This window comes from Pleurodeles waltl, chromosome 6 (assembly GCF_031143425.1).
Source record: "Pleurodeles waltl isolate 20211129_DDA chromosome 6, aPleWal1.hap1.20221129, whole genome shotgun sequence".
Classification (NCBI taxonomy): domain Eukaryota; kingdom Metazoa; phylum Chordata; class Amphibia; order Caudata; family Salamandridae; genus Pleurodeles; species Pleurodeles waltl.
In genome coordinates, this window is record NC_090445.1 from 548,919,642 (window position 1) to 548,991,730 (window position 72,089).

Consider the following 72,089-nt stretch of genomic DNA (forward strand, 5'->3'; position numbering starts at 1 on the left):
ACAACACATGAAACACGGGGTGTACCTTGAAATCATCTGGCAATGGCAGTTCTACTACCATAGGATTGATGATTTTGGCAATAGGAAAGGGGCCTAGAAATCAGTGGTTTAATTTTCTGGATCCTGCAAGATGGAGATTTTTTGATGAGAGCCACACCTGATCTCCTATCCTATAAGAGGGAGTAGGTCTCCTTCTTTTGTCTGATTGTTTCTTTACTTGAGCTTGGTGGAGTTTTAAATGGTGTTGTACTTGTTTTGTAATCTCCTGTAACACTTTATGGTGTTTCTGTACTGATGGGACTCTTGTGGATGTTTGGGACCCAGTTATAGGTAGCATTCTTGGGTGCATACCAAACAAACAGTAAAATGGGGATACTCCTGTAGCCATGTGGACACTGTTGTTATAGACAGATTCAACAAGAGGTAAAGCCTTATCCCACTCAGTAGACCATGTGTCAATGTAACATCTCAGGATTTGCCCAACAATTGGTTGGCATGTTCCGTCTGCCTATCCATTTGTGGATGATATGCAGCGGACAAGCGGACGTCTATACCGACAGAGGAACAGAAGCTACGCTAAACCTGTGATAGAAATTGGGGGTCATGATTGGAGACAATTGTGGTGGGCAACCCATGAAGCTGTACAATGTGTTGGACAAGAAAATCAGAGAGGTTGGAAGCCGTAGGGAGGCATTTTAAAGGAACAAAATGAGCCATTTTAATTAGGTATTCTACAACCACCCATAATACAGTGTGTCCATTGGAAGCTGGGAGATCAGAAATAAAATTCACAGTCCTGTGGCTGGAGTATGTGGGGTTTTAGCCTGAACACAGGTGGAACAAGTCTAGACGTAGCTTCTGACATTCTGCACAAGTGTGGCCCACCAAACCAGCTTTGACAGAGATCTGACATATTTTTCTCACCCGGGTGACCTGCAAGCACAGAATTGTGTCCCCAACGTAACACTGTATCCCGTAATTCTTTGATAGGGATGTACAACTGATCAGTATGGTATAGTAAACCCTCTTTTTTATACACATCAGTTGAACAGGGAACCTTGTGTTGGGCTACCCATATTTTCTCAAGGACCTCTTGGGAAGTGCACACAGCCACGATTTTTCTGGGGCTATAATGCTTCTGACCTATTCCAGCGCAACATCAGAGGAGAAAGCCATCCTAGACAACGTGCCTGCCTTTTGTTGTGTAGTACTGGGGCTATAGATGATTACGAAGTCAAACCCGTTAAAGAATAGAAGCCAGATTAATTGACGAGGTGTCAGGACCTTGGTCGCTTGAAAAAACTGTAAATTACGTTGATCTGTGTAATTAGTTACAGTGTGTCTAGCTCCTAGTAGGTGATAATGCCATTCCTGGCAGAAAAGCTTGATGGCCAGAAGTTTCCACTCCGCCAACGTATAATTTTGCTCTGCGGGTAGCAATTTCTTTGAGAAGTAAGCTACTGGATGGAAATGCCCAGACTCAGGATCTCGTTGGGACAAGACACCACCCACTGCCATTTGGGAAGTGTCTTCTTCCACGACAAATGGCTGAGCCGGGTCGGGATGATGGAGAATGGGTGCTTCAGTGAATGTGTTTTTAAGATGTTGGAAGGCTTTCTCAGCTTCTAAATCCCAGAGGAATTTGAACCCCTTTTTTAGGAGAAAAGTAATGAAAACTCAGTGAGTGACAACCACTTGCTTTTATAGAACCCACGTGAGGGTGTTTATGCCTTGGTGAAGGTGATATGTCACAGAGGATCCGTGACATTTTAAGGACCCTGAGTATAAGTTATGGATACGTTCAAAAAATGTTGCACGCAATTGAACATTTGTGAATACCTAATGGTATGGATAAAAGTGAATATACTTTTCCCCAAGTCAAACAGAAAATATTTGTTTGTGTGAATTTGTGTTTTTTTATCTCTGTATTACAGATAACCGACAGTGTGTGTACAAATAGGGAGAAGTACTCCCTGACATATGAACGGGGTGAAACCCTGATCAAAGGACAGGTAGGGGATAATCATAACGGGGCAGTACGAAGGTCCTGATGAAGGCCGAGTGACCCAAAGGGGCAGTGAAAAATGGCTGAAACATGTTGACACATAAACTTAAACTGGGGTGAACAGGCCATGAGTTCCTGAGATCACTACCAGGAGTATATTTTTCAATCCTGCCCAGGCGGTACTATAATAAAGATTTGAGAGTGACTGATATGAGACAGTTTTATAAGTCTGTTGTTCCTCCTTGGTCCCCGTGCCTGATGTTATTTATCTGTTGTGTGCAATTTTATGTTCCCCCACCCTTTCTGTTCCACTCTGACTTGGGATTGTGTTGGAGTGTGTTAGCAGTAGCCCGATGATGAAGCATGCCACAACTTGTGGGTGAGGGTAGTTTTTTCATAACTGGTGATTACCCCTGTTGGGGATAATGATGCACTGGTTGTTTCCTGTCCTATAGTGTTATTGATTGAGATTTTGGGAGGTTGGCAGGGAAATTCTTCCTCCCACCCCTTTTCGAGTGTTTTAGAGTCATGGGAGATACCACGGTGGAAAAGCCTTTTACTGCCACTTCCACTGCCACCCAAGCCATGGCATTCTGTAAGCCTAGATTTCATTCCTGATTTACCCACAGCCAACAAGTTTACCTTCATTTTGTTGGTAATAGATTTACTTTCCAAAATGGTCCATTTCATTCCTTTGATCAAGTTTCCAAGTGCTAGTGAGTTTTCCAAGTGATAGTGAGTTTAGTGACATCTTCATCTAACACATAGTACGACTACTTGGACGTCCGTCTACAAACATTTCTGATCGTGAGGCACAATTCACTTTCAAATTCTGGATAACAACCTGCGCTGTACTTGAAATGGAAGTAGCTCACTCAAACAGATGGGCAGACGGAGAAGATAGACCAAATCCTAGAGAAGATTCTCTGCTGTCTTCTTTCTTCAGTCACCAGTTAATTAGATCTAGCACTCCCAAAGGCAGACAATAGTGTGCATTCTGCCACCAAGTGTTCCGCGTTCTACTACATAAGAGATTATCATCCAAGGTTCCTACCAATTGTCACTGACATGCCATTAGTTACTTAAGTCACAAAACACCTAAAGCACCTACACAGGATTCAGGATCATGCTAGGATATGTTTAGCAATGGCAAAAAAAACACGAAAATCAAGGCTGACAAGCCCAGGACCCAAGCACCTAACTACAAAGCAGGAGATCTAGTATGGTTATCTACCCATAATTTATGCTAGCTGGAACACGCAAACTGCAACCTAAATGCATTGGCCCCTTCCCTATTGCTGAGGTACTCAACCCAGTCTCAGTCAAACTTACCTTACCGACAAAGTACTCCATTCATTCAGTATTCCGTGTGTCCCTTCTGAAACCTTATCTGTGGAGTACACGATATGAGACACCACCCCCATCAGTCCAGGTGGTGACCATATGGAATATGAAGTATAATGCATTCTATATTCGCATTGTGGGAAGACTTCATTATCTGGTTGCTTGGGAAGGTCGTGACCCCTAGGGGAATTCCTGGGAACCAGCTTCTTTTGTCCATGCTCCCTGTCTTGTACGACACTTTCATGCCTTGCACCCAAAAAAAAAAAACACCTTGATGAGGCGACCTTTGGGGGACGCAATTGTCATGGCCACTCTGCTTTCAAGTTCCCAAAACACCTTTTAATCCTATAATCTCATAAAAGGAGAACTCTCTTGTTTAATCCTCATGATTCACCCTATTTGATATATTGTGATACTGATTATTATTTTGTTGTTTATGTGTGTACATACTTACTTAATAATGTTTAAGAATCGCCTATTGCACAAAGACGAGTACATCACATTTCCCTGGTGGAGTGGTAGGGTGTATTGATGTTTATTTACATTGTATTCTGTAGGCACGTGTCAAGGAACACCTGTTGATCACAACTGCATATAACATCTGCTACCACGCCCCTCTCATGCCACATGAGGCATGCCTCAAAAGCGATGAGCAGACAGTTATTTAAACTATGCCTGCACTACTGCTGGGGCTTTGTCTCATTGGAAAGCACTCACCTGTGTTCCAGCTCCTGAATCAGCCGTTGGCATCAGCCAGCACACCTGAGGCTTCTTCTGCTCCTTGTAGGCTGCTTCCGCCGGAACCCCTCTCCAAACCTGCTGCTTCCGCTGGAACCCCCAAACCTGCAATAAAGAAGAAGACAGGGCAATTGCAGAATAGTTCTTCTGAAAAGAAAACTCTTCAGTAATAAGGTATATAAGGGTCATTGGGCTTGTGCATAGAACAAGTGTGCTTTCCCTAAAGGGACACCATTTCTGGAAGGGCCAACCAGCTTTTTGAGAAAGACTAAGGTGGTGATTGGCCAAAAACAAACTTCTCCCTCACAAATGCATAATTGAGACTGATTTAAGGCCCATCAACAAAAACATTTCTGCAATAAGGAGGCAGAATCTTAGACATTAGAACAGTTTATCGGTCTTGAACCAATAAAGTATTAGTGTGCTGAAAACTCTAAGGGACAGATTTACAAGGCCCTAGTGGCACCAGAGCATCACTTTCAGGGACGCTCTGGTGACGCTTTTAACTGCACCACATTACAAGGAGGCATTAAGCCACTTTTTGTGGCTTAATGCGTCCTTGAAAATATGGACCCCTACGATGCAGTTTTCGGCATCAGAGAGGCATCGCTGTGTGCACTACAACACCCATTGCTTTTGGCGCTGCCCCAGATTTACAAGAAGGCATAAATCTGAGGCAGCGCCAAAAACTAACACCACCCCAGGGGTGGCGTTAGCATGGCACAACGAGGAGGAATACTTTTGTCTAGCCTCCTTTTTTGCGCTCTCTATGTGTGCTGCATCTTGCAGCACACATAGAAGGAGCAAAAGGCCATGAATGATTGTTTAGGTGTAGGAAGGTGTCCCTTCCTGCACATACACAATCATTCCAAAATGACGCTTTGGTACATCTATGTGAGCTGCATTGCACATAAACAATCTATCCCCTCACCACAGAAAGCCTTGCACTATGGTGCAAGGATGCCTGCATTGGCGCAGGCAGCTTACTTCAGCACTTGTGCAAAGGGAAACACAGGGGTGCGCCATACTCCTTTAACTATAGATCATCCATGCAGCACAGCACTGCTATTTTTCGTGCAGCACTGTGCTGCGCCACTTTGTCATAAACCTGGACCTCAGTACTTACACAACTATCCTTGGCCACAGTGTGCAATATTTATGATTATTCAAACCGCCAGTTTCTATTAACAGTCAGGTTGAGTTGATTAAACAAGTGTGCAATAATTGAAGCGATTCAAGTGGCAGTTTTTGATACCTGTCAGTTCAACTAGAGAGAGAGAAAAATACTATTTAACAGTGTGCAGATAAATGTGATTTTACAAATATGCCATTGTGACAACAATTAGGGCTACATGTACAAATGTCAGGTTTTCAAACTCACAAATTGCGAATCTTAGCAACTCACAATTTGCGAGTTGCAAAATCTAATGTACAACAGTGTCTCAGTCACTGTTAGTGATTCCTAAAGGAGTAGTAAGGGACCTGCCTCATTAATACTCATGAGGCAGGTCGCAAATTGTGACCCTTCTGGGAATGGCTGCACTCACAGGAATGATGGTCTGCCTGTGACAGTTTTTTTATTAAAGCAGTTTTTTTATGCAGCCTGTTTTCCTTAAAGGAAAACGGTATGCATTTAAAAAATGAAGGAAACTTTCCGTTTAATTTTTACAGAGTAGGCAGTTGTCCTTGGGACCACTGCCTGCTCTGAAAAAATGTTTCTGCCCCCATTCCCTTGGGTACCTCTTACCATTTGGGAATGGGTAAACACCAATTAGAAGTTGGTGAGAACTGTGATTGTTTTGTGACCGCATTCATGGTCACAAAACAATCTTACATACCACTGCTACTGCAGTTAGGTAGAGATGCCCTTGGCACACCCCTCCCTAATTGTGACTCTAAACCTATTTTGTGATTCATTAAATAGATGACCAAATCGCAAAATAGTATTTGAACATACCAGAATGCTTTTTTCTGTCATCCTACTGTCCAATTATGTGAATCAGCAATTTGCACATGGAACAAAGCTTTGTACATCTTGTCCTTAGTCCCTAACCTAGTCAATATCAGAGAGTGGTTTAGAGGGTATGTGGTAGCAATGTATACCTGTACCTATTGTTGAAAACATTTTGTGCACACAGTAAGGTGCTCATTATGAGTCTTGCGGTCCTCGGAACGCCAGACTCGCTTTGGCGGTCTTATTGCCCCAAGCCAGCGGTAGAGACCACCATATTACGACTTCGGCTGTTTGGTCAACGCCAAACCTGCAAAACGCCATCCATATTGCCAGGGCAGTCAGTCGGCCGGGCCAGAGGTGACACTGCAGACCGACAGCATTTTGTGGAGGTCGCACTGCCACAAAAATGCTGGTGGTCATGCCCCCCGGCAACAAGAATATCCATTCCTGTCACTGGTAGACACCCCGCCACACGACCACACACCTACATTCACGCATCCCCACTCACCCTTGCATTCGCTTACATGCACCTCCTTACACTTGCACCCAAACATGCACTCAGATACACCCATTCACTTGCTCAAATGCACACAAACACACCCATTCACGTGAACATAGCACTCAAACATTCACATACACTCGCATGCACGCACTCAAACACACCCATTTGAGCTCACACGCGCACACAGACACACACACCTGCATCCACGCAATCAAACTGACACCCCCTCCGTATTCATACAAAGATACATGCACAAACAGATACCCCCTCACCCTCCACATTCAAACACACTTGCAGACACCACACACATTCACACAACCCTGCCCACCCTTCCACCCTCCCCTTTCAGATGACCAACTCACCTGCTTCGGCAAGGTGGCCATCCGAGAAGGGATGGGTCCCAGCGCTCTCCAACGCCGCCACCGCACAGCCGTGCAGGAAACTGCTGCACCGCATTACGGATCGTAATATGGCAGGTGGCGTCCTGTTGGCATGGCAGTACTGGCAGTAGAAACCACCTCCATTAGGACATTGGCCAGGCCAGTGGTGCCGGATTTTCACCCGAAATCAAGTAGAAATCGGCATGACGTCTTAATATGGTGGTCTTCGTGGCTTTCGAAAAGACTGCTGAAGTCTTAATGAGCACCTAAATGTGCTCTGTGCCTATAGGCATCCAACCCAGTGACCATTCCAGTCTAGTCAGTTACCAGTGAACCCAGAAGCCTTTAGGCATCCCTTACACTGACCAAGAAGAAAAATCCAGCCTATGCGATTTTTCTTTTTTTTTTCTATCCCATTCACCCCTTCCTTTTGGGAACTATTGCTGGCTCAGTGTTCTGACCTCTGCTCCGAAGGCTAGTTCTCATAGCAGCGTCACCTGATCAGAACCCTTCTAGAATTCAGATGAGTGGCTTGTGATACATATTATAGTTTGACCTTCCTTTGATACTCTACAGACTTTGATATGTGGTTTTGAAGAATGTACTGGACACTACGTATGTCCAGCTACATAATGGTAACTCCGAACATAGGCACGTTTGGTATCAAACATGTCAGAATCATACCCCAATATTGTTGCCACTATTGGAAGTATTATTCCATGCACTCTGGAGGCTTCTTAGAGGACCCCCAGCATTGCTCCTACCAGCCTTATGGGATTTTACGGGCAGCCCAAGCTGCTGCCACCCCTCAGACAGGTTTCTACCCTCCTGCTGCTTGAACAGCTCAAGCCAAGGAAGACAGAACAAAGGATTTCATTTGGGAGAGGGGAATAACATCCTCTCCTTTTGGAAATAGGTGTTACATGGCGTTGGGGGGTAGTCTCCCCAAGCCGCTGGTATGCTTTGTCTTTGAAGGGCACATTTGGTGTCCTCCTTGCATAAACCAGTCCACACTAGTTCAGGGATCCCAAGTCCCTACTCTGGTGTGAAACTGAACACTGGAAAGGGGAGTAACCAGTCCCCTGTTTATGACCACCCCAGGGGTGGTGCCCAGAGCTCCTCCAGAGGATCCCTTAATTCTGCCATCTTGAATCCATGGTGAGCAGAAGCCTCGGGGAGCATCTGAGTGGCCAGGTCAGGTCAGGCAGGACATCAGAGCCCCTTCCTGACAGGTGGTCACCTGGCTAGGTGACTAATCGCCCTTTCAGGGCTATTTAGGGATTTAGGGGCTTCCTTTGGGGCGGGTCCTCAGATTCAGCTTGCAAGATTCCAGCAGGACTCCTCTGCAACCTCTACTTTGACTTCTAGCCACTGGAACTGTGACTGGACCCTCCAGGAACTGACAATCTGCACCCATGATAAAGACTCTGCATGTAACATTGTTCCATGGTTCCTTCCACCTTCTGCAACATTTCCCCAGCTGTGCAGCCTCTGAGGGTGGCAAGTCTTCAGTCTGCCCGAGAAGGAAGAAGGAATCTCCCTTGGAGTGAAGGAGTCACTCCCCTGCATCCATAGGCACCAACTGCAACAACGCTTGGTTGGGTGGATCTCCTCTCATCCTGAGCTGCACCGCTCCTCCATCACAGGTGGTGGTCTGGAGTAGTCCTCTTGGTCCTCTCTGCCAGCTGTTCAACTTTGGTGGAGGTAAGCCCTTGCTTTCCTACATAGGACAGTACCACTTTGCACCATGGCGCTTGCAGCTACCAAGGCTTGTTGGCATATCCTCCAAGGGATCTTCAGGCTCTGTGTATCCCTGACCCCCAGCACTCCTTCTTGTGATGCACAGCTGTCTGTGTGCTTCTCCTGAGGCGTGTGATCCTTCTCCAGTTGTGCTGCATGGGCTCCTCTGTGACTCCTGGTTCCTCGCCCAGTGGGTCTCCTGTAGGGGCTACCTTTTCGTCAGTGGAATCTCTGCTTTTCTGAGGGTCACCCCAGGACTTCCCCGTGGGTTGAGTCCTCCTGGAACTTGCTGGTCCCCGACAGCTCCATTTTTGCTTCACCGTGACTTCTGCCTTTGCCAAGGCTTGTTGGTGGTTTTTCCACGCCACTGACCGGCTGCAATCATCCATCCTGCATGGGATGTCAAGGGCATCATCCTGGAACTGTTATCTGGCTCCAGGGCTGCATTGCTGACCATCTTCGTCCTACCGTCGACCAACTCCTGCAACCACAGATAGGTGGGTAATGGCTCCTGCCACCACCGGATACTCCTGCGACTTCTGGACTTGGTCCCCTTCTTTCACAGGTCTTCCTCTTCAGGAATCCACCACTGGTTTCTTGCAGTCTTGTCTGGGTGTTGCATTTTCTTCCATTTAGTCCGTTAGGGTGGTTTGGGGAAAATCCAGTAACTTACTCCTTTACTCCTGGATACTGGGGGGCACTGTGGTACTTACCTTGGGGGTTTCCTAGTTCCCCCAGCAACCCTCTACACATTCCACTTCCTTACGCGGGCATCCTGCATTTGCATAAATTTTTTTTAGTATATGGTTTGGGCTCCCCCTAGGGTCACTATTGTCTATTGCTATTTGCACTATTTTCTATTGCTATTTATGCATATTTCTGATTACTAGTGTACATATCCAGTGTGTTACTTACCTCCTATTCCAGGGTTGACTCGCTAGTACTTTTTAGTAATTGTGTCAGTAAAGAAAAGTACCTTTGTGTGAGTGCTGTGTGACTACAGTGGTATTGCATGAGCTTCGCATCTCTCCTAGATAAGCCTTGGCTGCTGATCCACAGCTACCTCTAGAGAACCTGGCTTCTAGACACTGCCTACACTACACTAATAGGGGATACCTGTACCATGTATAAGGTGTAAGTACCTTAGGTGCCCACCACACTCAAGGCCAGCTTCCTACAACGTGGAACATTTTAAGACTTATTTTGATGGGGAAACAATCTCCATTCAAGCAGTCCACAACGAACTTTTTTATCATAGCTTAACAGTAATAGCATTGGCAAGGTTTCAGCTTGCCTTGTAAGAATTTTACTGATATAATTTCACTTTATTACATCGCAGGTGCCAGTTAAATGTCGATTTTTTTGTCCTGATTATCCACACAGAATAAGGAAATAGTGGAGTAAGAGTAACTAGGCTTTTGTGCCACTGCAGATGTGAATCAAGTGTGAACAGGCTGTGCAACAGGACTCTAACTTGAATGACGTCAAGGTATACATCCTAGAAGAGATCAATAAATCAGCAAATTATGCTACTGATGTCGACTCTTAACTGAATTACTAAGAGTTCTCTTCCTGCAAGTAAACCGTGTGATTATTGCACAGAAACTATTTCCAAGTGGACTGAGCTCACTGAACCCAGCCCTGAAGATTTCTGTTCCTTTTCAATCACTGAAGGCATGAACTGAACAGTAGAAAAGGTACACCACTACACTGATCTGTCTTCACATTTTCGCTACTAAACTTTTTTATTCAGTCCTTTGAAACTGCTTATTTATTTTTATTTGGAATCGACATTTAGAGACTATTTTTGACAGTCGTATTTGCTTTGATCCCTTTGCTGTAATTGTATTGCTTTCGGAGTTGCTATTGCCATGCTCCTTCCCACCCATGAAAGAAGAAGTCTTAGAGTTCAGCCGGCGCTTACAGTCTATTGTAAAAGATAGATTTTTAGGTGAATTTTGTTTGCTTCTCAGGTCACTCCTTGGGTTGTTATGGGAGCTTACCTATAGTACACATTAAAGTCTTTGGCATCTCTCTCCTCACATTGTTTGTGCAGGAAATAATTAGGGCATATATGGGCCTGATTATGAGTTGGGCAGTTGAACCGCCACAACTCCAATACACCACTGTCCTATGATGATGTTTCCACTGGGCTGACTAGTAGAAACAGAGTGGCAACATAGGCCAATGTCGTCGTGTAACAGCATCCTCGTGATGCACACTGTCTGCCATAGCAGACAGTGTGCATTACAAGGGTGCTGACATGGGGGCCCTGCACTTCCCACGACATGTTTGTGGACAGTGCAGGAGCCCCTCTGTGCCCTCCAACTATACCTTTCTGACAGTCTTTTTTATGGCTGGAAGCTAGCCACGGAAAAGCTGGTGGAAAGCAAAGCTGTGATCAGCACGGCTGTGCCAAATTCAGCACCAACGTGGCTGACCAAGACTTTGATCGCCGCCAACCCATTGGTATCCCTGATCCCCGTGGAAGTGGCAGTCTCCTGGCAGTCCAACCTCCAGGATCGTAATCGGACTGTTGGACCACCAGGATTGCGGTGGTACAACTGCCACTGCAAATTTGAAGGTCTGAGGACCGGCAACTCGTAATGAGGACTATATCTGCTTGTCAACTCAGGAAGCTGCGACTGGAACTCAGGTCATTCACTACAGCTAGTCAACAGCATTTTCTTCCAAGGATGACATTTTACAAAAAGTCAGTTCTTCTGAACAGGCAGTCGGGCTAGGGCAAAGGTAATGAAATGGCAATCTGCCTTTGAAGAAAAATAGAAGCTGATGTTTCAGTGTGTAGATCTTATGTATGAAATCACGAGTGCATTACATCTGATGTACCTCCTCCATCCCACTAGTGCAAATCTGCAAATAAACAATAGTGACTCAAATCTACCCTTTTTTAGGTAATATCTGATAAGCATTTAACATAGCTTTTTAACTTGCTGCTGCGAAATTTGCATTTACAGAGGCTGCAGTGTGCTGAAAGTGTCACACTGTACATACCGATTTTATGTAGAGCATGTACAGTCTTGCATCTGCTTCAAGGCCTCGCAGCACATGGGATGTGTGTGTGTGAGGGGTGGGAGGCTTCAAGGGTCCCCAGTCATCCGCATGACTATGAATATCTGTGGCATATGGGAAGCTGAGGGGGCTCTCAACACATACTGGGGGGGAGGGTCGTCGGAGGGTAGGGGGTCATTTTGCGTTTGCCACAGCTTCAAGGAAGAATACGTGGAGCGGTTTTTTATTAAAAGAACGTGTTCCATCTACACAATAACAATGGAATTCTGAAGCGGTCTCAAAAGATAGACTATTTAAGTAGTTACACTTTTGAACACAGCTTTTGACACATTTGTGACAATTGGCGGGAAAGAGAGAATTGTTTACACGAAAAAGTACTCACAGTAAGTAATGTTCTTCCTGTAATTTACATAAATCGCTTATTCCGGCAGGCTTGCCATAAATGATTTATAACAGAACTGCAAATGAACTCGGCTGCTATCCTTGCTAAATGGAAAACAATTATGAAAGAGAGAGACGCCGCAGGAGCTTTCACGACCTCGGACTGCCAAGCTCTGTGAAATCTATATTATAAGCATTTGAAGTTTTAACGTCACATATTTTAACCTGTTCCTTCAAGCAAACTGTAAATGAACTCGTCTCAAAGTGCAATCCCAAATGCTACAGAGGAGAGCTTTGCGAGGCAAAATATATTAGCTCAAATGAGGCCTTCGTTAAAGATAGGATAGAAAGTGAAGTCTATGATTGAAAAGGGAAGCTGGTTCAATAAGTATTGTGAAAGCCAATAGGCATTGCTTTCTCACATAAAACCACTGGCATGTACAAATGTATGTTTATAAGCACCATATTAAAACCAGTTCTAATGGCTAAAAAAAAAAAAGCTTGGGACTGGAAATTGCAGTTATGAGTTTGTGCTTTATCATGGTGATGGTGATGCGTATGGCACTGGTGGTGTTACCGCAGATAGTATTGATAATGTGGTGGTGGTTGTTATACCCACCAGCTCTTGCCACGATTCCCCTAACATTTTGACTTCTGACCACCTGTTATGATTCTGTGCTGAACTTCGGTTTTGTTGGATTTACGATTCTGGGCACTTTATCACTGCTGACCAGTGGTAAAGTGCAAGTGATCTCTTTTAAAATTTGATTGGTAATTGGTTTATCCATGATTGGTATATTTGATTTACTAGTAAGTTCCTAGTAAAGTGCACCCGAGGCGCCCAGGGCCTGTAAATCAAATGCTACTAGTGGGCATGCAGCACTGCTTGTGGCACTCACATGAGTAGCCCTATAAACGCCACCTGACACTGCAGTGTCTGTGTGGGCAGTTTTAAACTGCCAGTTCGAACTGGCAAGGGCACCCACTTGCCGGGTCCAAACCTTCCCTTTTACTAGATGTACATCGCCCCTAAGGTAGGCCCAAAGTAGCCCCATGGGCAGGGTGCAGTGTATTTAAAAGGTAGGACATGTACTAGTGTGTTTTATGTCCGAATAGTGAAATACTACTAAATTTGCTTTTCACTTTGGGAGGCTATCTCCCATTGAATAATTTGGGGATTGCCTTGAAATATCTTTTCCCATTGGGAGCAGATAGGGATGTGGAATTTGGGGTCCCTGAACTCACAATTTGAAAATACATATTTTTTGCGAAGTTGTTTTTTAAATTGTAAGTTTAAAATGCCACTTTTAGAAAAGTGGGCATTTTTTTGCTTAACCTTTCTGTGCCTCTGCTTGGCTGTGAGTACACCTCTGGGTCAGAATGACAGTTGGGCTGTTTGTGAATACACTCAGACAGTCACACAAAGGGATATGAGGTGTGTTCTGCATATTCTGATGGGACTTCCTGGGTTAGAGTGGTGGGAGGAGCTGAAACCCGCACCTGAATAGGGCTGTGTCTGCCCTCAAGCAAAACAGTCTTCAACCCCCTGGAGTGTGTCTGGGGCCAGGACAGGGAGAGGCAGGGTCCTGTGCACTACAGAGACTTTTCTTTGCAGTTTACCTACTTCAAGAGCAGAAATGAGTATAAGCATTGGACTGCTGACCCCCACAACTTAAGAGCACTTCTGGCCTGAGGACATTCTGCCAAGGAGAAGAGTTGGATACTGGAGGAGGAGCTGACACTAAACTCGTTGCTTTGCTGTGCTGGACTGCTGCTGCTAGTTCTGCCCTGGGAGTGAAAGGACTGGATGCTACTTTCTACATCCTGCTTTCTGAAGTTATCTAAGGGCTTGAACTGAGCTTGCCTTCTGTTAGAAATCTCAGGAACATCAAAGACTTCATCTGCCTGCACCTGTGCCTTCTTGCAGAGAGTCTTGACTTGCCAAGTGGTGCCAAATCCAGTCCCTGGTCCATTGGAAGTGAGTTCTGGTGAGAAAGGTAGTGGTAGCATGTTAACCGCATATCCTATGAGTGTCCAACATTAGTCCTGTTCTATTCTAAATCTTGCTTCATCAAAATAATTAAGAGGTGGCGCTGTCTTCCTCAAGGCATAAACATATACTTAACATAGGGCACATACTACAGTAAACAGAAGATGGAACCACAGTACTCAAAGTAGCACATCGACAGCCAACACCTGTTTCGTCATAACATGTGACTATTTCAAGGCAGCAAGTAACAGAACAAAGTAACTGCAGGCTGCTAATTCAAGACCATTCACGTCAAAAATAATTGCTCATATAAGTAAAGATCCGAGAATTGTATCCCAGTGGTATAGTTATCAAACATCTCTCAACCAAATAAAAGGATGCAAGTCAAGTCAATAATCCAAAGTAGCCATGCGCGATGAACACAGTATGAAGAAAGGACCATGCTACGTCCTGATCCAAACAGTAGTAGGAGCAGAATTCTGGGCTGTCGATGTGCTACTTGATAAATGAGGACTGTTTTTCCTGATTGAAACTGTTGACATCTTCTCAACTTTGTAAGAAGCACAATGAAGAATATGGAATTCAACTAATAAGAAAAGACTAGATTGGATTGGAATTTCTGTATACTTATTACACTGTATTGGAATTACTTTGAGTGATGTGGTTCAATCTTCAGTTTATTGTAAAAACAAGAAGAACCAGGCACAGAACCGGCACAATGAGTGACTCCGCGCTGCTACCTGCACCAAAGCCGTGGTCCTGAAGGGAGTACGACGCCAGTGACTGACCCCATAGGCCGGATACCTCCGCAGCACCTCTGAAGCCCCACAACATTGAGAGTCCAAAGTGCTATGTCACCGATGTCCGGGTCTTGACCTGCCGGATTCATCCAACCCACCAGATTGCAAGGAACCGACGCCTCAGAACTGACTCTGCATCACCTCCCTTGCAACCAGGGAACCAACGCCTCACCTCCCCTGCATTACATTAATGAACCAATGCCTCGCCTCTCCAATAGCAGTAAGGACCGGCACCGCACTGGTTCCAGCGACACCTCACCTCGTTGACTCTGTGCAATGTCTTTGTGTCATGCTTTTCAAAGGTACTATACCTGGGGGCCTGTGTGACTCCATGAAGGTTGCTGCCCTCTCTCGCAAGCCGCATCTGACTGTTGGAAACGACTCCATCAACGACGTTGTGATAGCCCCAGTTGGAGCTTATATTGGATTATTGTTTCTTTGGTCTTGATTTACTCAGATAAATATTGCCTATGTTTATAAACAGGTGTGGAGGACATTTGTGGTGTTTTCACTGTGTTACTGTGTGTGTGTACAAATACTTAACATATTGCTTCTGAGATAAGCCTAACTACTCGTGCCAAGCTACCAAGGGGATGAGCAGGGGTTATCTTAGGTGTGTGACTCCCTGACCCTGAATAGAGTGAGACCCCCTATTTGGGCAGGGTGTAGACCCCATTTCTAACAGTGGTATTTGTGATTCTGATGGTGGTGTTCCAATATTATTGCTGGTAGTGATATTTGTAGTAGTTGTACTTGCCATGGTGATGTAATGCTGGTGGTATTGAAAGTGGTATTTGCAGTGGTGTGTTATTGGTATTAGTGATACTGATGGTAATGATGATGCTGGTATTGATTATGTTGTATTGATTGTAATATTGGCAGTGATGTCAGTGGTGGTATTGGTATTATGGCTATGGTAGTGGTAATAGTTATGGTGTGATACTGGAGGTGATATAGGTGATGGAAAAATGAGTGAAATTGTGGTTTTTGCACTGTAGTACTGGTAATAGTGATGGTGGTGGTAGTGGTGTGATATTGGTGGTGATTGTGTAGTATTGGCTCAGGGTGCAATTGGTGTGTTGTAGGTGGTGGTGTGGAATTGGTGTTGCTGTCAATTGGAGATGATATTATATTTTGGTATTTCTGGTGGTATGGTATTGATGGTACTGGTGCGTTACTGGTAGTGGTAGCATTAGTGGTCATATTAGTTGTAGAAGTATTGATGGTGACATTGGTTGAAGTGATGTGGTCTGGCATTGGTGGTGGTTTCAACTGTGTTGAAGGTGAAAGTAGTTGCTGGTGGTGGTGTTAGTAGTGCTGATATTGGTAGTATTTGTGTTGGTGATGGCCTTCTTTTAGTGGTGTTGTTGGATGCTATTATGTGGTGGTGTGGAATTAGTGGAGGTGTGGTTGTGTGAAATTGGTGTTGGTGTGGTATTGTTGTAAGTAGTAGTGCAGTATTAGTGGTAATGTGTTATTGGTGGAATATTGTTGATGTGCTTCTGATTTTCGTGACAATTGTGGTGGTATTATCTTTGATGGTGATATTGTTGGTAGTGTGGGCTTGGTGCTGGATTTAATAGTGGTGATGTGAGCCACCACTTCTGGGGCCATAGGGCAAACAGGCGCTCCTGGGACAACCACTGAGGTTGACATTGTTTACCTCTGATATCCCAGGGTCCATTTACTGTGAATTTACAAACTAGGCCAAGTACAACACTTTTTCTACTTGATTCTCGGGATAGCAAGGCAAGCAGTTGCAGGTTTCTCAGATAGATAGTATGGGGTCCTGTCGCTCACCACTCAACAGCCAGACAACAATGCAACTAAGTAAATGTCCAGCCCAGTACTTGCCTTTTTAGAAAGGAAAGTACCTTAAAGCACAGTAGTATTTAATACCTTACACTACTAGCATCCCAAACAATTTAGGGTCTCTGGGTGACAGATTGGTGGGACAGCCACACTTCTCCATCCCACTCGATTGCCTCCTGAGGTCCTAGTGCTTCCAGTCCATTGGTGCTGATCTGAAGTAATTTTTCTAACCAATCCAGATACTGCTGTCATTCTGCCTATAATGTTAAGCAGCAATGGAGTGCTAGTATTGATTGGAGCGGGCTGCCTAGGCTTGATGCTCTCAGGCACTGGCCTGCTCTCCACCCAGCTGTCTAAGATGGCTCAGGTTAGAGAGGTTTAAAGTGCATATGTCAGGCTGGCCATAGCAAGACAGCTGGCCAAAGTGCCATGCACACTCCAAACTGGAGTGAGCATCACTCCTCTGCTGCAAGTCAGCAGCAGTGGTTCTGCCATGCCCTCAAACAGGGCTGGGAGCAGTGAAAAAGTGGTAATAAATTTATATATGTTGGAGACTTCTAGTTACAGATTCCTTACCTTACAATTCTCCTCAGGTGTTAGACTGGACCCAGGCATTTTTTTGTGAGCAGAACCCCTGCACACCAGTAGGTGGTGTCGTTCAGCTCTATATGGCATCATCCATACCAGAAGTGACATTTGCGGTGCCTATATAGGTGCCACCCAGGTGTGCTGACGTCAGTTCTTTTCTTTCCACGCCAGGCATGGCAGATCTGGAAAAGGGCTACTGCCTTTCATTTTTTGAATTAACTTTTTTGACTTTTGTCAACATCTTTTTGATGTTTTTCCTCCTATTGTGGCAGGTTGTCATTGAGAAAGGCTGAATTTAAGTCCACAGCACCAGTCACTGCTCTGCCTCTGGTGCCTCAAGTGTAACCCCCAACCTGAAGGGCTTTTTTGATTGCTGTGCCATGAACCTGAAGTGATCCCTCAAGCTCCTGGTAGCTCAACATAAGACACCATGATGATTCAGATCCTGGTCAAGAGGAAGGTCCAGGGAGCAATCGTGAAGCCCTAGAACTTCATCGCACTTAAAGTCATCAGGTCACTTGGGTAAATCCCGATTCCATAAAAAGAAGAAGAATGTGAAGCAGTCTTCAACCTCACCACATCTGTTGGCCGATGAGACGAGGGAGTGTCGCTCATCAAAGTCTGGTTCCATGGTAGATCTAGGGCCTGGACCACTGCTGCAGTTCCCTGTGGTTCCAGGAGGTGGAAAGACCCTCACCCAATTCCAAGAGTTCTATGAAGCCATGTGCCTCACATTTGGGTGGCCAATACCCTCCAGCGTGCCTCTAGGCACTGAGGCCTCAACAGGAGTCCCTACTGTTTCTGCACAAATGGCTGCAGCCCCAGAGGGAGTTGGGAACTTGGATTCAGTCTAGGATCTAGACCAACACCGTTCATGCCATGTCAACCTACCACAGTACCGGTCCTGACTATGATACTCCCTGAGCCGCCAGCGACTACCGGCAGCAGCGCCACCTCGATCTTCATGCCCGACATTGGCAGAGAGCTGGAAGGGCAGTAGGGCGGAGACTCAGCTCTATTCCTATGGGGTAGAACTTATGAGGAATGGGAGGGGTACCTGTACCCTGAAGAGTATCAACCTTAATATACCAACATGGGCTGGTAAGAGAATTCGGGTTAGGCCAGTGGGCTGGACACTTCTTCAAATACTGGCATGTTTTCTCCCCCTACCATGGCTACGGAGAATGGAGCATCTTTTACCATAGTGGTGTGGAGCGCAGCTGAGGTACTTGATCTTTAGTTGCCGTATTTGCCCTTGGGGGCAGCCAAGACTAGTGTCTTGATAGAAGTGCTGAAACTAGAAGTGTCTCCTTCAGAACCACTACTCCTGTACAATGTATGTCCTACTTTGGACCTTGTCCAAGCCCAAAACAGGGGCTCCTTTGAATAGGATGATTGCCCACTGCCAAGCTCCAGAGGACCCAAACCTCTTCATCCAACACCCTAACCTGTAGAGCTTGGTATTCCAAGCCTCTTTGTTTCATGTAAATCCTGTCACTTTCCCTTCCCCAAGGGGCCGGACACCTTAGGCAAGAAGATGTTTTATCTCACCAGCCTGGCATTGCTGTCCATGAACACCATGTGGCTTTTGGACTGGTATTCCCGCACGCTGTGGGACACAGTGGTACAGGTGCTGCCATAGGTCCTGGTGGAGGCCCGGGCCATACCTTCCAAGGCTGTTGCTGCTGAGAGAGGTGCAGCAAAGTTTACAATATGATGTGAGGCATCACTGGGCAGAGCGGTTTCATCAACGGTGGCCATGTCTGGTTGGGGACTACTGGCTTTTCTATGGATGCCTATCATCTCTGAAGGACATGCCCTTTGATGGCTCCCATCTTTTTTGGAGACATGGAAAATTCAGGTCTGATGAGCTTTATGGACAGTCTGAATATAGCCAGGTCCTTGGGCTTTTCCATGACCCCTCATCACCCACAATCCACTTTTATCTCCTTTCATGGCCACGGAAAGATCTTTCAACCATACCTTAACCTTTCGAGCTACAGCAGCTAGCAAGCTCCACAAGATCTGCATGGCCAAGGGCGTGGTACCCACAGACCCCATCGGTTGGCCAGCCAGCAGTCAGGCCAGTCCATCACCCCCCAGGCAGCCGCAGCCTCCAAGCCCTCCAAATCAGCCCTTTCACCATCATGTGCGCCCAGTTGGCAGCAGGATTCACCATCGCCTGCCGCCCCTGATGAACTCCATAAAATCGGACAGTTGGGTTTTGCAGATCGTCCGATGGTGCAGCTCCCTCCCCTTCATAACTACTCCTCCACCTACATCACCTACTTACGACCAGCTGACAGAGGATCACCTATCACTTCTCCACCAGGAAGTCGCAACTCTCTTGGCCAAAGGAGCCATAGAAAGGGTGCTGGCACCAGAAGTTGATTGCGGTTGCTATTCTCACTACTTCTTGGTGCCAAAACCAGACGAGGCCTTCATTCTATCCTAGACCTATGCCCTCTCAATTTCCTCCTCAAGCAGGATAAGCTCAAAATGCTCACCTTGGCTCAGGTCTTATCTGTCTTGGATCCAGGAGACTGGATGGTAGCACTAGACTTGTAGTATGCATACTTTCACATCAATGTCCTGCCTTCGCACAGGCATTACCTGTGATTCATGGCAGACCATGACCCCTTTCAGTTCACTGTGCTTCCCTTTGACCTTACCAGCACGTCTCGGGTGTTCACTAAGGTGATGGCCATAGTTTCCGCTCATCTGCAGAGATCAGAGGTGCCAGTCTTTCCCTACCTTGATGACTGGCTGTTGACCGGCTGTTGAAGGCAGGCTCCCCCAGACTGTAATCATCCACTCCAGACCATGGCAGATGTCCAACACTCATTGGGGTTCACTATAAATGTATTGAAGTCACACCTTACTCCTTCTCAGATGCTCCCTTTCATCAGAGCTCATCTAGACAAAATGAAGTTTCAGGCTTATCCTCCCAAACAGGAAGGCCAGGATATTCAGGCAATGATACTGATGTTTCAGCCTCTATCCTGGGTTTTGGTGAGATTGACTCTGAGGCGGCTAGGACTCATGGCCTCCTGCATCCTGATGGTAACACATGCCCGTTGACATATGCGGGCTCTGCAGTGGGACCTGAAGTTCCAGTGGGTGCAGCATTCATGGAATCTATCTGACATGGTCCAGCTCTCTGAGAGAACTGCAAAAGATCTGCAATGGTGGCTAACGAACAGCAATTGGGTCAGTGGCAGACCCCTCTCCTTTCCCCAACCAAAAGTTTTGGCAGATGTATTGATTTTGGGATGGGGTGGCCATCTAGGAGAAGTGGACATAAGAAGACTCTCAACTCTGGTGGAATCTGGACTCCACATCAACCTACTGGAGCTTTGAGCCATTCAAATGGTGTTGAAAGCCTTTCTACCCTCCATCAAGGGAAAGCTAGTGCAGGTGTTCAGGGAAAACAATACTGCCATGTGGTACTGCAGCAAACAGGGCAAGTGTTGTCATGGACCCTTTGTCAAGAGGCTTTGCATCTCTGGACATGGCTGAACTGTCAGGGCATTCCCCCAACTGGTGCAGCACCTGGTGGGCTCTCTGAACTCCCGGGCGGATTAACTCATCCTAGCAGATCACTAATGGCATTTCCATCCAGAGGTGGTGCAAGGTCTCCTTCAGCAGTGGAAACAGCCTTGGTTAGATATGTTTGCCACCGACAAGAACACATAGGGCCTCATTACAACCCTGGTTGTCAGTGATAAAGCGGCGGTAATACCGCCAACAGGCCAGCTGTACATTTTTTTAATCATGACCACGGCGGAAATTGCCAACACAAACAGCCACTTTAACACTCCGACCGCCACGGCGATGGCAACAAACACCGCAGCGGTAACCGCCAACAACCAGGCGGAAGATAATGTACCGCCCACTGCATTACCACACGCCCATCTGCCAGCTTTTCCAGGGCGGTACCAACGCCATCAAAAGCACAGCGGAAACAGAACACAGAAGGGAAACAACTCACCTCTTTACACTCTAGTAAGAACCAGGACAACATGGAGCCCGAACTGCAGGTGTTCCCCATGCTGGTCTACCTTCTCATACACCAGGAGCATGTACGCTGGCGAAGACAACCAAGGTGAGTACTGCACCTAGCACACAGGGGAGGGAGGAGGAAAAAGAGAGTGACACGCAACTCCCCCAACCCACCCTCACTCACAACACCATACACATAAACACATGCAACAACATTACATATACACCTCGTAACCCTCAGGAATAACGAAAGGACAAAAGGAATGGAGTAAAATGAATGTAATATTGGTAATTTTGAGAAATACGTTCATAAAGAAATAAACAGTATGTACAATATATACAAAAGGAGGGACAATGCCCACTCCAAAATGTCCGTGGCCCACTGGGCCAAAACACATAGACCAAGGCCACACTTGACTCCTGCCTCAATACGGAGAGAACACTGCATGGGCATCCGGTCGAAAACACACAAGCATCTCAGGGAGGTGGGGAATGGGGGTGCACCTCAGCCGGAAGATTGTATAACGCCACTGGCCTGGAGGGGGCTCCATGCCCACTTCTTGGTCCTGGGGAGTGCAAGGCCACAGTCTCTCAAGTGGGTGGTCTGCCCACTGCTTGGTCCTGGGGAGAGCAAAGCCACAGTCTCTCAAGTGGGTGATTTGCCCACTGTTTGGTCCTGGGGAGTGCAAAGTCACAGTCTCTCAAGTGGGTGGTCTGCTCACTGCTTGGTCCTGGGGAGTGCAAGGCCACAGTCTCTCAAGTGGGTGGTCTGCCCACTGCTTGGTCTTGGGGAGTGTAAGGCCACAGTTTCTCAAGTGGGTGGTCTGCCCACTGCTTGGTCCTGGGGAGGGCAAAGCCACAGTCTCTCAAGTGGGTGGTCTGCCCACTGCTTGGTCCTGGGGAGTGCAAGGCCACAGTCTCTCAAGTGGGTGGTTTGCCCACTGCTTGGTCCTGGGGACTGCAAAGACACAGTCTCTCAAGTGGGTGCCAGTTTGACACTGGTACTGGGGGGGGGGCTTGTGCCCAGTGTGCTTCATCCTGGCAAGGAGTGGCTGAGTGGATGGCTTCTGCCACTGGTTCTGGAGGGGGCCTTGTGCCCAGTGTGCTTCATTCTGGCAAGGAGAGGCTGAGTGGATGCCTTCTGCCACTGGTTCTTGAGGGGGCCCTGTGCCCAGTGTGCTCCATCCTGGATGGTGCAAGATCACAGTTTCTCACCTGTGTGTCACACCGACAGGTGTTGCAGGGGCTAGGACGCACTGCAGCCCATGTAGTCACCACTACACACTGCTCTTGGGTGGTGACGGCTGCTCAGTGGATGCCAGTTGCGCTGCAGATGGCGGTGCAGGCAGTGGTGGTGGTAGCAGCCTCTACCTGCAGCCTCCGACAGCTGCCCACTGGGGCTGCTGCTGCTGCTGGCAGTGGTGCTGCTGGTGGCGGGGCAAGTGGCGGTGCAGGTGGCAGTGCAGGCAAGGGTGGTGGTAGCCTCCAGGCCTTCACTTGCAGACTCGGACGGCTGCCCACTGGGGCTGCTGCTGTTGGCAGTGGTGCTGCTGCCGGCGGGGCAGGGGGTGGTGCTGGCCGTGGTGCAGGTGGCGGTGCTGGCAGTGGTGGTGGTAGCCTCCAGGCCTTCACCTGCAGCCGCGGATGGCTGAAGTGATATGGCTGGTGTTCTGTGCCCCTTCCTGCCCTTGGCAGATGGTGGTGCCTCTTGCTTCTGATAGCTGGAGTCTTTGGCTTGGCCTTGCTGGCTGGTTCTGCCTCCTTCCCCTTGCTGGCTGGTGTCCCCTTCTTGCCCTTGCCAGGTGGGGGATCCTTCTTGGCCTTGGCAGGTGTTGTGGGCACACTGACTGGGCTGACAGGTGCCTCCTTGGAGCCTCTCACAGTGGCCATGGATTGGGTGGCTGAAGTGCTGGGCTGGGTTCTGGCCACCCTGGCCCAAGGTGAAGGACGGTGGGGGAGGGGTCAGGAATAGATCAATGTTGGCGAGGAAAAGTTTTTTAGGGACACTGGGGCGGGAAGAGGGTGAAGGTTTGGGAGTGGAGGAAGAGGGAGTGGTTGTAGGAGGTGTCAGTCTGCTGTGTTTGGGTGCAGGTGCATGGGCTGGATGCTGTCGTGAGGTGGATGGCTGTTGGGTGTCTGTGTGCTTACGTTTGTGTACTTTAGGAGGAGAGGTCACAGACACACTGGGAGAGGACACAGGGGACTTGTGCATGGATGTGGGGGTGGTAACTGCCAGTGAGGGGCATGTAGTGATAGGTGTGCTGGTGATGGAGGTAGTGGATGAGGTTGTTGTGCATGCAGGTGTGAGTGGAGGTGCTACTGGGAGGGAGGTGGATGACAAGGAGGAGGGAGACACAGTGGAGGCAGTGGATGTTGGTGTGTGTGCAGAGGGATGGTGCTTTTATGTGTGCCTGTGAAATGAAGTGTGGTTCTTGTGTTTGCCTGAACCACTTCTGTGTGTTGATTTGGGTGATTGCTGGTCTGAAGGTGTGCTTGGGATAGGCTGGGGTTGAGGGGATTGGGACTGGGTAGAGGAAGTTGGAGGGGGGAGGCTGGAGACAGGGACAAGTGCTGCCATTAGTGCGGAGGCCAGAGCCTGGAATGCTCTCTGTTGGGCCGCCACGCCACACCGTTTTTCACCCTCAAGTTCAACCGTTGAGGATGAATAGAAGATGGAGACATCCCCACGTGTACAGACCCCTGGTGGACCTGGCGACAATGGAGTACAGGCACATTATCCTGACCTACAGACTTGATAGGGCCACAATCCAAGAACTGTGTGCCCAATTGGAGCAAGACCTTATTTCAGCTAACTGCCAGCGCACAGCTATCCCCCTTCTAGTGCAGGTCCTGTCAGTGTTCCATATCCTGGCAAGTGTTTCCTGCCAAGTGACAGTAGCCAAGGCATCAGGCATGTCTCGGACAATGTTCTCAAACATGCTGACCAGAGTGTTGTCTGCCCTGCTGAAGCACATGCGAAGCTACATAGTATTCCCCCAGGTGGAGGATTTGGCCACAGTGAAGGCTGACTTTTATGCCCTGGGACATATCCCCAACATCATTGGTGCCACTGATGGTTCACATATTGCATTTGTCCCCCCCCCCCCGGAGAAATGAACAAGTGTTCGGAAATAGGAAAAGTTTTCACTCTCTGAATGTGCAGATGGTGTGTTTGGCAGACCACTACATCTCCCATGTCAATGCCAAGTATCCTGGCGGCTCTGTGCATGATGCCTTTTTCTTGAGGGATAGCAGCATTCCATATGTGATGTCTCAACTCCAGAGGCACCGGGTGTGGCTAATAGGTGAGCCCATTGTCCCCACCCAGTTGATGTAGGTATATGGGTGTGGGTTTGGCCCTAAGGGTGAGTGTGTGGCTAACAGGTATCCCTTGAATATTTGCAGGTGACTCTGGTTACCCTAACCTCTCATGGCTACTGACTCCAGTGAGGAATGCCAGGAGGAGGGCAGAGGAACGTTACAATGAGGCACATGGGCGAACAAGGAGGATAATTGAGAGAACCTTTGACCTCCTGAAACCCAGATTCCAGTGCCTCCATCTGACAGATGGGTCCCTGTACTACTCACCCAAGAAGGTGTGCCAGATCATCGTTGCATGTTGCATCCTGCACAACCTGACCTTGAGACGCCAGGTGCATTTTCTGCAGGAGGATGCGCCTAAAGATGGTCGTGTGGCAGTGGTGGAGCCTGTGGACAGTGATGAAGAGGAGGCAGATGAAGAAGATGTGGACAACAGAAGTACACTCATTCAACAGTGTTGGACTTTTGGCCATACGCATGGTCATCCCTAGTCTTTTTGCCTCCTTCCTCCTGGTTTTTCTGACCTTTCGCTGTTGGCTCTAGGACTCTGAGCACTTTATCACTGCTGACCAGTGTTAAAGTGCAGGTGCTCTCCCATCTAAAGTTGGTATGATTGGCTTATACCTGATTGGCATATTTAATTTACCTATAAGTCCCTTGCACAGTGGTATCTCTATACCCAGGGCCTGTAAATTAAATACTACTAGTGGGCCTGCAGCGCTGCTTGCGCCACCCACTGAAGTAGACTTTCAAACCTGTCTCAGGCCTGCTAGCGCAGGGCCTGTGTGCGCAGTTTTCTGCCACAGGGACCTGGCATCTAAATTTACTTGCCAGGCCCAGAACTCCCCTTTTACTACATGTAAGTCACCCCTAAAGTACGCCCTGTGGGCAGGGTGCCATGTATGTAGAAAGGCAGGACATGTGCCATATTGCATGGCCTGTCCTGGTAGTGACAAACAGCCTAACTTGGTGTCTCACTGCTGTGAGTGCTGCCTTCTCATAGGATTGCATTAGAAATGCCCTGCCTTATGTGTAGGGGTATTGTCTGATTTATGAGGGCTAGCGTAGGCGTGTTTGGTATGGTTGTGATGGTGATAATAAATACTGCTTACTGGTGTGGGTGTATTTTTTATTACTATCACAGAAATGCCACTTCTAGAAAGTGCGCATTTATCTGTGCTTATGATTCTGGTGTTTTGCAGCTTGACTCCAATCCACGTCTGGGCAGAGTGACAGTTGGGGCTTTGTGCATACTTTTCAGACAGCCTGTACACAGGGAGGGTGGAGGTGTCACTGAGGTGCATCTACATACTGAATAGTCTTCCTGGGCTGAGAGAAGGGAGAGGCGGGGCACACCTACATTTGTAAAGGCTGTGCCCTGGCCTCACACAATAGGGTCGTTAACCCCCCACTGATGTTTGGAGCCTGTGCTGAAAGGAGAGAGGGGGCACTCCCAGAACCAGTTGTAACTGGCTGGAACCTCCTCTCCCTACCACTGTAAAACACTGTAAGAACTGACTATAAGTACAGGGGAATTTTCCCCACAATTTGAACATTCTTGGAACTTGAAACTGGACACAGAACGCTGATGAATGGACTCACCAGGAAACCGCCATGGACTGCTGCTGCTGTGCTGACCTGTGACCTGCCTGGTCACTAGGAGGAACTGCCACCATCTGCACCCCTTGTGCTGGCCTGTAGCTGGGCCCACCAGCCCTGTGCTCCTTCTTGTTTAGTTGTTCCCAGGGGCAGGGTGCTGTGGCCCCTGACCCCTGCAACGATCTTTTACATCTTTGCCAGGAGGGAGCGCGAGGCGCCCCCCTCCCCCTTTAAAGGATTTCCCTGACTTGGGCCCCCCCCTTGGAGAGGGCCGGTGGAGGCCCGGGGGGCCCCCCAGTGATCACGGGTCCCAGAAGGGGCCCGTCAAAAATTCAGAGAGGGTGCGTGCCGCCCCTCTCGGTCTGCCATGTTGAGGGAGGCCCCCGTTTTTGCGCAGAGGAGTGCCGGGGGCCCCATTAGTTGTTTTAGGCACTGGAAGTGCCTCCCCATCAAGACAGGTACTTTTAAATGGACTAATATGTTCCTAATCTAAAGTTCTTTCTACAGACTTTACTATTATGATATATTGCCTACCTGTTCTATGATGCTTTTACATATGTGTGCACATGTTCCTTTTATGGGCTTGACTTGCTAATATGTTTCCCTAACTTGCCATAGGTTTTCTAATGTTCCTACTATGGGCGTTTTATGATATTCTTATGACAAGTGTTCTAATGTGATTACGTGTTTCCTGACTACTGCTTATGTTGCAGAATACTGAGTAACCTGTGTGTTATGTGTGACTACTGCTAGTTTGCAGAGTAACTAATGTGTAACGTTCTGACAACTGCTAAGGTAGCAGGATAGTACTATTATGTGATGTTGGTCTGATAATTACGTTGTGTACAATACAGTATATTTTCATATAATCTGGTGTTGTGTTTCCTTTGTGGTGGGGATATTGCGTCACAGGTGTGTGTGTGTTGTGCAAACGCTTTACACATTGCCTCCGGGTTAAGCCTGACTGCTCGTGCCAAGCTACCAAGGGGGTGAGCAGGGGTTATCTTGGACGTGTAACTCCCTTGCCCTGACTAGAGTGGGTAAGTTCTGCCTGGCTGAGGTGCATAGCCTAGCCAACCAGAAACCCCATTTCTAACATTGGAAGTCAGCGGTGAGGATAGGACTTGCGCTTGCGCAATACCATTGTGACTCATTATTTCACTACAAGGATTGCGTTTAGACCATCACATGTTTGGCTTCTCTTAACTTTCTCTCTTTGGTCATTTTTCCTGTTTTCAGTTCTCACGCTTGGGTATTGTGGTTGTCACAGTTGAGTTATTTGTACCTTTTCAAGATGGGGCTTACCTTTGATTTAGAGGACCTGCCGTTTTATACGCAGGGGGAATTAGAGGGGTTCTGTAGAGAGAGAGGGCTGCCTGTAGAAGGGGACCTCAGGAGATCTCTGAATTTCTTTGAAAGGTTTGTGACATTTACCCAGGGAGGGAGTGTGCTTAGGGGGCACCCAGAGGATCCTGAGTGTAGCAAGGGTTCCCAATGGGAGCGCTCCCAGTCCTCATCCCTAGAGAGTGGTAGAGAGACTGATCAGGAGGGTGAGAATGACCGGTTGGGGACGCCAGTTGACAGGGAAGGCCCCAGTGATAGGGAGTCCCTTGCTGGGTCCAGTGTAAGAAGCAGGGCTACCTCTCATTCCTTGACGCCTGATGAGCTAAGAGATAGGCGGGAAGAGAGGGACCTGAAGTTGCAGTTAGCGCGCCTAGCTGTTGAGGAGAGAAGGGCTGAGGTAGAGAAGGCCTTAGTACAGGAGAGAATGGCAGAGGCAGAGAGGGCCTTTGCCAGAGAAAGACTCGCTCTAGAGCGCAGTCTGAAGGTTCTGGACTCACCAGCGTTGCAGGTGGAGTCCAGTGGTGGCAGCAATGTACAGTGCTGTAGCAAAGATGTTCCTCACATACCCATAGATCTGGTACCTAGGTTCCAAGAGGGGGGTGACATACGTCAGTGGTTAAAGGAATATGAGAAGGCTCTGGTAGAGCGCAGGATCCCTGAGAAGGATTGGGGAACTGGCCTAGGGAGTTTTATTCCTGAGGAGGGGAGGGATGCCCTACTGACTCTAGAAGAGAGTGACAGGGAGGGGTACTCCGCTGTGAAGAACGCACTGATTGTGAAGTATGGTTTTTCCCCTGAGGAATACAGAAAAAGGTTTAGGGGTGGTAAGAAACTGTCCCACCAGTCTTGGGAGGAGTTTGTGGAGGATTGCTGCATTGCACTAGATGGATGGGTGAAGGGTAGCACAGTAAACAATTTTGAAGGGCTGTTTAATCTGATTCTCAGAGAGCACCTGTTTCGTTGTTGTTTTTCAGAGTTACGCCAACACTTGTCAGTGTGTGAGCTCTCTGACCCCAGGGAGCTCGCAAAGGAGGCAGACTTCTGGTTGCGTACCAGAGGGTCTGGTGTGGCATTAGGGGGTGTTCCTAATGAGAGTGGTCTAGGTGTTTCCCAACAAGGTGTGGTGGGAAAGGAATGGAGTGTCCCAGGTAGGTCCCAGTGGACTGGGATGGGTGAGGGACCCCATGTCCCATCTCCGAGGAGAGGGAATGGGGCTGGGCTGAGGCCCAAGGTGCCCGAGATCCCGTCCCAGGCCCCTGAAGGTTCCATGAGTGGACACCAGGAGGTGAGCCTAACCTGTGCCGTAGGGCCAGCTGTTCAGAAGGATCCCATTTTGTCATTAGGACTTAAGCGGGTGGCTGGTGATAGCGTTCCGCCGGTCCTGGTGTCTGGTAGTCTCGCTCTACAGCGGAGGAGGCGGAAATCCAGGCATAGGGTTGAAAGGGGGCTGCGGGCCCCAGTGGAGAACCTGGAGGGTCAGGGGTCAGCTCTGAGAGCAGAGCCCCCCAGGAATGACCTTGGTGAGACCATTTCTGGGCTGGGGGGAATCCAGACTCTGTCCGATGGGCAGAGGTCAGGAGACCTGCGCCAGCCAGACTCTTGTGTGGCCCTTGGGGAAAGTGTTTCCCTGGTGGGGGGTAGGTGTGCCCCCCAGGAAGTCCTGGTGCGCCAGGCAAGGATTCAACCGCAGGGTGGTGACTCTGGGTTGGATGATCAGGTTCAGGGGGTAAACTCTGACCTGATGAGGAGTACGTGTGCTCCCAAGGAAGTCCTGGTGCGCCAGGCAGTGGTTCAACCGCAGGGTAGTGACTCTGGGTTGGATTGCCAGATTCAGGGGGTAAGCTCTGATCTGGTAGGGGGTAGGTGTGCTCCCAAGGAAGTCCTGGTTCGCTGGGCAATGGTCCAGTCTAAGGGTGTCGTCCCTGGACTAGATAGACAGGTTCAGGGGGTAAACTCTGATCTGGTTGGGGGGGCGGTTAGTGTGCTCACCCCCCGTGTGAAACTTCTGGTGGCTTCTCCCGAGGTGGGGAGACGCAGGACTCTGGAAGTGGGGTTCAGGGAGGGGGAAGCCCGCCCCGGACCCCGGTGCAACCCAAGGGTGTCTTCCCTAGGTTGGGTGGTCAGTCGCCAGGTAGTGATCCTGGGCTGGCGAGAAAGTTGTGCAGGGCTGCTGTACCCAGCACCCTGGCAAGTGTGGATTCTGGTGATACCCCTCCTAGGAGAGGAGGGCGGGATCCTAGAAGGAGGGGTAGAGGGAGGAGAGCCTCGCCTCTAGCCCCTGTAGAACCTATGGGTGCGGACCCAAGGTTGGTGGATCAGTGGCAGGGTAGAGCCCCTGAACTGATCGGAAATGGAGTGGAGACAGGTTGCTTTGCACCTGGGGCTACCGCCCCCCACTCATTATGGTTTCAGAGACCAGAGGCTCCTAGATGGCCTGGGGCCTGGTTCTGGCCATTGGCAGCTAGAGAATCCCCGTGGGTTGGTCTAGGCTGCCTGGGACGCATTGACAGAGAGATCCCAGTGGAGTCAGGAAGGCGTAGAACTGGAACATGCCCCTGCTGTTGTGGGCCTGGGTCCTTGTTCTATCGCCCCAATCAGGAAAGTACATCAAGGTATTGATTGTTCTCCCCTGGATTTTGGCTGGTAGGGGGTTGTGTTGGACTTTTGGCCATACGCATGGTCATCCCTAGTCTTTTTGCCTCCTTCCTCCTGGTTTTTCTGACCTTTCGCTGTTGGCTCTAGGACTCTGAGCACTTTATCACTGCTGACCAGTGTTAAAGTGCAGGTGCTCTCCCATCTAAAGTTGGTATGATTGGCTTATACCTGATTGGCATATTTAATTTACCTATAAGTCCCTTGTACAGTGGTATCTCTATACCCAGGGCCTGTAAATTAAATACTACTAGTGGGCCTGCAGCGCTGCTTGCGCCACCCACTGAAGTAGACTTTCAAACCTGTCTCAGGCCTGCTAGCGCAGGGCCTGTGTGCGCAGTTTTCTGCCACAGGGACCTGGCATCTAAATTTACTTGCCAGGCCCAGAACTCCCCTTTTACTACATGTAAGTCACCCCTAAAGTACGCCCTGTGGGCAGGGTGCCATGTATGTAGAAAGGCAGGACATGTGCCATATTGCATGGCCTGTCCTGGTAGTGACAAACAGCCTAACTTGGTGTCTCACTGCTGTGAGTGCTGCCTTCTCATAGGATTGCATTAGAAATGCCCTGCCTTATGTGTAGGGGTATTGTCTGATTTATGAGGGCTAGCGTAGGCGTGTTTGGTATGGTTGTGATGGTGATAATAAATACTGCTTACTGGTGTGGGTGTATTTTTTATTACTATCACAGAAATGCCACTTCTAGAAAGTGCGCATTTATCTGTGCTTATGATTCTGGTGTTTTGCAGCTTGACTCCAATCCACGTCTGGGCAGAGTGACAGTTGGGGCTTTGTGCATACTTTTCAGACAGCCTGTACACAGGGAGGGTGGAGGTGTCACTGAGGTGCATCTACATACTGAATAGTCTTCCTGGGCTGAGAGAAGGGAGAGGCGGGGCACACCTACATTTGTAAAGGCTGTGCCCTGGCCTCACACAATAGGGTCGTTAACCCCCCACTGATGTTTGGAGCCTGTGCTGAAAGGAGAGAGGGGGCACTCCCAGAACCAGTTGTAACTGGCTGGAACCTCCTCTCCCTACCACTGTAAAACACTGTAAGAACTGACTATAAGTACAGGGGAATTTTCCCCACAATTTGAACATTCTTGGAACTTGAAACTGGACACAGAACGCTGATGAATGGACTCACCAGGAAACCGCCATGGACTGCTGCTGCTGTGCTGACCTGTGACCTGCCTGGTCACTAGGAGGAACTGCCACCATCTGCACCCCTTGTGCTGGCCTGTAGCTGGGCCCACCAGCCCTGTGCTCCTTCTTGTTTAGTTGTTCCCAGGGGCAGGGTGCTGTGGCCCCTGACCCCTGCAACGATCTTTTACATCTTTGCCAGGAGGGAGCGCGAGGCGCCCCCCTCCCCCTTTAAAGGATTTCCCTGACTTGGGCCCCCCCCTTGGAGAGGGCCGGTGGAGGCCCGGGGGGCCCCCCAGTGATCACGGGTCCCAGAAGGGGCCCGTCAAAAATTCAGAGAGGGTGCGTGCCGCCCCTCTCGGTCTGCCATGTTGAGGGAGGCCCACGTTTTTGCGCAGAGGAGTGCCGGGGGCCCCATTAGTTGTTTTAGGCACTGGAAGTGCCTCCCCATCAAGACAGGTACTTTTAAATGGACTAATATGTTCCTAATCTAAAGTTCTTTCTACAGACTTTACTATTATGATATATTGCCTACCTGTTCTATGATGCTTTTACATATGTGTGCACATGTTCCTTTTATGGGCTTGACTTGCTAATATGTTTCCCTAACTTGCCATAGGTTTTCTAATGTTCCTACTATGGGCGTTTTATGATATTCTTATGACAAGTGTTCTAATGTGATTACGTGTTTCCTGACTACTGCTTATGTTGCAGAATACTGAGTAACCTGTGTGTTATGTGTGACTACTGCTAGTTTGCAGAGTAACTAATGTGTAACGTTCTGACAACTGCTAAGGTAGCAGGATAGTACTATTATGTGATGTTGGTCTGATAATTACGTTGTGTACAATACAGTATATTTTCATATAATCTGGTGTTGTGTTTCCTTTGTGGTGGGGATATTGCGTCACAGGTGTGTGTGTGTTGTGCAAACGCTTTACACATTGCCTCCGGGTTAAGCCTGACTGCTCGTGCCAAGCTACCAAGGGGGTGAGCAGGGGTTATCTTGGACGTGTAACTCCCTTGCCCTGACTAGAGTGGGTAAGTTCTGCCTGGCTGAGGTGCATAGCCTAGCCAACCAGAAACCCCATTTCTAACAAACAGTATATCCAGTGACACACAGATAAGACACTGTAACTTCACTTTCCATTGCAGTTTTGTGTTGGAAATTGTACATGGCAGCCTGATTTCCCTATTTCTATGGCCACTTACTGTACCCTTTGACATCTCTACTTTCAGATCTCTGTGCCCCACTCTGGCTCCTGGTGTGTTTACTCCTGCCCACTACAGGTCATACCTATGTAAATATTGCAGTACATTTGAATTGCAATGTTTACAGTTTGTGAAACTAATACATTTGTAATAGAATTCACAGTCTCAATACTTGATTTTGTTCAAAGGGTGTTTATTTATGTGCTAATAGGGTGTAGGAAGTATTGCAATGTGTTGGGTTGCTGATGGAGGAAAGTCCACGGTAGAGTCCATTCTATTTGTATCACAGGTGCATTGTCTAAAGGGGCATAGGAAGTGGGGCAATGGCAGTTGAAGGTGGACAGGGTGACAGAGTGGGACATAAGGGTGACAATCAGGAGAGTCCTATTTCCTGGCGGGGGTCTTGGCAATGTTCTCTGGCCTCTGCCTGGATCACAGGGACCTTTTGCAGGGTGGTTCTTCTTCTGCAAGGGGTGGGGGGCTGGTGGCTTGCTGTTCCTGTGGTGGGGCCTCCTGTCCACTAGTGCCGGTGAAGGTGGAGGGCTGTTCTTAGGTGTGGCTAGTGTCAGGGGCCCGTTGGTGTGCCACTGCCTCCTTCATGGTGTTGGCCATGTCAGCCAGCACGCCTGCAATGGTGACCAGGGTGGTGTGGATGTCTTTCAGGTCCTCCCTGATCCCCAGGTACTGTCCCTTCTGCAGCCGCTGGGTCTCCTGCAACTTGTACAGTATATGGCCCATAGTCTCCTGGGAATGGTGGTATGCTCCCAGGATCCCTGCAGGTGCCTTGTGGAGAGTCGGTTCCCTGGGCCTGTCCTCCCCCTGTCGCACAGCAGTCCTCCCAGCTTCCCTGTTCTCCTGTGCCTCTGTCCCCTGAACCGTGTGCCCACTGCTACTTACCCCAGGTCCCTGATCATCCTGTGTTAGTGGGGTTGCCTGGGGTCCCTGTAGTGGTGGACACACCTCTGCTTCACGTGTACTGGGGACAGAGGTATGGGCCCGCTGGGTGGGTGCTGTGCTGGTGTTTCCTGAGGTGGGAGGCTCTGTGGTGGGTTTAGACTGTGGCTGGGTCACCGACTGTCCAGAGGTCCCTGATGGGCCAGGTTGGTCATCTTGATCCAGGGTGCAGAGCTGCTGTCATCACTGTGGGCCTCTTCGGGGGGGGAATGGATCTGGCTGGCACCTCCTTTCCAGTGATGTTGAGTGGGGGTCCTGTGGGGATGTAAATGCAGTGTTATTGTATCTGCGTGTGCCATCTTGTGCATGGATTTGTTTCCCTCTATGGTTGTTATTTGCACGGCAGATTTGGCTTGTGTGAGTTGTGCTTGGTTTGGCGAAGGGATTGTCACTAGTGTGCATGCTGTGGTGATGGGTGTCCATGCAGGTCTGTGATTGGGGTCCATGCATTAGTGTTGCATGCAGGGCTTGGTATTGGAATGGGTGGGTTGTAATGGTGGGGTATATGTGAGGTGGTGGGGTGATGGGGGTGAGGATAGGGGTTGTTGTTTGTGATGGCATGCAGGTAGGGTGGGGATAAAGTAGTAAAGATTTGACTTACCAGAGTCCAGTCTTCCTGCTACTCCTGCGAGGCCCTCAGGATGCATGCTCGCCAAGATTTGCTCCTACCATGTTGTCAGTTGTGGGGGAGGAGGTGGGGGTCCAATGCCAGTCCTCTGTACAGCTACCTGGTGTCTTGCTACCACAGAATGCACCTTCCCCCGTAGGACATTCCACCTCTTCCTGATGTCATCCCTTGTTCTTGGGTGCTGTCCCACTGCTTTGACCCTGTCCACGACTCTCCGCCATAGCTCCATCTTCCATGCAATAGATGTCTGCTGCACCTGTGATCCAAATAGCTGTGGCTCTACCCGGATGATTTCCTCCACCATGACCCTTAGCTCCTCCTCTGAGAACCTGGGGTGTCTTTGTGGTGCGATGGGTGTAGTGTGAGTGATATGTGTGAGGGTGTGTAGGGTGATGTGTTGGGGTGTGTACTGTGAGGTGCATGGATGGTGTATAGGTGATGAGGTTTTGTGTCTCAGATTCAGTGGGTTCTTCTGGCTTGTCTCTCTCTCTCTCACTTGCCAAAATGTTTGGGTCGTAAAGGGTTGTGGGTATTGTGTGTGTGTGTGTGTGTTTTATAGTGTTGTGGGTGTGGTGTGTGTATGTGTGTTAGATGTGTGTAGTTTGAATTGTCCAATGTGGTGATGTTTTGTGGGTGTGTGTGTATTTTGATTGCGGCGGTCTGTACCGCCAATGGTTTACCGCGGTTCAATGACCTCCGCAGTGATTTGTGTAGCATGATGCTGTGGGTGTTGTTCTGTTGGCGTAACAGTGTGCGTTTTGGTACCTCCACTTTATCACTGACCTTTTGGCTGGCAGACTTGTGTAGGTGTCTGTATAGTGGCGGATTTCTATGTGTGGGTCATAATACCCATAGCGGTATACCGCCGTGTTCATGGTATGTTGGTGGCAGTCAGCATGGCAGTAAGCGGTACTTACCGCCAATGTTGTAATGAGGGCCATAATGTCTATAGTTCTGCATGGTAGTGTTTCTAAGGCGGGTCTTGTTCAGAGATGCTTTTCATCGTGAGTAGATCTTGGGCCTCCTGTATTACTTTACACTCATAGCACTCCTGCCCAGAGTTCTCAAGAAGATCAGGAATGATCAGGCCCAAGTCATTTTTGTTTTCTTTGGACAGGCACAGAGAGTTGTTGTTGAGCATAGCAACTGATTGTCCGATCAGGATACGCCTTCAGGCAGATCTTCTATCACAGCAGCAGGATACGGTTCTCCACCCAAGCCTGTCAACTCTTTGCCTTCTTGCATAGAGATTGAGTGGCGCCAGTTGACAGCTTTCAACCTTCCTTCCGAAGTCTATGGTGTTATCTTGGCAGTCAGGTGCCCCTCTACTAAGAAGCTATGTACCTGCTGTTGGAAGAAATTTGTGGCATGATGTTCAGAAAAGCAAACCCCCTTTCTGCCCCCTCTTTCTCAAGTTCTTTTTTTTTTTTCTCTCTCTCACCCAGAAGGGCTCTGCTTTGGGCACTCTGAAGGGATATTTCACTATTATCTCTGCTTTTTTGTGATTGCCTGATCAGCCATCCCTCTTAAAATCTCCTGTTGTAAATAGGTTCTTGAAAGGTCTTCAGCATTTATTCCCTCCTTCACCCTGTATAATGGCTCAGTGGGACTTGACTTTTGTCCTAGCATTTCTCATGTGCGCTCCCATGTGAAACACTTCATAATTCCTCTCTCAGGCTACTTACTGTCAATACAGCCTTCCTTGTAGTGATCACATCTGCCCAGAGGGTCAGTGAGTTTCAGGCATTGTCATCCGAGCCTCCCTACCTCACTTTCTAGCCTGACAAACTGGTGTTTTGGGCCTGAGTCTCCTTTCTCTCGAAAGTGGTCACTCCTTTTCATGTAGGCCAATCCATCACCCTGCCTATTTTTTATGCACCACCACATCACCCCAAACAAGAGGTGCGACTTCACTCTCTAGATCCAAAAAGAGCATTGTCATTCTACATGGACCACACACAAATGTTTTGGGTAGACGACCAACTCTTTGTTGGGTATGTTGGTTTAAAGAAAGGTCTGGCCATGCAGAAGAGACCATCTCCAGATGGAGTGTGCTCTGTATCAAGATCTGCTATGCACTGGCCAAGAATCAACCCCTGAGGGATTGTGAGCTCATTCCACAGAGAGAAGGCTGCAACCACTGCGTTCCCACGTGGCGTTCCGGTCCTAGACATCTGCCAGGCAGCAACATGGGCCTCATTGCACACGTTCACAAAGCACTACTGCCTGGTTGTTGGTGTTCTTCATGGCTCCACACCCCTAGTGTGGAAAGGTGTGAAAATAAATTGATGTCAGCACACCTTGGTGGTGCCTGAATAGGTACCACGAATGTAATTTCCAATGCTTACTGCTGACAACGCTATGTGGAGCCAAACAACACCACCTACCGGCAGGGATACTGCTCACAAAAAAAGTCCTGGATCCAGTTTGGGGATAATTTTAAGGCAAGGAATCTGTCACTAGATAAAGCTTCCACCAGAGAAGGCATTACCAAAGGAAGGTAAGTTATTCTTTATTACCATTTAATTTTCACCTCTGCTGTGCTGGCAGGAGTGGGGGACTCTCCTCCACCCTTATGGAAGGGTCACTGCTGTGACACAATCCCATTTCTCATGTGAAGTCCTGTGTTGAAATTATTTCATTGAAGGCATATGAAACATAAACACAACATTTCTCAAATGTCTGTAATAGACTCAGACATCACTCACATAAACAATCAACTAAAGGAAAATGGTAGTTCAAACAATCTGATTAAGAATTATTCAAGGTTATCAGGACAAGACTGCTTAACAGAGGTGGCTCTATCAGACGGGCCAGTAAAGGCTGGGGCCCTAGGCCAGAGCACACTTTGCCCATGCATCAAAACGTCTTCGTATGTGATAAAAAGCATTCCATGTTGTGTTGTCTGCTACGCTACCATTGATCGTATAGCCACTTGTCCACGCCTTTATTTCTTGCCTAATTTGAAAATACGAGGTGGCATATCTTGGCAATACTTCTGCTGCCTTTAGTATTTTTCTTTAAACAATATTTTCACTTTTTCTATGGAAATATGTTACTTTTCCGATAATTCAAAGTAGATCTCAGTCTTGTTATGTCAGTAGTGAACGTCTGAAGCTGAAGATTTTTGATTCTGTTAACCTGTTCCTCCCGCCTACATTTGAGCAACTGTACTGTAAAATGCATGGATTGAAGCTATTTTCCCAAACAAATTCTCAGGGTAAAGTCCCTACTTGCTCCAGTACACTACATACATGTGTGAAGTAATTGAGGATCAATAAATAACTTTTTGCCAGGACTGCCTTTGATTGCTAGTGCGGCCCTTCCTGTAAGTAGAAACTCAGCACAGTCTGTACTGAGTGCATGAGCCTGTCAGCAGACCCAAATGCAGTGTCTGTGCAGAGGACGTATTTGTGTGCATGTAGGGAGTTCCACCGGGCAAGCATCTGTTAAGATAGGGAAAATATGACAATACTAGCTCAGACTTGAAACCAGGAAGTGCTCTTAGGGAATCTGATGTGGAATCATTTCCATTCTCTACAGTATCCAATTGTACAAGCAATCGTGCGCCCCCTTGAATAGAGAAAAAGGTAAATGTGGAAGCTGGTGGAATAGGAATATATTAGTTCAATTTGGTGGAACCTTATAATTGTGTGATGTCTGTGCGAAATAGAGTGTAACCTGTCTGATACAATGTTTTGACAACTGTGCTTCTGGAATCTGTCAATAGAAATGATCCAAAACACCTCTATCACATCTGTCGCTATGCTTCTTCAGTCATGGACTGTTCTAAGAATGTACACCTGCTATGCATGGAATACAGAGACCCATAATGTACTAACTAGTGTGAATTAAATCCGCAACCACTCTGTCATTTTTTCAGTATTACCATTGCTGCTTTTCCTCAGTAATGAATATTCTATTTCAGGGCTTCTAAGAGGGTTGAATGTCAGATTACCAATATCAAATGCATCGTCTGACACAAATGTTGTGGCCTATATATCATTGATACAGCTATTGCTTCATTGGGATAGATACTCTATTATCAACTCAAATGGGACCATATTTTTGTTCATGATATAAGGATACAATATTTTGCGTCTTGCAATGTTTAGGGAACTATATTTTAGTACCATACTTCAAAGAGAGTGGGATACGTGTCTAGTTTGAGGAAGCCCAGTCATGTGACACCATCTGCCACCTCAAACTGCCTATAAGCTTCCGGTGGCAAAAGCCCCTGTGCTCATGGATTGTCTCATTTCTCTACAAGAATGTTTATCCAGTTCCTAATTGCCTCCTTTCTGAATCCTTTCTTGCAGTGCCTAATTTGTAAACAAAAATAAATAAACAATATTGGTGTCTAGAATTTCTCTAAGGAGACACACGTGAGGAAGGACCGTGTTCCCTACTATCTAGCGACTTGCCTGCATGTACGACACTCAAAACCTTCGTTGCTCTTACTGATGGCTTTCCTGTTCTACCTTCAGCCTCAAAGAAGAATCCAGAAAGAAAAAATAATCCACTTTTATGGCTGCGACAGAGCAAATGACCGAAGCATGTGATCCACACCATTTCAAGAAAAGTCAACAGGAATTGTTTGTCAAAGGAAAATTTCCTTCCTTCTTCCGTTCCTTCTCTTTTCTCTTTTCTCTTTTTTCCTTTCTATTTTCTTTCCTTCTTTCAATTTTCTTGTAGCCCCCTACAAACTTCTTTCCCTCCTGCGTTCTTTTTCTTCAATTTTTTGCATGAGCATTGCAGCGCGCAAGCGCTGCTTTTCCGACCTGTTGGTATCTCTGTGGGCTTTTAACCACGCCCACCTCATGCCATCACTTTCACTAGTGGACTTGCCTTTCAAAATCCTTTGATGACATTGGTAAATGCTTTAAGTTTGTCCCTCCTTGGAGCAGTTTTGCTACTGCCTTGGCCATCGCCCCTATTACATGGATAATTGCATTTTTGCGGATTTGTTTGAATGCGAGCAAACTTCTTTTTCCTTTTGTGTCTCTCCTTGGCGCTCACACTCATGGCGGCATTGGCGCTTTGAATGGGGTTGCTCATGTCAACTGTTTCACTTTTCATTTTCAATTTATGTGCCAAGAAAAGTCCAGTTAGGAATTTACAATGCTAATAGCTCTAACTCAAGCAAACGTGAGACCCATTGCATTGCAAATGCTTGTTATTTATTTGCATTCTTCTTCCTCCATTCTTGTGTGCTCCGTCTCTATTTTTAGCTCCCATTTCCTTTCCAAATCTCATCATTTCTCTTTCTGTATGCAGCCATATTTGCTTCCTTTACCACCCTATGCTCCATCACACAAATGTGCCTTGGCTTCTTCTTTCTTGCAATGTCATTTATTAGCTTCTATCCTGCGACCTGAGAGTCGTAGATCAAAGTTTTGACGAGCAATACAAAACAACTGAGTCTGTCAAGTGACATGCCCGCTCAAGCTAGTATTCTAGTTGTTCATTATGCCCTTGTGCAGCCGACCCCATACCTTAGTATTACATTTTCTATCAGCCCATGATTCTTGCCTAAAACCTCACCCTAAACAAGCTTCTCTCCGGGCTCTCAATGTAGCATGCTGTAACTTCCCCAATTTCTTAGACTCAGCTTGACCTCTACCTCCTTCCCAACAACACAACCCCCGCTCTGTCACTGAGCATCTTGTCTGCCATTTTGCAATCTCACTATCTTCTCTGCCTCTTTTCATCTCTCGTTCTCAGCCTATTTCCCCTCCTTGCCGGTGGTGCAACTTACAGCTCTCCTTTCTTTTCCCATTTTTCTTCACCTTCCAAATAGGAGCAGAAGACTCAGTTCTCTAGTATACTAACCAGTTGCTGGGTCCTGAGACCCAGGGTGGGAAGTCCACTTAGCAACTGGGTTACAGCACAGGTTAACAGAGGCACAACAGGATAAGCAACCTTGTCTACAGCACACAATGCCAAAGAATCAAAGCCTTGCCAAGCCATTTCCCTCTGTGCGTTGGTGACCTGGACCACTACTGACTTCATCATTCAGATTGCATCTGCCACGCAGAAAGCTGACATTGCATTATTTCCTTGAGACAGGAAAAAACTCTTTATATAAGTAAATTGATCTCTGGATTGCACTCAATAAGTAAGAGTCACACAGACAGCATCGATACCTTTAAAAAAGCTTTAATGTGTGGTGCTAATTTCATATTCAAGAAACGTTACAAAAATTGCTTAATCCTAAATTGGCAAACAATTTGTTTACAGATTCATGCAAAACTTCACTTTTAATGAGGGCCCTTGGTTCATCTCCAAAATTGTTAATTGATTCCAGGTGGAGTTATGCTGCTTTTTGAAAAAAAAAAAACTAAAGGAGGGGAAACATCAATTTTGAGTGCAGCTTTTCATATCACATGAACAAATAAGCATTCACAGTGCAATAGGTCTGCATTGGTGCGAATTACAGCTGTTAGCATTATAAATGATAATGACAACCTTGCATTTGGGACCTTATATATATTTAGCCATGCAGCACATTAAACCTTAATCAGAAATAAACTGTGTTTGTGCATTCCCTCATACACTTGGTGTGAGAAAACAGGGCTGATTGCAGAGGCCCCATAACTTTTTGCCCCCATTTTCCACTTTTTGCTGGTGTTTTCCTGACTTTAAAGGTGCCCTGGGTACTGCTAACCAGTCCCAGGGCCTGTGCTCTGTGTAAAATGGATATGCAAATTAGGCTAATTATAATTGGCTAAGTTAACCTACCTATAAGTCCCTAGTATATGGTAGGGCATGTGGTTTAGGGACCACAGCATAGGTGGTGCACACCTAGGTGCACTGCTGAGGTGCCCAGTGTCATTTTAAAAGCAAGCCTGCCTTGCTGGCTGCTTTTAAATTAAAGTTATATGCAAATTCGACTTTGGAATTAAAGGTACTTCCAAAGTCTTAAACTACCTTATTTTTACATATAAGTCACCCCTAAGGTGTGCCCTATGTGCCCCTAGGGCTGGGTGCCATGTAACTATAAACAGGAACTTTATAAAAATAGATTTATAAGCCCTGGTGAGGTAAAAACAGCCAAATTCGTTTTTCCCTCATTGAAGTAAATGGCCTTCATAGGCTAGAATGGGCAGACTTTATTTTAAATGTTAAAGTCTCCTTAAATGTTACATACCAAGAATTTGGTATCAAATTAATTGTTGTAATAAATCCCACAACTTCCAGTTGTTGGATTTAATATAACTTGTTCAGGTAAAAAGTTTAGACTTTACCTAAAAAGTATCTGTGGGTGGGCTCAGCCAGATGTAACCTCCAAAAATCAGATTCATCCATGTTGGATTTTTAAAGACTGTTGCCTTCTGGGATGGATTTTTGCCACACTTCCCAGGAAGTGGTCATCACAGGGGGACGACCCTGTCCCTGATTGGAGAACCAGGACCCCCCTGCTTTTCACCCAGGAGCAAGGATAAAACTGGCAGACCTGCACCCACACCTCAGATCCCCTCCAGAATTCAACAAGAAAGGAACTAAAGAAGAAGAAGGACTGCCCTGCTGGACCCCTGGCCTGCACCTGGACCCTGCACTCAGAAGGACTGCACCAGCTGCACACTTGGGCTTCACCACAAGAAGGACTTTGCCTGGCTTCAACTGGTTCAAGGAGGGACTCCCTGTTTGCTACAGGTGAAAAATTGCTAAACCAGAGTCCCCTGCACCAACTCCTGAAGAAAGCGACCAGCTGACCACTGTCCAGTGGCCAAAAAGGAGTTTGCGCCAGGTGCATTCTGGGAGTTGAAGTCCGCACGCCCCCAAGGACCATCACAGAACTTCTGGACCCTTGGGGTGAGCTGTGGACCACAAAAGAACCTTAAAAGAACATCTGGGTGAAGCCCCAGAAGTTTGGAAAAGATTTGAGAATTTTTGGAAAAAAGCTCCAGAGAGGGACCGACCCGCCGCGGAAATTCTAGCCGGCTTGCCTCAACCGCGACCCGGCCTGACTTCGTGGTTCGTCCCTGTAAAGAAAAACATCCAAAAAAGAGACTGAGGGGGTTATTCCAACTTTGGAGGAAGTGGTAATCCGTCCCAAAAGTGACTGTAAAGTGACAGATATACCACCAGCCGTATTACGAGTCCATTATATCCTATGGAACTCGTAATACGGCTGGTGGTAAATCCGTCACATTTGGGACGGATAACCACCTCCTCCAAAGTTGGAATAACCCCCTAAGTCCGAACGTAAAAAGTTGACCGGGACCTCCCAGCCATCGTATCCGAGAAGGGCTCCATGGACGTCGGATCAAGATCCAGGTTTACCCCGGTCGAAGGATTTTCATCTCGAAAAAACGACTAAGTCCGAAGGTAAAAGTCTCCACCGAGGAAACCCACATCGCGTATCCGGACAAGGGCTCCAGGAGGTCGGATTCAACTGGCAGGTTCGTCCCGGTGAAGAAAAACTTCAAAATAAAGACTAAGTCAGAAGGTAACTTTTTAACCGAGGCCTCCAGCGACCTGTAGCCGAGCAGGGCTCCATCGCGGTCGGCCTGAAAGTTTGACTTTGCCCCGGTCGAGGTGCAACCAGATGACCCGATTGGCGCTTTTTGTTTCTAAGCGCTAGAAAAGTAATAATTCTTTAAAAATTCATATCTCCGGTTCCCCTGAACCGATTTTAATCGTTTTTGTGTCATTTTAAAGATAAAAATATAAACTATTTTTATAAATTGGTTTTGGATTTTTAAACTGTTTCCTGTGTTTTATTTAATTACTGTTTTGTGATATTTGAATGCTTTACACTTTGTCTCCTAAGTTAAGCCTTGACGCTCGTTGCCAAGCTACCAAGGGTTGAGCTGGGATTAATTTACTGAGACCTAACTGTACCTATGTGGAGGTTAGTGGCTTGTTGCTAGGTGTAGGTACCTACCTGCCCTACCAATAACCCATTTTTCAACATAATTGGAAGCAGCGACGGGATCCTGTACTTGTGTTCAATATCACGTTACAGTTTTAGGTAAAACAAATTAAAAATCCTTTAAATTGTCCTAGTGCAAAAATTGTTTTTAATTTTTAATTTGGATTAATTTCAATTATTGAATTTTTGTAATTTTTCTAAATTCTTGTTTCCAATTTTTGCAAAAAGTTTTTGTTGACACAAAACTAGGGAACCATGGAGCTTGATCTGGCTAGCCTACCCACACTGACAGTAGTCCAGCTTAGGGGGTTGTGTATTGAAAGAGGGTTGCCTGCAACCACTGATCTCAGGAAGCAAATCCTGATCACATCCCTGACAGCATGGGCTGAGGCCCAAGAGGTAGAGTCAGAAGAAGCTCCAGAGGAGGGAGAAAGAAGGGAGGATGCAAGCTCTAACCACTCAGGGGAGGGAAGGCATCTGAGCCCAAGTGAGGATGAGGAAGAACGGTCCTCAGTAAACACAGTCACTAGGGGCAGATCCAAAGCTAGTGGTGGGAAGGGGGTCCTTTCAGGAGGAGAGAACCCATCCATCAGAGAAAGAGAGCTGGAGGCCCAGCTAGCATACATAGCTTTGGAAGCAGAGAAGCTGGCCCTAGAAAAGAAAAAGTGGGCATACAAAGAGAAAAGAGATGGAAGCAGCGATAAAGAAGCTGAGGTGTCCATGGGTGGGGGAGTTTGCCCCAGGTTACCCAAGGGGGTAGTTCCTGCTTATGTAGAGGGGGATGACATAGATAAGTGGCTGGGGGCCTTTGAGAGGGCACTCCAAATGAGAAGGGTTAGGCCTCAATACTGGGGTTCCCTTTTGTGGGAGTTGGTCCCCAACTCAGGGAGGGATAGGCTTCTGACCTTAAGGGGGGAGGAGGCAGATTCATACCCTAGTATGAAGAGGTGCTTAGCCAAGAAGTTTGGTCTGACCCCAGAGCAATATAGAATGAAGTTCAGGGACACCCAGAAGGTCAGTACCCAGTCTTGGGTTGACTTTGTGGACATTTCACTAAAGGCACTAGAGGGCTGGATTATTGGTAACAAAGTAGATCCTTATGAGGGGTTATACAATCTGATCATGAGAGAGCACATCTTGACCAATTGTACCCAAGAAAGGTTACGCCAGCATCTAGTGGACTCTAAGCAGACCAACCCTAGAGAGCTAGGGGAGGCAGCTGATGAGTGGTTGAGAACCAGGGGGGTTGTCAAGTCCCAGGGGGGAGACTCCAAGAAGGGGGGGACAGGTCCCCAAAAGCCTAAGGAGGGAGGTGGTAAGCCCACCACAGAGACTCCCTCTGTACCCCAGAACCCTAAGAAGGAGGAGAGTAAATCCCACTCTGACCAGCAGAGACAGTTAGACCCAAGGTTAAAAAAGCTCTTGGACAGTAGGGCTTGCTTTGACTGTCAGCAGACAGGTCACTTCAGAGGAGATGCAGCCTGTCCAAAGAAGGTGGTTAGCACTGGGCTGTCCAGTGTAGCCATAGAGGAGGATTCCTCAGATGATGAAGTCCTCCTAGCATTGTGCTGGGAGACAGGACCAGACGGTAAGCTGGTGATCCCTGAGGGTGGGAGTAGGCACTTCCACCACATTCAAGTGAATGGGATCCCTACCACTGGCCTGAGAGACACCTGTGCCAGTCACACTATAGTGAGTGAGCGGTTAGTGACCCCAGACATGTATGTCCCAGGAAAGACAAAGAAAGTCAGGATAGCCACAGGGGAGGTCACCTCCAAACCTGTAGCCATAGTGCCCCTAGAGAGGGAGGGTATCCTTGACTGGATTAGGGTGGTAGTCAGTGCTGACCTTCCCCTAGATTGTATCCTGGGCAATGACCTCCCAGAGGTGAGTCTGGTCACAGATGGGGTGGTCGCCCAAGGCGCCCCCCCAACCCAAAGTCCTGGGGAGTCAGTCCCTACAGTTAGGAGACAGGGGTCCCCAAGAAAAGGAAAGAAGAAAAGGAAGGGTAGGCCACTCTTAAAGAGAGTTCCAGGGAGCCAAAGGCCTTCTGCCCCAGTAGGGGGAGAGCCCAGAGTTGGCACTGGTGAGGCCTCACCTGACCCCAAGGAAGTCCTGAGTAGTCAGGCAGCTGTCCAGATGCAAGGTGTTGCCCCTGCACTGACAGAAGGGAGAGTGGAAGGAGGGTGTCTGCCACAGGAGGTGGTAGCCCCCCACTCTAGACAGCAAGAGGGGTGCCAGGACCCCAAAGATGCCCCTAAAGCAGCTCAGCCACCTGTCAGTGGAGAGCTTAGGGTGTGGTTCTGGGTACTGACAGCTGTCAGTAGCCTCTGCTGGGTGCTAGCCTTCCTGGCAGCACTGTACTTGGCCTGGGAGGCAGACCCCAAAGCCAATAGCAAAGTAGGCCCCCTGACCCTATTGGTCATGGTGGGGTTGCTCAAGTGTTGGGTGACCTCTTTGGGTAAGCTAGGTGTTGCCCTAGCAAAGTTTGGAGTAGGGGAGGTGGGCACCTCACTACCCAAGTTGGCAGAGAGAAAGGAGGAAGACCCCCCTAGAGGAAAGTTTCAGTTTGTGTTGGGTCCTTTTACTGTTGGGATGGCTTCACTACCCATAGGGAGTGACCCTGACAGGAGGATATAAGGCAGAGTAGGCCCTGCAAAGGGACAGCCAGTTTTCTTCACTGTCTTCCTCGCCTAACAAGCCAGGAAGACTCTCCCAGGGTTGGGCTGAGTCTCCTGGGCGTGTGGGCTGGGGGGGGGGTTGTGTGAGAAAACAGGGCTGATTGCAGAGGCCCCATAACTTTTTGCCCCCATTTTCCACTTTTTGCTGGTGTTTTCCTGACATTAAAGGTGCCCTGGGTACTGCTAACCAGTCCCAGGGCCTGTGCTCTGTGTAAAATGGATATGCAAATTAGGCTAATTATAATTGGCTAAGTTAACCTACCTATAAGTCCCTAGTATATGGTAGGGCATGTAGGTTTAGGGACCACAGCATAGGTGGTGCACACCTAGGTGCACTGCTGAGGTGCCCAGTGTCATTTTAAAAGCAAGCCTGCCTTGCTGGCTGCTTTTAAATTAAAGTTATATGCAAATTCGACTTTGGAATTAAAGGTACTTCCAAAGTCTTAAACTACCTTATTTTTACATATAAGTCACCCCTAAGGTGTGCCCTATGTGCGCCTAGGGCTGGGTGCCATGTAACTATAAACAGGGACTTTATAAAAATAGATTTATAAGCCCTGGTGAGGTAAAAACAGCCAAATTCGTTTTTCCCTCATTGAAGTAAATGGCCTTCATAGGCTAGAATGGGCAGGTTTTATTTAAAATTTTAAAGTCTCCTTAAATGTTACATACCAAGAATTTGGTATCAAATTAATTGTTGTAATAAATCCCACAACTTCCAGTTGTTGGATTTAATATAACTTGTTCAGGTAAAAAGTTTAGACTTTACCTAAAAAGTTGCCAATTTCAGCTCTGCATTGTTTTTGCTGCTGTGCTCTGATTGGCCAGCCTGCAGCAGCTTCTGCCAGGCTACCTTGATGAGGTGTGAAGTGGCCTGACTTCACACAAAGGAATGTACTTGGGGGAGAGAATCTCCCCTCAGCAGATGGTGAGGCGGGGAGGGCAGCCAAACTGGTCTTCAAAGGCAGAGAAGGACATTTGGAGCACCCAGCAACACCCCCACATCCTGCAACCCCAGACAATTAGGTGCCCCCTTGATTAGATTAGGAGAGGGCAGGAGAGGGGTGTGTTTATGATTTTTAGCCACACCAGTGGGTGGGCTCAGCCAGATGTAACCTCCAAAAATCAGATTCATCCATGTTGGATTTTTAGAGACTGTTGCCTTCTGGGATGGATTTTTGCCACACTTCCCAGGAAGTGGTCATCACAGGGGGACGACCCTGTCCCTGATTGGAGAACCAGGACCCCCCTGCTTTTCACCCAGGAGCAAGGATAAAACTGGCAGACCTGCACCCATACCTCAGATCCCCTCCAGAATTCAACAAGAAAGGAACTAAAGAAGAAGAAGGACTGCCCTGCTGGACCCCTGGCCTGCACCTGGACCCTGCACTCAGAAGGACTGCACCAGCTGCACACTTGGGCTTCACCACAAGAAGGACTTTGCCTGGCTTCAACTGGTTCAAGGAGGGACTCCCTGTTTGCTACAGGTGAAAAATTGCTAAACCAGAGTCCCCTGCACCAACTCCTGAAGAAAGCGACCAGCTGACCACTGTCCAGTGGCCAAAAAGGAGTTTGCGGCAGGTGCATTCTGGGAGTTGAAGTCCGCACCCCCCCAAGGACCATCACAGAACTTCTGGACCCTTGGGGTGAGCTGTGGACCCCAAAAGAACCTTAAAAGAACATCTGGGTGAAGCCCCAGAAGTTTGGAAAAGATTTGAGAATTTTTGGAAAAAAGCTCCAGAGAGGGACCGACCCGCCGTGGAAATTCTAGCCGGCTTGCCTCAACCGCGACCCGGCCTGACTTCGTGGTTCGTCCCTGTAAAGAAAAACATCCAAAAAAGAGACTAAGGGCCTGATTCTAACTTTGGAGGACGGTGGTAAACCGTCCCAAAAGTGGCGGATATACCACCTACCGTATTACGAGTTCCATAGGATATAATGGACTCGTAATACGGTAGGTGGTATATCCGCCACTTTTGGGACGGTTTAACACCGTCCTCCAAAGTTAGAATCAGTCCCTAAGTCCGAACGTAAAAAGTTGACCGGGACCTCCTAGCCATCGTATCCGAGAAGGGCTCCATGGACGTCGGATCAAGATCCAGGTTTAACCCGGTCGAAGGATTTTCATCTCGAAAAAACGACTAAGTCCGAAGGTAAAAGTCTCCACCGAGGAAACCCACATCGCGTATCCGGACAAGGGCTCCAGGAGGTCGGATTCAACTGGCAGGTTCGTCCCGGTGAAGAAAAACTTCAAAATAAAGACTAAGTCAGAAGGTAACTTTTTAACCGAGGCCTCCCGCAACCTGTAGCCGAGCAGGGCTCCATCGCGGTCGGCCTGAAAGTTTGACTTTGCCCCGGTCGAGGTGCCACCAGATGACCCGATTGGCGCTTTTTGTTTCTAAGCGCTAGAAAAGTAATAATTCTTTAAAAATTCATATCTCCGGTTCCCCTGAACCGATTTTAATCGTTTTTGTGTCATTTTAAAGATAAAAATATAAACTATTGTTATAAATTGGTTTTGGATTTTTAAACTGTTTCCTGTGTTTTATTTAATTACTGTTTTGTGATATTTGAATGCTTTACACTTTGTCTCCTAAGTTAAGCCTTGACGCTCGTTGCCAAGCTACCAAGGGTTGAGCTGGGATTAATTTACTGAGACCTAACTGTACCTATGTGGAGGTTAGTGGCTTGTTGCTAGGTGTAGGTACCTACCTGCCCTACCAATAACCCATTTTCCAACACTTGGCATTAGACTGTAATGGTTTGAACAAACCCTACAGAGCACCACAGAAAAAATAGCTTTTGGAAGAAACATGGTCATGTAACCATAATCATATAAAAAAGAATGATTAAAAAAATTGCAGTGTAACCATATAATCAGCTCCTTGAGGGCATAGTGTATTACACATTTTCAGGCCTAGCAGGCCTTTTAAATATCATTTAACTGTGGAGTCAGTGGCACAAAGGTGCAGTGCCACAGGTCGTTTCTAGATGTTCCTGTAGAGTCAACAGAAGAAGGTGCACTACCACTGGTTGAGGCTAGATGGGCCTGTAGATCCAAAAGCACTCAAAGTACAGTGTCACAGAACACTGCCAGAAGTTCTTCTGACGTCAGAACCTCAGAATGTCCCCCAAACCCAGAAACAGCTGGAGAAGTACCAGGTCCCCAGTGAAATGGCTGAAATATTTAGCCATGCTGTACATTAAACCTTTACCAGAAATAAACTGTGTTAGAAATAAGGTCTCTAGTTGGCAGTCGGTTTGCACCCTGTCCAAGTAGGGACCCTTACTCTCGTCAGGATAAAGGATATATTTTCACTCAGATAACCCCTTCTCACCCCCTTGGTAGCTTGGCATGAGCAGTCAGGCTTATCTCAGAAGCAATGTGTAAAGCATTTGCACATAACACAAAGTAATACAGTGAAATCACTACAAAAGGATACCACGCTAGTTTCAGAAAAATAGCCAATATTTATCTATATGGAACAAGACCAAAACAAGAAAAATTCAACATACAGTATTAAATATATGAATTTTGCAAGAATTACTTAAAAATACAGATCCTTGAAGTCGATAGCTCTACCTGGGCCTATCACGGCGTCATGATCAACAAAAGCAACAGTTAAAGCCGGCCGCAGCGTCGCAGGCCGGCTACGGTATCGGGAAGACCCGCAAACAGTACCTTTGGAATTTCAGGGCGTCGTGATCCTCGCAATGAGATCCGGGGAGCGGCTTTGCTGGTGTCATGGTGTCGGTTCCGGAGGTCGGTGCGGGGGTCCTTGAAGTCACAGGTGTTGCAGATCGAACTCCAGGCTGAAGTCAGGAGAGCTGGCATGGATGGCATTGGGGCTGCAGTGCGAAGCAGGATGATGCGATTTGTGGTGCTCACAGGTCACGGTGCAGGCAGCAGCTCAGTGATGGCATCCAGCAGCGTCAGTGAGACCAGGGCTACGGTGTGAAATGGGGCGGTGCGGTGTGCAGTGTCACCAGGTCACAGTGCAGGCAGCGCCGTTGTTGTTACTGAAGGTCTGTTATCAGTAGGCCCAAGTCGGTGCTGCGGAGTGGGACGTGCTCCATGCGGCATCCACGGTTCGCAGTGCAGACAAGGGCGCCTGGGGATGACACTGGAGTTGATGGTGCTGGCATCGGTGGACCAGGCTGTGGTGCAGGACGGGACAGTGCTTCGTGTACTTCATAACCGGTGTCCACAGGCCAAGGTGCAAGCAGCGGCGCTGGTGTCAGCAGGAGCAGCATCGTTGGAGATGCCCAGGCTGTGCTGTGAGCAAGGCGACGCCAGAGTGCGGGGTCCACAGGCCACAGTGCAAGCAGCGGCTCTGTGGCGGCATCAGATGGCGGCGGAGGTGAGACCAGGGTTGCGGTGTGAAGCGGGGCAGTGCGGCTCCAGGCGTGGTCAGCAGGTCACGGTGCGGTCCAGCGTCGTCGTTGGTGGTGTCGCAGTGGCTTCTTGAACAGCACAAAACACACAGTTCCCAGTGCTGTAGGCAGATGAAACTGAACTCTTTTGTGTCCCTGAGACTTCCAACAGGAGGCAAGCTCTACTCCAAACCCTTGGAGAACTCTCTCAAGCAGAATACACAGCAAAGTTCACCCTTTGCTCTCTTTTAAGGCACAAGCAACAAATGCAGGCCAACAAAGAAAATAGGCAGTACTCCTCCTACAGCACTTCAGTTCTTCTCCTTTGCAGAGTTTCCTCTTGATCCAGAATGATTCTAAAAGTCTGGGGTTTTGGGCCTATTTCTGCCTTTGAAGTTGCCCAACTTCAAAGGTAAGTCTCTGCTGTTGACAAGATCCTGCCTTGCCCAGGCCAGGACACAGACACACACCAAGGGGGTTGGGCACTGCATTGTGTGAGGGCAGGCACTGTCCTTTCAGGAGTTAGTGACCATTCCTCCCTCCACTCTAGCTCAGATGGCTCATCAGGATATGCAGGCTATACCTATCGCCTTTTGTGTCACTGTCTAGAGGAGAGGTATAAACACCCTAACTGACCCAGACAAGGAATACACAAACGGACAGAGTCACAGAATAGTTTAAGCAAGAAAATGCCTACTTTCTAAAAGTGGCATTTTCAAACTAAAAATCTAAAAAACAACTGTACTAAAGATGAATTTTTAAATTGTGATTTTAGAGACCCCACACTCCAATCTCTATCTGCTCTCAAACTGCATTTTAAGGTTATTTAAAGACAGCCCCATGTTAACCTATGCAAGAGATAGGCCTTGCAACAGTGAAAACCGAGATTGGCAGTATTTCAGAGTTAAGAAATGCACAGCACACCAGTAAATGTCCTTCCTTCTAAATACCCTGCACCTTGCCCAATGGGGCTACCTAGTGCCTACCTTAGGGGTACTTCACTAGTAGTAAAAGGGAAGGTTTAGGCCTTGCAAGTGTGTAAACTTGGCAGGTCGAATTGGGAGCTTAAAGCTGCACACACAGACACTGCAGTGGCAGGTCTGAGACCTGTTCACAGGGCTACTCATATGGGTGGCACAATCAGTGCTGCAGACCCACTAGTAGCATTTGATTTACAGGCCCTGGGCACACCTGGTCCACTTTACTAGGGACTTAGCAGTACATGAAATATGCCAATCATGGATAACCTAATCACCAAAACAATTTACATAGGGAACACTTGCACTTTAGCATTGATTAGCAGTGGTAAAGTGCACAGAGACAATAAGCCTGCAACAAAAGAGTCCAGTATACTATAAAAATAGGAGGACAAAAGGCAAAAAGACAGGGGAGACATGCCAAAAAGCTGGCAGGTCTAACAATCTGTGTTGTTGCATACATTAAACATTTATCAGAAATAAACTGTGTTTGTGCATTAGCAGAAGGTGCAATACCACTGATTGTGGCTATGTCCCTGTGGAGCCTACTGAGTTAGTAGTACCTTGGGGCAATAATCATCCTTCAGCCCTCGGAGAGCATAATGCATTACACATTTGCAGGCCGAGCAATGCTGTCAGAATATTATTACAAACAAGTCCCTTATACCACAAACTCCCCTCAGCTGTAAAAACAAATGTTCCAGCTATAAGGGAGCTTAATTATGCATTGAATGGTGGAAGAGGTTATGGTTTTTTGGCCCCCTCCAACCTAGTGTGACCCACAAGATGGACTGGACAGAAAGAGCACATTATTCTGAATGTTTTGGTGATGGTCCTAATCCATAGGGCCACCACAGGCTGAGTTAAGGGCAAAATATGTGTTGTAAAAGGAATGCCTGCAAAGTATTATGGGGTGAGTTTACTAGAGTGCAGTGAATATTGTAGTATCAGCTGCTGCGCTGTGCGGGGAGAGACACTGTTGAGGATTCACTCCTGGGTCAATTTAATGCTAAATGAAGCCACAAAAATGTTTACAAAACCCAGAAGATATGTTAATTGTGCAAACAGATGGACTTTAATACTGTTTCATCTTCAAAGACGTGGAAGTCTTCTTATGACAACAATTCTCTTCCTACACTCTCCAACAAATTGTCCAGTACCACAGAAATGTTCCCTCTCTCTAACACTTCATAAAGGAGATGAAAAGGAGTATTAAATGATGCCAGATGTATGCCTCATAATTTCATGTTTTTTTAAAAATCTTTGACATACTGGGACTGGTGCAAGTTACTAAATACTCTCGGTCTACTGGTAGTACAAAACTGAGCCTGCCCTAGTAGAAATAGCTATTATTGTGGCTATAGCTTTAACATACAATGCCATGACCATTTCTACTTTTCTGTTCAAATCACCATTGCCATTTTACTATCAATATATGTCCAGAATATACATCACCCAATGACATGCTAGAGTGGGCAGTGCATCAAACTGTAAAGGATATTACGATGCCAGTTTCTTTCTTGCCTCTTAAGTAAACCACCATCATCATTGTATCAAATTGTAAAGTGTAACTGTCTTCAGAGATTCCATATTGGCCTAGGAGTAAATGTGCATACCACCAGTTTCTACAGCATATAAAGCATAAAATGCTTTTCCAGGCAAACACACATGCACACGGTCACCCTCAACAACTTACTGAGTATGCCACTGATTTTCACTTTCCATATTGTCCCAGTATTCCAAGCACCCATTTCCTCACAGATGTTTTACCATGCCACTTTCCACATTGCCGCTTAAACAAAGCACACACCAGTTTAATAATTGCACTCATTTATAAAGTATCACTGTCTTGCCAGTTTCCAACTTGGCCCAATATGCAATTCACATTTTTCTGTGTCAGCTTCTAAGCGTCTCAAACATGTAAATCACACATTATTCTGCCAGGCAAATACACATACACTGTCAATCATAACCAGAGATACTGATCCAGAGGCATTGATCCAAGGGCACCCATGGTTGCAGAGGTGCACGTGGACATGCATACACGTGTTTAGGTAGCACACAAGTACCACACAACCAGATGTACAGACACATTGAAACAATCACACAACCAGAATATATATTCACAGATAGGTACACTGATAGAGCCAGGCAGCTTCATCCCCCTGTTAAATGTTTGTCATTTGTATAGTTGGATTTTAAGTCAAACAAGCCATATGCTGTGCTGTGCTGTGCTATGCAAGTAGCCGGTACAAGGTGAAAGCATTCATCTGCAAAACTAAATGTTTTCAACCCAGTATTTAATTGGAGCCAGTGGTTGCGGGTGGGGGGCACTGGCACACAGTCCTGTGTCCAAACATGTATTGGCGTATGGTGATCATGTAGTGAGATTTTTTTTGTTGGTTTGTCACTAATTTTTTCAAGTTGTTTTGAGAGCTGTGGAAGTGTAACAAACATGTTGAATGCCAGTTCCAAAGCAAGATAGACCATCACACATGTTTTGGACACACAAGCCATTAGAGTGGTACCATTTGATTTGCAGCTGTCAATGCTGTTATGCAGTATCCAGCACACTCAGACTGGCAGCACAACTAATCTGCCCACAGTCATTTTATAACGGAATTCCCAGAACAGAGAGCTGGCATCAGACTAGAGTAGAAAATAAACATAGGTAAGTTAAAGCAAACTACACAACATATTACACATCTCTCTCCCTTAAGAATAAAAGAAAGGAAAGAAAAAATAGCACAGACATTACACAGGGAAGGAATACAGAAAAATAAAATAAAAAAGATAGATAATATGAATGCAAAGAATTACACATAATCAACAAATTTGCAAGGAACTCACCTGGGACTTTGGATGCCACAGGCTCACTTTGACTTTCTTTATAGTGAGTATGTGACCCTTTGCTTTGAGAATATGATCCTTCACTATTGTTACTTCCAAATGTATTGACATTCTCATATTTAGCTACTCTCCTGACATTCCATACTTTTTCATCTTGAGTGACTACACTGTTCTTATTAACCTTGCCACCCACCAGCTTTGCCACATAGAAGATCTTCCTTTCCTAAAATCCCAGGTGTGCGAAATCTGCCCCAATCACCATCTTCAAAAGTGGGCTTTTTGACTTTTCACTTAGTAAAATATGCCTGTTTTATCCTCTCCTGTTTTTCTTCTACTCTTAATGCCAACTCTTCCTCACTTCTATCCTCATTCTTTACCTTTTGCTTCTTTTTAAACCACCAAGGACATCATTTGGAAACAAGATCTCTCCCTTTAAGTAATTTGAAAGGACTACCCTCCGTGGTGGTGTGAGCAGTAATATCCAATTGCTCACAAGATGTTATCTTTCAGCACACGGTTAAGTATTTCTATTTGACCATTACTGTGAGGTTCATACAAAACAATGGTGACATGATGAATATTACAGTATCCGAGGAATCTTTCCATCTTAAACGACTTCAAATGCTCTCCATTATCCGTGATAAGAACATCAGGATAAACATTTCTAGCAAACAACTCTTTGTGAAATTCAGTCACAATTGCTGTGGTGACTTGAGACACCAACCTTACTTCAGGCCATTTTGAATAGTAGTCTACCACAACCATGTCCAATCTCCAGTCTTGGGGTAAAAAAACTGAAGGGTCCTGAGATATCAAACCCAACTTCCTGCCACAGAAATGCAGGCCAATCCTCTGGGTTCAAAGGTGCTGGTGACACTTTTAAAATGTTCTCACTATTGGCACACACAGCACATTCTTTGGCAACTCTGCCTACTATCCTGTCTGGCCTGGCCACCCAAAACTGTTCTTACCAAACTCTTCATAGATGACATTCCTAAATGCCCTTCATGTGCTACAGATAGTATATTATCCCTCAAACTGGCAGGAGGTATAAACTTTCTTTCTTCAAAGCAACTTTCACCTTCAAACTCTAACTCTCCCAAAACTTTCCAATGAGGGAATAATTCTGAAACTTTCTTCCTTGACGACCATACTCCTTTAACATGTTCCATAATCTTTTTCAACAGAAGATCACTTTTCATAGCAACCTTCCACATCTCTTCAGATACATCCTCAAAGTTTCCAGACAGCACATCAGCTATGTTAGCTCCTACTTCTTTATCTTCTGTTTCATTGGTACTCTCATTAGTAGCACAAGGAAGTCTGGATAAACAATCTGCTGTGATGTTCTACTTACCAGGTACAGATTCTACATTAAAATTATACTCCGGGAGCCTCAACATTACCTGTGCAATCCATGCTGTGAAATTACATCCCCCTCCAGGAGATAAAATCCCTACAAGGAGCTTGTGGTCAGTTTTCAATGTGAAGTGAGATCCCAGACATAATTTTGAAAATGTTCCATAGCTCACAGCTTTCAATATCAGTTAGTGTGCGGGATGCACACGCTACATTTTACTCTTCTTTCCAACTGTGCTGCAATGATACACTTTCCACCCTATACATGCTTGCATCTACCGTAATGATGCAAGCTTTTTTAACATGAAAAGGTTTCAATATAGGTGCCTTCATCATCTCTGTCTTAATTAGATCAAATGATTGTTGCTGTATTCAGTCCAAATTAATTCTGTGTTTTTTCTTTTCAGTTCCCTTAATAATTCCATTTTAGTGGCAAAGTCTTCTATAAATTTCCTATAGTACTCGCACAACCCAGAAAACGAAGGTAACTTCTCTTTATTGTCCAGTACTGGTGCCTTGATAACGGATTCAACCAAAGATTCTTTTGGTACCACACTTTCTTTAGACAAAGTGTGCCCCAAATATTCCACTTCTTTCCTGGAACAATCTGCATTTAAATGTTAGACCATGTTTTTCCAACATGCCACAGACTGCCTTTATATGCTCCAAATGTTCATGTGTGTTCCGTGAGAAAATGAGGATATCATCCTTAAAACACTTAACAAATGCTTCCATTTACCTGAAGATGAAGAACATTACTCTTTAAAACACGGATGCCTCTGACATAATGTTTGACAATGGATGATAATCAATGACAATATTGGCATTTAGTGCTCCAAAATCAATACACAGCCTCAAAGATTTATCCTCCTTACGTGCCAAAACCATGGGAGACACCTGTTCAGAAGTCTCTACTTCTTCGATAATATCACCACTCAACATTTTGTCCAACACATTTTTAAGTTAATCTCTCACATTTATAGGCACATTTATTATCTTTTGTTTGACTGGTTGTGCTCCAAGCTTGAGTTAAATGTGATCAGTATAACCTTCCAACTTACCCAAAAGCTGAGAGAAAACTTCAGGAAACTGAAACACATTTTTAGCCCCATTGTCCTGCCTTCAACCACAAGAACAGGTTCCTTACTGAGTGGATTAAATGTAATGTTCAATTTTCATTGGTCTCTCCACCCCAATACATTGGCCCTCATTCTGACCCTGGCGGTCTTTGACCGCCAGGGCGGAGGACCGCGGGAGCACCGCCGACAAGCCGGCGGTGCTTCAATGGGGATTCCGACCGCGGCGGTAAAGCCGCGGTCGGACCGGCACCACTGGCGGGGTCCCGCCAGTGTACCGCGGCCCCATTGAATCCTCCGCGGCGGCGCAGCTTGCTGCACCGCCGCGGGGATTCTGACCCCCCCTACCGCCATCCAGATCCCGGCGGTCGGACCGCCGAGATCCGGATGGCGGTAGGGGGGGTCGCGGGGCCCCTGGGGGCCCCTGCAGTGCCCATGCCACTGGCATGGGCATTGCAGGGGCCCCCGTAAGAGGGCCCCTAAATGTATTTCACTGTCTGCTGCGCAGACAGTGAAATACGCGACGGGTGCAACTGCACCCGTCGCACAGCTTCCACTCCGCCGGCTCGATTCCGAGCCGGCTTCATCGTGGAAGCCTCTTTCCCGCTGGGCTGGCTGGCGGTCTGAAGGAGACCGCCCGCCAGCCCAGCGGGAAAGTCAGAATTACCGCCGCGGTCTTTCGACCGCGGAACGGTAACCTGACGGCGGGACTTTGGCGGGCGGCCTCCGCCGCCCGCCAAGGTCAGAATGAGGGCCACAGACTCCCTTTTCTGCCACATATAGCATGATTCGTGCTTCTCTTCCTTTGAAAGTTATGTTGACCTCAGTGTACCCTATCAAATCAATTTCTGAACCATCAAAACCCTGGCCAACAATATCTGATTCTCTTAAATCATTTAGTTTCATAGCATCATTAAACTTTTCTAAAAAATATTCTTTAGTAATGATGGTCCACAGAGACCAATAATCAGACATAAGTTGTAATACTTTGCTAAGAATTTGAACTTTGCACTGGGGGGGTTCTCACCCTCTTTACTTTCTTCTCCAGTCGTATTCACAGATACAACTATCCCTTTTTCTCTTTCATCACTAGTCTAATCACATCCACACCTTTCACAAGAAACTTCCCCTATGCTTTTTATTCTGCCTTGTAAAAAATAACTTTTTTTCTTACCATATTTGCATATATGTGCAAAGTGTCCAATCCTGCCACATTTGTTGCTCTCTTTCTTAATAGCAGGACATTAAGGAAATGAAGCTACATGACTGAAACGTCTGCAACTATAACAAGCTATAGATTTATCATTCTTTGTTCCTCCTTGAATACCTCTGTTATTCACCACACATACGTCATCTACAGCATGTACACTTTTAGTGTTGGTATCTTGAACTGACTGTATCCATTTTCTTGATTGTTCAAATGCTTAGCAGTTGTGTTGGCATACCTTAACTTAGGATCTCCCATCAGCCGCATGTGATCCAGATTTTTCTTTTTGCTCCCTACATTTACAATTATTTGGTGTCTGATCATCTCCTCACACATACCAACAAAATTACAGTTCATAGATAGCCCTCTTAAAGTTTACCCTCATGTGAAGCCTCATGTGAAGCCCTGGTATAAAAAGTAAGCCTATTTAATGCTATGATATGCTGGATATGGGTTTAAATCTGCGTTCTACGTGGAACAATGCCTCCTCAAAAACATTAAGTTCCCCTTGACATTCTTGAGGTGTAATTTGGTGTAACGTTCTAAATATTACCTGACAATGACCTAAACAATATAGTATATTTTTTCTTTCAGGTCCCATTCCTTCCCCATCAATAGCTTTCATGAATGTCAAAAACGTTTCTTTCCATCTGGCCCATGCAAAACGAGGCTCACCCTAGGCTTGAAGGAATTTAGTAGGAGGTTCAAGCTGCATGATACTAGTTTACTACAAATGTATCCTCTACTAAAATAATTTACAGTGTACGTTAATAGAACATTAATGTCAGAAAGTTGTGTAGAGAATAGTGTGTGTGTCACTGTAGTACGCAGGAAAATGTGGGTGCCAAAGTGCTCCAGCCTCACTCCACCGCAAACACATAGCAGATCTTGCTCTACTATGCTCACGTGTCACCGTCAAGGTCGTTCCAATGTGCTCCAGCCTCGTTCCACTGCATGGGACGGCAAACTCCAACAGTAAGTAAGTTGAAAATGCAGATGCTAAAATTGTATGAAAATAAATTAGATAAATTACGGTACCCTATCTCACGCTGCAAGTAATCCAGATGAAATAATAAAAATTGCTAGAGGAATAGAACATTTTTCCACTTTAGTAACGATGAGTAGGTAATCCAAATGGGTCCAAGAGGTTCATAAAGAAGACTGTACCACTTCTGTTCTGTCTAATGGTAGCAAGTACATCTTCTTAGCTCGTCGCCAGTATATCATCCAAAGATAAATGCTCCAAAAAGTGGTTAAAAGTTTATTTATTGGGGACAGTACAGTACCACCCCACTCAGACTGGCAGCACAAGTAATCTGCCCACAACCATTCTATAACAGTACTCCCAGAACAGAGAGCTGGCATGAGATCAGAGTTGAAAATATACATAGGTAACTACACAAAATATCACAGCTTTATTAATAGAAATATCAAACGTTAAGCCCATTACTACACTCATAAAGTTGAAAAAAATCTTTACTTTTCTGTGGGAATAATGGGTAGAAGAAAGGGGCAGCTCTGAAGAGTCATATGATCTGGGAGCAAATCAGGAACACTGCACAGGAATAGAACAGAGCAGTGCATCTTATGACATGAGCTGCAAACAGCACAACTCGGAAACATGTATGAGTGACTTTTTATGAAGCCAAAAGGCATCCAGGGGTTCCTGGTCCCTAAGTGTATCAATTGAAGATTCTTACTACTGGCTTCCTGGGGTCCCCATACTACTATAACCCCAAAACTGAAAACTAAGCACACCCCTTCCGCACTAGGGGCCAGATGCAGGAAACACTTTGCGACTCGCAAACGGCAAAATTTGCCGTTTGCGACTCGCAAATGCGTGTTTCCCATGCAGAAATGCATTTTGCGAGTCGGGACCGACTCGCACAATGCATTTCTGAATCGCAAATAGGAAGGGGTGTTCCCTTCCTATTTGCGATTCGCAGTGGAATGCAATTCCATTTGCGACCGCATATGCGGTCGCAAATGGAGTCGCAGTTACCATCCACTTGAAGTGGATGGTAACCCACTCGCAAACGGGAAGGGGTCCCCATGGGACCCCTTCCCCTTTGTCAATGGACCCAAAACTATTTTTTCAGGGCAGGTAGTGGTCCAAGGGACCACTGCCTGCCCTGAAAAAATACCGAAACTAAAGTTTTCGTTTTTTTTTTAAGTGCAGCTCGTTTTCCTTTAAGGAAAACGGGCTACACTTAAAAAAAAAAAACTGCTTTATTTAAAAGCAGTCACGAACATGGAGGTCTGCTGACTACAGCAGGCCTCCATGTTTGCGAGTGCCTATGGTCGCTATGGGGCCGCAATTTGCGACCCACCTCATTAATATTAATGAGGTGGGTCTTTGCAACCCCAATTGCAAGTCACAATTTACAATAATGCTACATCTGGCCCTAGATTCTCAAGGTAGCAACAGCAGAGTGGTTCAAGGATCTCTTTGTGAGGTTATAATGGATGGAAAATCAGAATTCGAATATGCATATAACAACATTCAGTAAATCAGACAGTGCTTTATACTCTATAGGATGCACATCTACATGCTGTGCATAAAAGTACAAATACACATATACAAGGTGCACAGTTGACAAAACATTCTACGAAATAGTACATAATTTCTTCATGGAAATAACAATTTAAAACACTCCCAAAATTGGGCATAATGGGGGAACAAGTCACCTACCCTAAATATTTATCACAGAGAGGAACTAACATCTTAAATGTAGTCTGCTGAAAATGTGTGCAACTTACCTAGTGATAAAATGTGTGCAATTTAATAATGCTTTATATTCAAAGATGTAGCAGGCTATTTTATAAGAATGGTTCTCTAACATGGAAAGCTATAATAACCTTAAATTGATCCACTGCAATAGCATAATTTCTTCAAAATCAACATAGGTAGGCCAACAGACTTTCTCAATATAATCTTAATCAATAAGAAAACCTATTGCATTTAACAATGCATTCCCATTTTTTAAACCAGACTACAATCTTTAACACAATTGTAACATTAATCCAAGGCCTCTACCTAATGCATCCTCATGATACTACTGCATTTAAACACTAACAACAATATTTTTTACCAGACTTGAGAAAATTATCACTAGCACAAATTAACTACTCTAACTCAAAAGCATAACAAAACACAAGCTATGCTCAATCTTTCACCTTGGGAGTCTTCTGAGACTCCCACATTGTATGCCTTGGCTGCTTGCCAGACCTCAGGAAACTGTAGCCTCTCTCAGTGTCAAGAGCCCTTACATGAATTTGATTCAGGCAGGTGGCTTCGAAAAAGGTTCCCTTCTGATTCTGAAAAACGGTGTTATCTTACTGATGGTGAACTCCAATCTCTAGCACTACCTTCCAGAGGCCTCCTGACCCTTAAACATGCTTCATCTCAGTTCTTTTTCCTCCATGCAATTGATGGTCTCCTTTTTTAGATGAGATCCTACTGCAGGACACAATTCAGTGCCCTTTGAAGGATTTTCCTCTGCTTCTTTTGCTTCTGTTATCAAGGCTGATGTAGCTGCTCCAACAGCATTAGGTCCCACTCACAGCAAAGTTACAGAGTAAAACGTGGAGAAAAATTGATGTTTTTTCAGCTTTTTAATTTCAGCTGTTATTTTATGCAGGAAAACCTTGTAGAATCCACACGAATGACCCCTTTCTGAATTCAGAAGTTTGTCTTCTTTTTAGAAATACCTAGCTGTCTGGGATCCAGCATTGGTTTCATATCCATTTCTGTCACTAACTGGAAGGAGGCTAAAAGCACAAAAATAGTAAAAATGGGGTAAGTGCAAGTAAAATGCCAAAATTGTGTTGGAAAATGTGGTTTTCTGATTCAAGTCTGCCTGTTCCTGAAAGCTGGGAAGATGGTGATTTTAGCACCACAAACCCTTTGTTGATGCCATTTTCAGGGACAAAATCACAAGCCTTCTTCTGCAGCCCTTTCTCTCATTTTTTTTAGAAAAAAAGAAATGTTTGCTGTATTTTGGCTAATTTTTTGGTCTCCTTCAGGGAAGCCCACAAACTCTGGGTACCTCTGGAATCCCTAGGATGTTGGAAAAAAAGGACGCAAATTTGGCGTGGGTGGCTTAGGTAGACAAAAAGTTATGAGGGCCTATGCGCGAACTGCCCCAAATAGCCAAACAAAAAGGCCTGGCATCTGAGGGGTGAAAGGCCTGGCAGCGAAGGGGTTAAACACTCTGAAATAATAAAATAAATTAACAAGCTAAAATAAGCACATCAAAATCAGATTTTAAAGTAGATGGTGGTGACATCAGTAAATCATCAAACTCAATTAAAAACAATCAATAATTGGGGCTGGGCCATCCTTATCCCTATTATGAATTTGGACTTCCATGTGTGGGGAGGGGCTAACACATGCAGACAAAAGAAGAGACAACAATAATTTGGAAAGTCATCTAACTAGGGTAACTCACTATAAAAATACACTGGTGTAATCATCTAAGCTGAAAAGGAAACAAGAACAACCACATTTGCAGATTATGTATCTCTCCCCATGAGACAGCAGACAGGAAAGATTCATCAGTCCATAGAGCTCACAGCTTATCAGCATCAGTAGACAGCAGCATCAGGGGTAATGCAGAACACAAGCTGCGCATAGGACAAGACAGAAGTTCAGAATGTATTGGACATATTAGTGCTGAGCAGCATAAGTAAATGGGGCAAATAGAAAGGATGACTTGGATTCTTCAGAAGTCATCTAAAAGGGATAGGGCTTCAGGAGAAGAGAGAGGATGGCATCACAGCAAGAAGTCAAAAGCAACACTAGACTTAAAGTTTCAAAAGTCTCTCCCTAACTAGAACTAGAGTTCCTATTGGTCCTCAGTGTGGACTCATCTTGCGCAAATGGATCAATAGCCAATGAAAATTACTGATGACCATCTGGTTTGCATCTATTCTGGATTTTCTCCCGGACTGTGCGAAGTCATCTCGATGAGTTCAAAAAGTTGTTCAAAAATATAACTTTTAGAAGATTTTGAAACACTGGATCCCTTTCCCAGACTTTTACAAGATGATTCCAACAGTTCTCATGTGAATTCAATAATACTTCCTGTGTTGTTTGACAGCTAGAACAAACAATGTCACAACTGTTATTAGTTAAAACATGTTTTCTGTCTTCAATACAATGGGACATTCTGTAACAGATCAGTAACCTACCAAATAATCCAGGTCAAAGTGAACATGATGAATTAGCATTTCTTCCACCACTGCTGCAAAAATGAATCTTCAGGCCTAGTGTAGCTAAGAAAGCCTAAATACATAATTTAAACAAGCTACTACATTTAAATTCTATTGCACACCTTACAATTGAAATCAAACATGCAAAGCAAAATATTTATTTGCAATCATTATTTATGCATGACATTAGAAACAGTTTAAATGTACGTATGTCTGGGATCTCACTTCACATGTTGCTCACATCGCTCATGTAGCTCATGGTAATAAATTCATTTGAATCAATATAAGTATGATTAAATGATGTAGGTATAAAACTCAGAATATGTTCTTCATCGGCACTGTTTTCATGAAAATAATACGTTTGATATTAATTCATGTCAGTAGTTCACAGAATATAAATGCACAACATCTTTCATGGCAAAGCACGATGTTGAAAACAAAATGTACGCCATAATTCAAACGTGCACATTTTTACTTTTCAAGTCAATTACTCTCTCAGGGTTTTAAATGAAAACTTCTAAATTGCCATATGCTAACTTCTACGCAACTAATGTAATAGTCAAATTTGATCTCTGGCAATTCATGCCATCACAAAAGGACACGCTAATTTACAATGAGACAACTCAAAGCTTTGTAGTATCATATCGCATAGGTATAGATCTGCCATCATTTTCCATTTTCTTCAGGTTCTTGTAGTACCTGTTTCTCATATTCTCCATTTCATTCTCTTCCCTTCTCTGTTTATTCTTCACTCTTTGTATGTTCCGGAATTTTTAAGTCTTGTGAAATTCAAGTGCACAAATTATGGTGGTCATTATGAACACAGCGGGTTGGCCCGCCATGCCGGTGTTGGCGGCTGAAACCGCCAGCCGGCATGGCGGGCCAACTCGCCACATAATGATCATGGTGAGGGCCGCCATCGGCAGCCCTCACTCACCGTCAGGCTTCCTCCGTCAGGCAGCCTGGGGGCGGGTTGAAATACCATTCGACAGGGCAGTGGCGCTACCGCTCGGATAATGTTTCCTAATCCTCCAGCCTTTCCCTGGTGGGTTATCCCGCCAGAGAAAGGCTGGCAGAGGGAGTGCCCGGGGGCACCTGCACTGCCTATGCATTTTGAATGGGTAGTGCAGGGGCCCCGTCGCGCAGTTCACGATCTGCGCAACAGGTGCAGCTGCACCCGCCGCACAGAGGCCTTGGTGGCGGCTCCACATGTCCCGGCCAGGCCTTTCTGTGGGCCGGTGGGTGGTAAGAATGTTTCCGCCCGCCGGCCCACAGAAAGGTTCATCATTTGGCCGGCGGAGATCCGGGGATGCTGGCGGTCAGTGTTTTGACCGCCAGCATGAACACGGCGGTTGTTATCGCCGTGTTCATAATGAGCACCTATGTATACTGTTACAATCGATAAAGGTCCCAGGGTCATTCTAACAAATACATTTTCTAAATCTCCAAACCATGATCCTCTTTTGGAGAATCCTTCACCTATTGTCTCCCAAATAATGTCTATTTTAAGTCTTTCAACTCATTTTTCAGACTTGTCTGGTTTCAAATGTAACTCTTTATGTCTGTACTGTTGCTAGGTATGTAAGTACAACAATGTCGTGTCTTTGAAACTCGACACACTCGGTCTTCCTTTGCTAAAAGGATGTCTAAGGCATGGCGATTCTGCAAAACCATTGATCTTACTGCAACCATTGCAAAATCAGTTGAAATCTTATCTTCTATAGTTGATAACTTCCTTGTCTTAATGTTATTTCGGATCACACCTACTGATGCAATGAAAGCTCCAACAATATCTCTAGTATTCTCTGAACTACTTGCTCCTGTTTTAATCCTCATTTAGGTCTCTCGTTCCCTGCTTGGTTGTCAAAATCATCTACTCGATAAATTTTCAGAACAGCCACCCCTAAATAGCATGTCCCATATCAACCTTTTGGTAACCTGTAATAAGCGTTCTTCCTACAGATGTACTGTACACCAGGCACCACAGAGTCTTGTCCATTTAACATAAAATCCCTTACATTCTTAAACAAAAACACGTTTACATCCACTAGCCCCAACAAACTTATTGTCACTTTTCGATTGCAGCCTATTTATACACAAAGCTTTCCTATATGTTGCCATTCTAAAGCTAAGTGTCCTTGTAGTGGCAGCTCCTCCACCATGGCAGAGGAGCGTCACCCTCCAGCCAGCAGCAGCAGCAGCCTCAGACCTTTTACAATAAACAGATAATAAACTATGGGCCTGATTACAACTTTGGAGGAGGTGTTAATCCGTCCCAAAAGTGACGGTAAAGTTACAGATATACCACCAGCCGTATTACGAGTCCATTATATCCTATGGAACTCGTAATACGGCTGGTGGTATATCCGTCACATTTGGGACGAATTAACACCTCCTCCAAAGTTGTAATCAGGCCCTATGTTTGTTAGCATTTTATTGTTAAATGGGCATGACAGGGATGGTGGGGGAGTGCACAGCACTCCCCTCAGTGCACATGTATGTGTGACTGGCCGTCTCAGGCTGGCCAAACACACATGCACACTGGGCTCTCTCCAGCACTGTGTTGCTGGGTTGGAGACATCAGGCAGACACTCCCAGTCTGCCTCAGAGTGCCAAGTCAGTGTGCTCCGCCCAATCCTAATGCTGCTTTCATGCTGCTAACAGCATGAAAGCAGCATTAGGATTGGCTAAGGGCAGGCTGGAAGCCTGTGCCTCCAAGAGGAGCCAGAGGAGCAGCACGACGCGGTACAATAAGTTTTTTTAATCAAAAAATGTAATGTTGTGCTTTGTATCCCCCCCTCTCACCACACACCGTGCCGCCCTGCCCCTTTACCACAGGGCGAGCCATAACTGCCCTTGTGTATCAAGCGCCTTGTGATTGGATTTCAAGGAGAAAACAAGGTAAAAGTTTGAGTTAAAATTACTGGATGTACTCTTGATTGTACAACGTGTTAACAGTCAGCTGCAGCTAATCCCATTAGGCAGTGGTGAGCTGTGATCCCTTCTTTACCGATTAAGGAATCTGTGTGCACACATAACAGTCCCACACATTCAGTGTATCCACATACTCATCGAGCAAACTATATTAAACATTGGAAGACAAATCTCCCTTTGCGTCATCTAAATGAAGCAATCTCTCATCCTTATGAAACTTCTCCAGCTTGGATAATGTTATTCACTGCAGTGGAGTTGCTGCGCTTTGCACATTTTCTTTCACTGAAACACTCAATTCCAAAATAAATAAAATGCTCACAATCACACATACTATAACTAAACCAATACACACATATTTACATTTACTACATTAACCCTGTTCTGGGTTCATGGCTTCTGTATAATCAGAGAGGGAAAAGAAAAGGGAAAAATGCAAAAGCAAGCAGAAATCAAAGCAACTTTCAAATGTCTTTCTGCACTTATTTACAACAGTCCTCGATCTTCTAGAAAGTTCATCAAGTTTCAACAAAAAAGGTTCTCAAAAATAGCTCAAGATTTTCGTCTTTCAGAAATCATAGTCTGATGATCACTTATTGTCACTTGCAGTGCGTAGTGTCTCTGTTGATCAATTGGTAAGGTTATTTCAAAACTCAGTTCAAATATGATTTAAAGTTCCAGAAGGTTTAACTAAATTCTCATGGTCGAAACAAAATGCCATAAACTCGCTCTTTCATTAATTTGCAAAAAGATGGATCCATTCAGGTGAAGAGTATTTGCAGCTTGGAACTCTTTTTATTTTTGCTCTCCTCACAGCACAAATTTCACCTCCACTTTGATTTGAGCTTGTAAGCAACCAGGTCAGATGTAGATGCAGGCCATTGATCTCACATTAAAGTTCTCTTTTTGGGGACACTTGGACTCTCAACAGTTACTGTGTTGGCAGGATTCAGTTGAGTTGGTTTGACTTTGCTCTCCTGCATCTTTATCTGATTTGGAACACTTGCATTTTCACCATCTGCATGAGTTCTGCTTCTTCCACTTGTTTAGTCCTCACAGCTTGGTTGTTGTGAACCCCTTCACCTTCTGCATTCACTCCTAAGGAATCAAAATCTATGTCTTCAAGAGGACATGGAACTTTGCGTGTGTGACTTACATGAATCCAGTTTGGAAGACCAGCATACTTCATAGCTGTTGTCCTAACTAAGATGGCTTGACAAGGCCCTTTCCACCTTGGTTCTAGGCAAGTCTTCCTTACATGCTTCTTGAAAAGCACCCATTCACCAGCCTTCAAGCTGTGACATTGCTCCTGAGCCATTTGAACCGTTGCTGCTTCAATCTGATGAGATAAAGAGCAAACCACCAGACCTTTGCAATAATCCAACATAAAGGCATTTGTTCTGTTCACTAGTGCATTGGTAGGTACTGCTGGTAACCTCATTGTATGTCGTACAAGGATTTCATGCGGCGACAATCCTGTCTTCCTGTCAGGGGTGCTACGAATGCTCATTGGGACAAGCGGTATGGCATCAGTTTAAAATTGTAGAGGCACCAACCTTTGCCAATTGAGCTTTCAGTGTTCCATTCATTTGTTCCACCAATCCAGATGCCTCTGTTCTGTAGCTGCAGTGCAATTTTTGCTCAATGTTCAGTGCTGTACACAACAATGTTATGATCTTGTTAATAAAATGAGTTACTCGATCTGATTCCAAAGAAGTCTGGAAAACAAACTGAGGTATCAGTTCCCTGAGCAGCAGCCTGGCTACAATAAGACTGTCATTACTACATGTTGGATATGCCTCTATCCAATGTGAAAACACAGACACAATCACCAGCACATACTCCAATCCATTACAGGAAGGCATTTCAACAAAATCAAGTTGCATACTCCTCCTGATCTGCCGATATGGCTCAAATTAACCACAGTGCATTTTCATACATTCATTTGTTGACATGTCACACACCTGTGACATACTCCTTGTGTAATAAACCTAAATCTAGGATTGCACCTTGTCTGTTTAAATGTGCAAATCATTGCACTTGGTAATACCTAGCCATAGACGTCAACAAACAATCTGACAACACGACTTTACCTTCATTTGAAATCCAGACATCATCTTCCTCTCTTTGTACAAAACCTGCTCTACTCCAAAATCAGTGTTCATCTTCTGCAATCTCTTAATTTGATCCCAGGTATCAACCATTGACACTAGGAAACTTTGATTTGTCCCGTCGGTGTCACTTCCACCACCCCACTCATCATTGAAGGTGATACAATGGAGTGCACAATATCTGGTGATTTGATCAGCATAGGCATTGCCCAACAGGATAATAATTTGATCTCTGATCTGCAGAACACTTTACAACCACAATTTTCTAAGGTAATTGGAATGCATTTAATAAACTGTGTATTCTTTCACCATTTCGAATGGGCGATCCTGGAGAGGTAATAAAACCTCTCTGGTGCCATTACTGCCTGAAATCATGCACAACACCAAATCCATATTAGCTATCTATGAATATTGTCACTTTGAGCTGTTCAGATAGACAGAATGCTCTTGTAAGGGAAACCAATTTGGATAGTTGGGCAAAAGTGACTACTTGAATACATAAAGCTTTGATTACTCCTGAGATGGTACAAACTGCATAACCAGCTCTCAGGGTTACCTCATCGTCTCTGAAACAGGGGCCATCAACGAATACAAATTTATCATTCTCCTCTAAAGGAGTATCCTGAATCTGATTTTGGTCCATAGTTCAGTGACATAGAAGCAGACATGTTCCACTTTGTTAGCATCATTTGGGTCATCAACATTAACAGGTAACACGTAACAATGTAGCTGGATTCAAAGCTGAGTGCCTTTTGATAGGAACATTGGGAGAACCAAGAATTAATAACTCATCATGAGTAAGAAGGGCATTGGTCAATTATTGGGTTTTGGTTTGGGTCAAAAGAACCTCAACCGAATGTGGGACAGAAACAGTTAAATGGTGCCCCATCACAATGCCTTTGTATTGACTCAGACCTATACCAGTGGAAGCCACATTCTTTAAGTAGATGGGCAAAGCTGCAGCAACAGGATCCAATGTGGCAGAAAAATATGCCAGGGCTCTGTTTGTTCCTCCATGCAACTGTGTCAAAACAGAAAGAGCACAACTATCACGTTCATGACAAAACAGTAAAAAACATTTAATGTAATCAGGCATTCCCAAAGCCGGAGCTGTGCACAAACTCTCCCTCAACTCAGTGAATGTTTTCATGCATTTTGCATCAATCTTTGTGCGTTAATTTCTGCAGAGGCCTGGAAATTACTGAACAATTTGGTATCCATTGGTGGCAATAGCTCACCATGCCCAAAAACACTCTGACATCTCTCTGTGTAACTGGGGGAATCACCTGCATAATAATCTCAACTCTCTCTCAGGACACTTTCCTTGCACCTTTCTCCATCTACTTTACTTCCTTCAGGCAATTCTGTAATTTGGTAGGTGGAACCTTATGTCTGTTTTCTCCCAAATAATTCAACAGTGCTATCATATCCTGTCTGCAAGCTTCACGTGCATTGGCTGCGACCCTCAAATCATCAGTGCATTATACCAAAGCAGACTGAAATGGCATATTTAAGGACTCTAAGTTCTTTTTCAGGATCTGATTCAAAATGGATGGTAATTCTGAGACTCTCTGTGGAGTACGGCATCATGCATACACACAGTTGCCAAATTTGAATGAGACAGAAACTGAATGTCTTCCTGTAAGGGCACTGAAAAGAAAGTTTGGGACAAATCAATGACAGAAAACCACTCTTCCTCACATGGAATCTGAAATAAAATTACTGCTGGATTTGGCACCATGGGACAACATGATACCATAATTTTGTTCATGTTTCTCAAATCCTAGACTATGTAGTGTTTTCCACTTGGCTTTTGCAATCCCATGATAGGAGAATTACAAGGGCTACTCATTTCTTCTTTTAGACCTCCCTGCTCAACAGCATCTGTAATTATTGGAGTAACTCCCTAAATTACTTCTGGGGTCATATTATACTGTGGCGTTCTGGGGAAGACTGCATTTGGCTTTATAGTTACCTTGACTGGCTCCACACCTCATATGAGTCCAATATCTTTCACGGAGAGATCACAAACTCTCAACATTACCATTGTAATTTATCAGGAAAGTCTCTGACTGTCATGACAGAAAACAGTGAAATGGGAGGATACATCTCATCAATTTGACTGGAAGTTTCATCATCACTATTTGTTTGAATTGCTATCTCTTCATGAGTACAAATGATGGGGCATTTTAATTTAAATAGCAAACCTCTTCCTAACAGACTCACAGAATATAAATTGGTGCAAATCCTCAAAGGTTGCTATCTTAACCGGGATGTACTCCATAATAGGGTTTACCAGATGCTGGTTTGCTACTCTTACTACCTGCACAGTCATTCCAGAAATGGTCATATTAGGAACTATGCATATCTGACAGTGGAACTGATGGCTCCAGTGTCATCCAGAAACAAAACATCATGACCCATAACATTTGCATTTACATAAGGACCACGCTGATCTACCTCCAGTGAAGCAGCCAACACATTTCCCCTCTTCTGAATTCTCACTCAGATATTCTTCACTCACTTCATCATCGCTGAAATCCATTAATGGGTATTGCGTACTTAACTGATTTACATTTGCATTTGCTCTCTGGTTCGCACTCTGCAGGGGAACCTTTCCCTGTCGCTGTGCATCGAGCTTGTTGAATCTGCATTTGCTATGGGACTTGAATTTGCTGTTGGGCAAATTGTACTAATCATTGGGGAACTTGCATGGGACTTGAATTTGCTGTTGTGAAAATTGTACTTGTTACTGGGGAACTTGCATTTGTACTGCTCCTGTAGGACCATTCATGTTTTGGTTTTGCGGCCTTTGAACTCTTTGATTTTGAAATTGACTGTTGTCAACCATTTGGGCAACAACACCACCTTGCAGCAAATTACTTACGCTGTTATATAGACACTCACGTTTACAGTGTCTGGCGTTCCCGTACTCATGACCAGGGAGCATTCTTTTCATGTTTTGAAGGGCAACCACTTTGACATTCTGACCTACTGGATCTCAGTGACTTCTACTTCTAAACTGAAGCATCATATTGCCCTGCTGTTGTACTCCCTGCATTCTTTCCGTGCTCATTTGCCCTTGCAATCGCTGCATACCTGCTGCTTGGGCAAATTTAATTTGCATCACCATTGCCTTCTCCTTTAATCTCTTCTGCTTCAATTCAACTGCATCACTACAGTATTTTGTGTAATGCAGCACTTCATCAATCAGTTTATCCTGCCAGCAAATCCAATAGTTCCGAAACATATTGTTAGTTCATGATTCAATCCTTGAACATATCTGAACACGGAATGAATTAATTCATTATCTCTCGGTTCAATAATCTCAGTACCATTGTATTGTTTAAATGGTTGCAACAATCTCTCATAATAAGCATGAACGGACTCCTATGACTCCTGATCTGTCGTATCAATTTACTGCTAATCAACATCTTTGGGGGAAACTCAGAAATTCAATCACCTTATAATAACTTTTCATCACCTCTTCAGAGGGTGCACCTGTCACTGAATCCCTTGGCAGCTCAAGCGTTAGCCAATCCACACTCTGCTTACATTCAACCCACAAATCTGCTGTAACCACAGTTTCAAATAAATTGTTCAAATCTTCCCACAAACACTTTGCAACCTTAATAAACCTCTCTCCGTTTGTTGGTACCATTCTACTAGCTTCTCCCTCAACTTCGGTTAATCATTAGTAAATGACAATATGTAATTTCTACTCAGGGGACATGAACAAAATTCCCTCCTGGATTATCTCTCATTGGCATCCCTCTTACAGTTCTCTCAGCCTGCTGTACACCATTTGAAGGTGCAGTCAACTTTTTCTTCTGATCTCTTTTATTTGACCATCCTTGCACACAAATCGTAATTTGTTTTCATCATAAGAATCCAATCTGTCCAATTCAAGAGTTCCCTCAATCATTTCATTCAATTCCAATTTTAGTCTATCCATATTCAGTGTCTTCTCTCCCTGTGGCGTGTTTTTCAAAACTGATACTTCACACAAACTATCTAACCAAAGTATCTAACCATTCAGTTAGTTGTTGTGCCGGTACGGGCTGTGGAGTATTACATGGTAATCTCATAGCTTGCTCTGGAGCCAGCATAGATGAATCTGTAGAGCATGGGGGACATATCATATCAATGAGAGGACCTACTTTATCACATATCTGGTCAGAATTGGAAGAATCTTTCCATTTCTGCATTTGTTCCAAAAAGAAGAATGTACAACTGATATCACAGTCTGAAGACCACTCTCATTATTACCCTGGGCATAAAAGTGGACCTATTGTCATATGAACTGT